General features: G+C 48.0%; 1 pseudogene; it reads left to right on the plus strand.

Moving 5' to 3' along the window:
- Window positions 1-18,626: 18,626 nt before the first annotated feature.
- LOC119821565 lies at window positions 18,627-18,942 on the plus strand (annotated as a pseudogene).
- Window positions 18,943-72,089: the final 53,147 nt, after the last annotated feature.

Consider the following 72,089-nt stretch of genomic DNA (forward strand, 5'->3'; position numbering starts at 1 on the left):
CTTGGCCAATAGCCCAGGCTTATTACTAGCTAACTCCAACAAAGGGCACCAAGCGAGAGTTCAAAGCCAGGATGCAGCAGCAGTAATGGAGAGAAGGGAAAGTGATAGGGAGGTGGAGGGGGGATCACTGGGATGCGATACCAACAGAGAACCTTCGTCTTTCCAGCAGATAAGCACAGAACAGTGAACCTGATTCCTGTGCCCACAACTGCATGGCAGTGGGGGTGAGAGTATGGGTTCAGCACACAGCCCAGCTGAGGGCTGCTGGAACAGAGGAGCCTCTCAGGACTTTCTTGTAGAGTTGCTACCATCTCTAAGATCTGGTTTTGCTTCCAACTTGCGGAAAAGAAGAAAAAAATGGTTGTGGATGGGGAGAACTGTTTACATTGCTCATTGTATTGCAGGTTCGTGTACCATAAGCCTGCAGATGAGCCAATCTGCATGGCCCCAGGATAAAGAACAGAAAGCAAGAATGAAGATTGAGAATCCAGTGGGTCACTCTTACCATCCACGGCTGCTGGGAGCTCAGCAGAACGTTCTCAGAACACCAACCAAGAATTCCCCCAAGCACTGTGTGCCCAGGGCTGCAAATTCAGATTCGGTAAGATGGAAGGATCTGGAAGGGCTGCAGGTACGTGTCCAAGGATGACTGTGATGTGGCCCAATACCCAACAGAAGCATGAGCCTATCCACAAACCTACTTCAAATGTGAGATTTTCTTTTCGTAACTTGATTGTGTAATTCTCTTGATTGTGTGAACTTGGTAGGTGACATCTTGTCACGATATCAGAAGGTTGGGCACACCCAGAGACAAGGGACGGTCCTAGCTCCATACCCACAGACTGCCGGGTGTCACTTTAGATGGGAACTCTGCACACAGCTTCCCTGCACTAAATGCAACTGACACTCGGGAGTAAATGAGCGTGTGAGCGAGCGAGGTTCAGTGAGTGAGCAAGAGAGTTTCTGCAATGTGAGCAGGGAAAGCGTGAAGGGGTAAATGACAGAGATGGAGGGTTAACCTGGTCTCTAGAACTCATACAGTTCTAGAAGCCGTCTGGAGGTAAGATGTTCGTCCTCTGAACCCTGGCATGCAGGAAGGGAGGTGGTGTAGCCATCAGGATGCAGCTGGCTAGCTTCAGCCACTTGCCCTCCAATGAGTCATCTCTGGGAGAGCATAGAGCATTTAATAATACCCACTCAAACCCAGGCTCTTCCTTTCCTAACCCACCACTCTTCTCTCTGACTCCCCCCTACCCTTTCCCTTCAGAACATCTCTTCCTGGTTAAATCAAGTGCCCCTTGTTTTCCAAGAGGGACCTGAGCGTGGTGAGATTCAGAACTGAGATGCTACTTCAGCTTGGATGTTACCTGTGTCGCCAAGGGTTCTCCTGGCGGGACAGTGGACAACAGCTCCAGCTTGCCCCTCCCCATTTATGTAGATACTGACTTTGGAGTAGAGGAGAGAACTAGAAAATTCTCTGACTTTCAGCCCTAGCAAAGTTAGTCTCTAAACAAAGGTCATGTGATGTGACCCTAAACACTCATACCCTTTGTCCTAAAAATATGGCTCCCTAAGTCTGACCTTTGCTGCACAAGGGGCACTTTGTCAGGGTCCGCCCACCCCGAGTAGCTTCTGGGAATTCTCAATGGGTTGAGCTCGATTCCCATGGTGGATGATCAGGGCCTTGCGTCACACACAGTCTGCGAGTGAAGTAACTGTCCTTCACTGTCTGACCGTGATCCCGTGGAGGAAGCTAATTCCCATAGTTGGGACAGTAGACCCTCAAGGTCACTCGCCAACTGCGCGACTGAAGTGGACTGACTCAGCTGCCCCTAACACCCGCCCGCATTCTAGCACCAGCTGCCCTGGCCAGGCCCTGCTCTGTGGCCCCGAATGCCTACACAGAGTCTCATTTCTTAGGGTCAATGCAAAGAAAGGCAGCAAAGGCGTAGCCCCTAGCAGCAGAGAGTGCGTGCATTCTGACCAAGATGACCCCTGTAGCTTCCAAAACTTCCTGCCCATCAACACCCTAAATCAGGAGTAGGCACAATGCAATCTCTCCGCAAAGGACCAGAGAGTAAACACTTGTGGCTTTATGGACCACACACAGTCTTGGTTACTGTAACCCAACCCAACCACCAGAGCAGGAAGGCAGCCCTAAGCAACCCCAATGAGGATATGGTGACATTCCAATAACATTTTATAAAACCAAGTAGTGGCCAGATTTGGACCATAATTTGTACCTTGCTAAGCCCACCCTCAAATTGAATCTGAGACTCTCAACAGTGGGTACCCCCTTTATCCTCCTACATGATATGCCCCAAATACACCTGCTGATGGATTCATTGACTTGTGCCTCACATAGGGCTGCCCACATACTAGTCACCCAGCTCAAATACACGTCAGGAGAAAGCAGCCAATGACACTTAAGCTTTATGCTGCTGGGCTGAGGAGACAGACCAGTGGGTAAGGTCCCTGCTGTACAAACTTGAGGACTTGAGTTTGGACACCAAGAAGCCATGTAAAGGCAGACATGGCCCATGTGCCTCTGTAAATCCCAGGAACCCTCCGGTGAGATGAGAGACAGAGGCAGGAGGATCCCTGGAAGCTCGTGGCCAGAGAGCCTGGTGTGCATAGCAGCCATGAGACACTGTTTCAAACAAAGGAGAATACAGAAGCCATCTGAGGTTGTCTTCTGACGTATATACACACATATAGGGGCACGTGTATGCACACCATACACACATACACACACACACACAAGAGAGAGAGAGAGAGAGAGAGAGAGAGAGAGAGAGAGAGAGAGAGAGAGGGAGAGAGAGAGAGAATTTAAAAATCATGATTGCTTATCTGAAATTCTAGTTTCACCTTTGTATATTTTTTTAGAGAGGGTCTCTAACTCTGTTAGCCATGGTTCATAGAAGTAGTGTGCAGGCATAATAAGTATGGATACAGGAAGACCTCAGAAGACCTGATTTTCCAAGAACCCCTCTCTCTGTGTCTCTCCATCTCTCCATCTCTCTCTCTCTCTCTCTCTCTCTCTCTCTCTATATATATATATATATATATATATATATATATATATATATATATGTGTGTGTGTGTGTGTGTGTGTGTGTATATATAGGTATGTATATATGTGTGTGTCTGTCTGTCTGTATGTATCTATCTATCATCTATCTATCTATCTATCATATATCTATATCTATTTATCTATCTAAAACCATACATTTATCAGGGCTGAAAGTGGGAAGGAGGGAGATGCGCATGCAGTGCCAGGAAAAGCTCCTATGACTTCATGAAACAGTGCCAGGCCAGACCAGGCTGAGCCAAGGGAGCCAGCAGCCTCAGATGACCCGGAGAACCCCAGCTGGCCTCCCTCATCCCAGACAGAAGAAAAGAGAAGGGAGCTGAACACACAGTCCCCCCAGTAGTTGCCGATGCCCGCAGAGAGGGGACCTAGCAGAAGCCACCGTCCTCTTACATAACCACTTTGACCTTTGCTCTTCTCACAGGAGGGATGGTGATGTCTCTGCCTTCTTCCTCTCCATCTCCCCTAATCCCTTCATTGTGCCGAGTTGGTGATAGGAAGTGTTTAAGGGATAGTTAATTAATAGCATTGATGGAGTAACTTGAATTGCTTAAGGAAAAAAAGTTAACTTTTAGCTGGGGTCAGGCCAGTCTCAAAGGGAGGGTGACAGGCTTTCGCAGTGGGAGAAGCCAAGGCAGTGGAAAATTGAATGTTACCCACAGAGATGGGTCACTATCAGGGAGGGTCAGGATTCTGACACTTGAGCTTGGTCCCCTGCCACTCCGCCATCCTCTGCAGCCGACTTGCCCAGGCTTGAGTGTGTTTCCACTTTACACCCTCTTCCTCACAGTTTGTTTTTACCATATTTCCTTCTTCTTGGCTATTATGAAAATCTCCAAAAATGTAAAATAAAAGGGGACGTAGCTTTGCTACCAAATTGAGCAGCTTCTCCCCTTGCGGTGTGTCATAGTACGAGTGTTCATGGATACACTTAAGTGTGTGTTCACACTAAACTCATTATTCACTTTTTAACGTCATCGAGACTCTCTCCTAATACTGATTAAGGTGTGCATCTGTGCCCTCTTCACGAGGCAGGCCACTGCCCTCGACAAACAGCAAACAGGGCTTCGTCAGGGCTCAGTCAGCAGCATTCACGCCGTGTCTCAGAGGTAGTGACCTGGCAATGCATGCCTTACAACTAAAGTGCTGTGAGCACCCGCAGCCTGCCTTCCCACCTCCACCCGCTCCCCACCGCTGCTCCTCTGAGATTCCAACCAGCTGTTAGGAGACTGTCATCACCGGCCTGCAGGAAGGACAGTCAATCCGCGCAGAGCCTGCCCAAGCCTGCCCAAGCCTGCCCAAGCCTGCCAAGGTTATTCAGGAGGAAAGCTGTCTGTGAGCCACCGGCAAGTCATTCTCAGGCTCGCTGAAGGAAGGATGCTGGCCCCAGTATTCCCATCTGGCTTCCCTGGCTACTGCTGCCCTCTTCCAGCCAAGGTTTTATCTCTGTGCTCTCCACCATACTCCCACTGCCTCCAGATTCTGGACAAAGCTGAGCAGCACATACCACCCCCTAGCTAACCCGCTCTGTGGATAGACTCAATGGCCTGTCACAGACACCCTTAATACACAAAGGCCAGGCACACTGTGAACTGTTTTTTCTCAGTCCCGAGCCTAAGGGCCCAGAGTCATGATCAAACGACCACACCAGGCTCTTTGCAGAGAAGTGCCCCCTCTCAGAAGGCTGTTGTTTGTATCCCAGAATGCATCGAGGCTGCTAACAGACAGAAGGCAGACACTTGGGCAGATGAGTAGGTGAGAGAGGAGAGGAAAGAAAACCCTACTGGGAGATGAAACAGCTTGGAGCCTGGGCGCTTGCCCAGAGCAAAGATGCAAAGCAGGAATGCAGGCAGTGATTGGCAAGGATGGAGGCCATGGGCCTCCTTCTGTCTAGCCGCTCATGACTTCATCCACCCAAACACTTGTAGTCTCTAACTCACAGCACCTTGCGCATCACAGACACCCCACAATTTACAGTCCTCTGTGTCCCCAGAACTTTGAGGACTCTATCCAGCCTTTACCCATGTATCAGTATCGACAGTTTCCCCTTAGTCTATTTCTGGGCTGAGAAACCGGTTGTATCGGGACTTTCAGCACACCCCAGAGCAATGGGTCCACCAACACACAGCCTGCCTCCTCCCTCATCTGATCTACTATCTACCCCACTTCCGACTCAGGGTACACAGAGAAACAGACAGTTAACAGCCTCTAGGGCCCCTGGTGCCCTAGGTAAGTCCTCTCCCACGGCAGGTCAGAATTCAGGGCCATGGTAAGCCTTTGCCTTCCCAGGGAGACAGAGCTAGTCCCTCGGGGGCCCCAAGGACCGTCTACCTTAAAATGGTACTCTGTTCCCTGCAGTCTCATCCTCGGGGGTTTTCATCACCAATGATGTTTTTCTCCTACCAGGTGGTGGCCAAAATCTAGGCTCTGCCTTGAGCCCTGTTCTGGTGACTCCTGGAAGACAGGGGAGGAGCCATGGGGACACAGAGAAACCACGAGGACACGGAGGTGTCGCTGGCAGAAAGGCAGCAAATCTCTGGATGTGCTGACTCTGCAGTGACTCTCTATACTGTTTATTTCATAGGCGGAGTCTGGGACAAATTGCAATATTTAATGCACAATTATGGTTTCAATAAATTGCTCCCAGATGGCTTGGGGGAAATGGCATTAAGTGAAAACAAGAAACGATCAGATTTTAATGAAGGTTTGTTTCCTTTGCCTGGTTTTCTTCATAAATCCTAACTGAATCTGTGGTTCAGGAAGCGGGGTTGCCGCTGAGATGTGAGTGCGCATGAACGCTGCCGGATACAGGACCTTCGCGGTTAGCATCTCTACAGGTGTGTGGGATAAGCACGCATGAACTGCGTGCAGACTTCATCCAGCTTGCTCTGCATACCAAGCCCTGGACTGGGCTGTGTGTCGTGCTCCTCACGATTATGCAAGACAACATTCTTCACATTTTATAGACGAGACATTGAAGCCCTGCTCCAGCAAGACAAATTGTTCAAAGCACCCAAAACGTCAATGACAAAAGCTGTAAATGTCCTAACCTCTCCTCGCCCTGCGCTAAGACTGGGTCACTTAGCCCCGGGGCAGGTGAAGACCTATGAACTTGGAATACAAGCTGAGAGCAGCGGCTGGGTGAGTACATATTATGAACTTGTGGGGGAGAATGAGCCTGAGTTCAGTCTCAGCTCCCTTGCCTCCCATGCTGTGGTCACAGGGGCCGGGTTTAAATGCCACATCCTGAGGTGTCTTTCCTCAGTCTTTAAAGGCATCCAATGTCTTTTCTAACCTAGTCATTGGAACTACATCTTTATTCAATAGTTACCTGGCCCACCCTGACATGTAAGTCCCCAGGGGTCAGAGGCCTTCCTTGTCTCCATTACCAAAACTCAGAACCAGCACTCCTACCACTTATTCAGTTGTAGTGTGGGGCTGCGGGCGGTTTCCCACCGCCCTGCTCTCGGCCACCGGCTAGCTTAAAACCCGAAATAATTACACAGAAACTTTATTCTTTTAAACACTGCCTGGCCCATTAATTCCAGCCTCTTTCTCACATCTTGCTTTAACCCATTTCTAATAATCTGTGTAGCACCACAAAGTGGTGCCTTACCAGGTAGATTCTAGCGTACGTCCATCTTGGGCTGGAGCTTCATCGCGTCTGGCCTCTCTCTCCGAGGAGAGGCACGGTGGTCTATCTCACTTAGGAGAGGCGTGGCATCTGACTGAGCCATCTACCTCACTTCCTTCTTCCTGTTCTGTCTACTCCGCCCACCTAAGGACTGGCCAATCAAATGGGCCAGGCAGTTTCTTTATTAATTATCCAATGAAATCATCAGATAGATAGAAGACACACCTACATCATTCAGTAAATAAGTGGGGGCGTGTTTGTCTGTCCTCTACTGCCTACTACACCTCACAGTACAAATTCAGACTCCTAACGCTGTGGTCTTTGGGTCCTCTCGTGGATCCAGCAGACATCTGGGCCCACACATGTCCTGCCCATTTGTGAGGTGTCGGCACTGCACTCAGACGCCGTAATTTTCTCCATGCGTTCACAGATGCATGAATGAGACCAAATTGCAGCCACTAAAACCTTGCTCTGTGATTTGAAGCAAATTGTGTGTCCAAGGCCATCAGACTGAACCCCTGACAGATAAATAAGATCATGTTCCCTCCTCGCTAAGGGCAATGCCTTCATTCTTGTTCCTGCCACACCCAAATGCTGATAACACAGCGTGTCCACTCAAAGCCGTGAGCTGGGCAACCCAAAGGAAGCAGACCACGCTTTTCCAGAGTCTCAGTGCTTGTGGGAGTGTTCCTGGTACCATGAGGACAGATTTCGTTCATGGAGGTATTGGCACAACGCCTCCATCTCAGGTGTCACAGGGATATTGGTGCAGCATCTTCTCTTCGGGCATTATGGGGATATAGAGACAGCATCTCCATCTTTGTTTCCTGCTCTGGCTGTGATGGATCTGCTCTGTTTTTCATGTTTCCCAGTACTTCCTAGACAGGAAAAGCATGGCAAGCTGGTAGGGTGAGAGGATCAAAAACTGGGGATCTGATTAAATCAATCAATCTGTCTCGGCTCTGCCATTCAGATGATGGTTGCAGGGGCCTCCAGATACATCCCTCACCATCACAGAACCATGGCTTCCTTTTCTGTGTACTGACATTGCAATCACTCCCTTGGACCAAAAACCAGTGAGTGCCATTAGAGCCACCCAGATGCTTGTGCCCATGACACGCCCACCTCATCCTCATCTGCCTCCCAAGGGGTGAAAAACACCTAGAAAAACCTGGGTTTTCTTCCTAGTCCACTCCGAGTTGCTGTTAACAGGGCTCATAGCCTGAAGGAGCTACAAAGAAGGAAAGTCTACTTCCACTAGCCACTCTATTACAGAGTCAAGGAAGTCACGTGAGGGCGGCGATGGAGTTCGAGGTCCTACGGCAGCTCTGCAAGCCGAAGCGACAACAGAAGCAGTATCACCAGCGACTCTTCACCTGCAACACCTATGAGCTGCCGCTCACACAGGGAAATTCTCCGATAAATGCTTAGAATCTTCCTTTCTGCCTGTTCTCCTTTGACAGACATAGAGGAAGCGGTTATAAATAGAGGAGTTGCCTTCAACACTGTGATGAATGAAAACTCTGGCAGATCAGACTCAAGGGTGGGCATTAGGGGGCCAAAGAGCAAGGGGGAGCTGACGTGGAACACCCTTGGATTATCTCCTTAGCAAATTGAAAGGGGGCGGGACATGGTAGCAGATGCTATCCATCCTAGTACTCACAAGGCTGAGGCAGGCAAGTGTCCAAAGGCTCAGGGCCGACCTGGGCTACCTGCGTGGGTTTACAATGTGGAGAAGCCTTACACGTAAGCAAAACTAAGCTCGGGGTGATGAGGCACCTCAGGCCTGTGCACCTGCTGGCAGGTCACACTGAGGACACAGAAAGTGCTTCCGCGGCCGTTCCTGCCAACATTATGTAATGTGAAACAGAGAACAGCCAAAAACGAACTTCATTGCATTCCAAAAACCAAAACAGCCAATACTCTGAAAAATAACACTGAGTTCTGGGAGGCCATGAATAAATTAACCCAAATTGGAGATGAACAACAAACACCGTAACTCCATGAGGGAGACTGGAGTCCTACTGGGACGGGTACTGGAGCTGCAGGCCCGGCTCTGGGTGCACTCACAGGCTCTCGTCGGTAGTAAGCTCAGCTTGCACCGGTACAGTTGGATTAGCTTGGGATTTCAGACTTGAGGGGAATCCAGGAAGCCTGAGCGAGGCCTTTGCATGATTTCTATAGCTATAAAGGAAATTTAAAAATAGGAATTTCCGAACAATGTCTTGAGCCATGCCGCAGAGCAGATCCTTATCCCAGGAGTGCCTGAGGATGCCAGGCAGATTAGAGACTGGCTCCAAGGGCTCAGCCCGAAATTGCTGGAAATTAATTTGAATTATGCCACTGAGCAGATGTGCTCCATGGGGCATGGACAACTTTCATGTCTTAAATATCGAACCTGCTGCCACATCAGATGGCATCAAATTAATTATACAGAGTTATCAACGGATGTGACATGACGAGACTTGGCACAACCATACATCAAGGGGAGTCACGACAGAGCATCGCCAGGCCTCAGGGCCTTTCTGCAGCTCAGGATAAGACCCAACTTGACAGGGCACTGCCAACTGCACACATGCCCAGACCACAGCCCCTGTGCTCAGCAGCTCGAACACGAGCAGGTGACACCCAAGTGAAGAGATCTCAAACCATCAACACTGATTAATTAATAAACCCCTTTATCCACACTTGGAAAAGTGCCAGTTCTCTCTCTCTCTCTCTCTCTCTCTCTCTCTCTCTCTCTCTCTCTCTCTCTCTCTCTCTCTCTCTCTCTCTCTCTCCCCCTGTGTGCGTGTGTGTGTTGTGTGGTATTTTATTCACACTTTATACATTTAAATGCAGTACTCCATATTTATAGGACTGTTATAAATGCATGGGTATTTTATGAATAATAGAAAAGAATAAGACTTGCATATATTGAGAAAGTTATCAATATGTATTAATACATATACACACATCGTGTGTAAATAAACAATCTAGACAGATATAGAATAGAAGAGATAGATGGATAGATAGATAGATAGATAGATAGATAGATAGATAGATAGATGGATGGATGATAGATGGATGATAGATAGATAGATAGATAGATAGATAGATAGATAGATAGATAGATAGATGGTGGATGGATAGATAGATAGATGATAGATGAAACGCACAGGGAGAATACACTTAATATTAAACTCAAAAGATCAATGGTATCTTATACCTTTTAAAAAACTAGCACAGTGACAAAGCAACACCAAAGTTTGTTGTCTTATGCCACAAGTCAGTCTTCCAAAGTGAGTCACTGCTGCTGACTCCGGGGGCACTGAGGGCCACCCCTGTCCTGACTGGCCATATGCAGAAAGCTGGACCGATGTGGGACCTGAGCCTGGCTGTCTCCATGGTTGATGTTCAGTTATTCCGGGAGCTCATGAGAGCATTAGATCTGCAAGATCAGCAAATATGAGTTCAACCAATAAAAACTGGACTGAGGAAAGCCATAGAAAACTTTGCATTTGAAATAAACATACAAATAGCCAGGTTAAAGCATAAACCCTCCAACCCCAACGCAGCACTCAGGTTGAAAGTTCCTAAATAGGTTCTCTATTTGTTTCAAATGGACTCCTGTGATGACGTTGTCCACCATATTGAGATGCACCCATATGGACTTCATCAGAGCTGGGCTGATGACCTTTAGTCCCATTCAGCTGCTCTGGGATGCCCACTGACCCACCCCCACCCACTTGTTGGGACTGCGGTCACAAAGACTGTGCTCCAATGCTTACCCCTACAATCTCAACTTCACCTTGCTTCTCCGCTATACCCTCCATCTATTGCCGTGGTCTCTCCATGCCACCGAGAAGGACTTGATGGTATCCTGTTCCTACAGTGGAGATACTCTCTTCTGCTCAACCTCAATTAGCCTGCATAAAAGATCTCCTCTGACTTGAAGTGTCTTGTTTGGAACCTGAGGAAACGATTCACCCCATCCCCTGTGCCCCATCTGGTACAGGCACCAGAGTGTTCAAAGTGATGGTAGAAAACACTCCTCCCAGATACAGAGCCAAGGAGCTCCCTGTTTGTCCACACACTCACCAGCAGTTCCCCGGCCTGTGCTGGACTAGCACCTCGGGCTGCCAGTGGCTCAGTGCAGACCAGACAAGCTGAGGACTTCTAGAAACCTCGAGGTGAAGGGAAGGAGTAGAGGTGGGGAGAGATGGAGAGACAACCAGCTTCGAGAGCCTCCCTACTCCTAACTGCCCCACTACAGGGTTGGATTGTATCCCGCCCTGAGGTCCTGGAGACAGTCCTGTGACCTCAACATAAATATATCTTCTCTGTTCAGACACTTTGAGATGCCTTTCACACCCGTCCTGGAATCTGTCCAGAAGAAACCTAACTCTTTTGCTCTCCTGGACTCTTCGTGAATCTCTGATCCAGTGCTACACAGAGAGTTCATCTCCCCAAGCCTGCACCCAGCTTGCTCTTCTCCCTGGGCCTCTGTTCCAGACTGGGTGAGACAGGCCTCTTTGTTTTGATCCTGCACTTGTCCGTCACAGCTCAAGGTCATTTTTGGTCAAACAGACCCCTTCCTCCTACCTTGAACTTGAATTTCAAGTTTTGCTAGGAACTCGGGCAAAAGAAAAGCCAGATGAAACACAAACATACCTTCTTGGGAGACACACCCACACAAACATATTTACTCTGAAAGCCTGAGAGTAAGGCCACTCTTTTCACAACATTCCAGAGTCTGTGCATAGACTCCAGCCCTTCTGTAAAGCCCCGCAGTCCCGCACAGGCAGGCCCGACACTCCCACCTCCAGCCTGCTCCAAACCCAGGGTCAAAGTTTTTGAAAACCCAATGGAAGCAGGTGGTGTTGAGTCCCATCCATTCTAGATCATACCAACCTGTGCAGAAAATGCAACTGTGGCCAGACAGCTCAAAAATCACCACCCCTGCATGAGAAGTGATGGACACCCGGAGCCCTCAGTTCTCTAAGTACGACTGCTCACACACAAGTTCACCTCACAAGGGGAATTGCATATCTGTGTAGCTGAGGCTGCCCTCTGGGCACACAGGGTCCCTTGAAAGCTCTGAGCAGGTTCAGACACCTAAACGTCTGATGGGAATCCTACTGTGGTCCTTCTTGAGCAGAACCTGGAGACCCAGAATTAAGCACAATTAATATGTGTAAATTCCCCTGTAGGCTGTGTGCCTCTTGGCACCTCTAGTCCTAGCATTCTGGCCTGTTGAAGGCAGCCTATCTATTTACCAGTCATATATAATATGCACACATATAATATATTTGTATTTCCTTGATAATATGTCTGGACAAGTTGGGAGGGTTAAACCCCAAGGAGTCATAGCCACCTTGCACAAGAAGCCTGCGCCCCTATCTGTTAAGCCCTAATTAAAGCACATCCAGATCATCCAGATTCAGAGCCCGCAGTTACATTCCCCAAGAAGACAGCCAACACAGCTCACAGATGATAAATGATTTCATCAGCATACCGCATTACATGGGAAGAGTGAGGGAGGTAGGGGGGCTTTTAATGTGCTGCCTAAGGAGGAGCACGAAGCCTGCAGGGAGTCTGGGCTCTGGGTTTCAATCCCTTTCCAATTATGTTAAAAAGAAAAAAAAAAGACAAGACTCAGGGCACTGCATGGTCAGCCCTTCCTCCATGTTAATTTAGGTCCATCACCTTCCTCATTTCCTGATCCATCTATCGCTGAGACGCAGGCTGGGATGCAGATCCTCGGCGAGGCGCTCAGCACTGCTAGATAACACACTCGTGGGTCCAAGCGGCGCTAAGCCAGTTTCTCTGTCTTAGGGATTTAATAGCTGTAAGGGTATATTTTGCGCAACGGAGCTAAATCCTGTCTGCCAAATTCTCATCACAGTTTCCCCAAAATCAAGCTGTGTGACGTGCACATCCCTGCAGTCCACCTTCCTTGTCCGTAAGATGGGGATGAAATGGTATTTTATCATGAAAGACATTTGTGCGAATTGAATCAAGCACAGAAGCGCTTCGTTTTCTGTACCTGGCTTCGGGAAATGTGCGCTGTAAATCTGAGCCAGCAACTGATTTCCTCGCCCCTAGTGAGGTCTTGGTCTTAGCAGGCTTCTTCATTGCACCTGCCGCCCCACCCCCACCCCTACCCCCAGACTCTACCAAAAGAAAGCATTAGGCTCACATGGAGAAGATGCTAGGGAACCCAAACGATAAGGAAGAGAGCGTGGAAGACAACCTTTGAGGGCGCTGTTAAGATGTCCGGTCTTTCAGCTCATTCCTGTTGCTGTAATACCCCCCAGAAGTGGTGACTTTATGGAGGGATGAGGTTTGTCTCACTCATGGTTCTGGCAGAGGAGACATTCCAGAGCTTGATGCCACCAAGACCCTTGTGCTGAGTGCAAGCGTATGTGGAAGGAAAGGGACAGCCTGAATAATAGCCACCTAGTCTCAAGAGAACTAACCTAGTCCCTCAAGAGCTTCATTAATCCATTCGTAAAGCCCATGCCCTCATTAACTTAATCCCATCATTCAGTTGGGATTCAGCATGAGTTTTGATGGCCATAATCCATATCCAAGCCTGGTACCTACCTAGGAAAATGGAGACTTGATTCTGCCTGGGGCCTTCCAGAGAGCACACAGTCTACCTTAGAATTGTTCTGTGATGCAAATAAAGGGTCCGTGCTCTCTCGTTGTTCAAAGGGCACACCCTCTTTGCCTCCACAGTTAAAGCTCAAGGGGTTCCAGCATGATCTTCCCCCTGAGGAAGCCCCTTCAAGGGCCTCTCCTGGGCTCTCTGTTAAGAACCTGTAGAGACCCTTGATGCACCTCCTGAGATCAGCAGACATGAGTCAGGTGGTCCAAGCTTAGCATCCAAAGAAGGTAAGTTTCTCCCTGGAGACGTGGGGGTCAGGGGTGAGGATTAGCTCTGACTCTGCAGGTAAAGAGGAAACTGTCCTCAGGTAAAGAGGACAATGTGGCTGGGTGGTGAAGATACAGCCAAGGGCAAAAACTAAATGTCAACAATTAAAAATGTGCAAAAATAGAGATGCTAGCAGTAGTGGGTGACTAGGGTCCCCCACCCCCGCCAAGCTACCAGCCCTGCTGTTTCCTTCTGTGGCAGGAAACTCACTGCCAGAGACCCAGGATCCCCACAATGCCTGCTACACAATAGCTAGCCGTGTGAAGAAATTTTGACCATACTTGACCTGGGGCTTGGGTAACTTGTGCCTTCAAGGCTAATCCTATTAAGCATTACCACTTTCAAGAAATCTATGAGACTTGAGCAACAAAACAAAAACATTAGGGAAAGAGCAGGGCATTAAACAGCTCATTATAGTCTGTGCTGCTCCCTCTCCGCCCCGCTGAACACTACCCTGACGAGTCCTTCTGGATACAAGGAGAAAATGCAATCAGAAAAGCATCTTCACAAGTTCAATATCACAGCCCTGATTAGCTAATAAAATTCCAGTGGTCCTGATGATGTTCATTTTCTGAGTCATAATTTCCCTTTTCACGACAATTCATCTTTGTCTGAATCTAGCCCATTTCTTTCCGGCGCCAGGCACTGGTTAATTTGAATAAATGAGATAAGCAAGACAGGCAGGTGAATATCCATCATATTTCTGGTATTCCCAAGGGACAGATGCTGCCACACCCTCTGCTGCACCCACCCGGCGCTGACGGCCGATGTCTAAATGCTGCACCGTCTTGGCGTCTACTGGGTGCAGATGAGGGCAGCTGAGACGGCGGATTGCCCAACAATTAAGGGTTTGGTTGCTCTGGCTCCGTGGCGCCTGCTTCCCTCTAAGTTTCTGTGATGGATTAAGTGTTTACAGCTCCCCACTGCCTCCCCAAACTCTTCTTCCTTCAAGCCTGCTGTTAAGCTGTCAATATAAACAATGGCTCTGCCATGAGCTGCCCTGGATGTCCATCAGGCTCCAAACAGCAGAGGACTCTTGTCACTGTTGGCTAAACTCCCATCTGAGGGCAGTGCTCTTTTTTTTTTTGTTTTGCTTTTTGTTTTGTGTTTTGTGTTTTCTTTTCCTCTGTGTGGTCCTCATCTGGCTGCAAACAACTTTCCAAAAAGCAATTAACTTTCCATTGGAAATGAAGTAAACCAAGTTTTCCCCCTTCCTCCTCCTGAAGATGCTTTCAGGCTGGGCTGTCCAGTGCTTCTTCAATCTGACGCAAGATGGGGGGAGATTCTAGGAGATGCCACAGTTTGGGACTTCGTCCATTCCGACAGACCCCGGGATTTCCTCAGAAGGGGTGGGAAGGTTCTCAGACATCTGGACCCCAGCCATCTTCTTCCTGTCATGTCTACCCTGCTTTCATTCATGCCGTTCCTCCTCAGCGTTCTCTTGGCTTTTGCCTGGCCCCAGCCGCAAACCATAACCACACATAAATGCATGCGCAGGCCAGCCTCCTGGGAATGCTTGCCAGGGATCGCTGTTGGAGACCGCACAAAGCAAATGCCAGAGCTCAGGGATCGAGGAGAAAAAAAAAATGGAAGTCCCTTGTGTACAGCCTGCCACCTGTGCAGTCCCCAAAGCTCATCCCACTGTGTCTGCCACAGGTGCCCTTACCATCTAGCTAATGACACTGGCCTTGTGACCAGTATAAACTAGGTTATGCTATGCAGAAAATGCATGCCAAGTATCTAAGACAGCACATACACAGGAAAAAATAGGAGCTATTCTACCAGCCATTTTTTTGGTAGAGCGCATGAGGTAATGATATTTTGGACAAACTAAATTCAATAAAATATATTACCAAAATTAATTCCACCTCATTTTTAAACTTCAGAATACAGATTCTAGAAAATTGAAATGCGCATAATGTGGTTCATACTGAATCTCGACTGAGCGGCACCGTTCTTGGCTTTTCCTAAGGGTGCCACAAACCCCATCTCCTGGTCTCCACTGCCTCTCTAGTCGGTTGGTGCTCTCCAGGGTTAACCCACTCTTGGGGCAAAAGAAGCTGGCCTCCAGCTGGCTGACTGTGTGGAATCCACATGCTTGGCTTTGCGGGCATTACACACTGCCTGGCTAGCCATTCAGAACAGCTCCAGGCCATACAGCTGCATGTGTCCACAGTCTATGGGCAACACTGTTGTTAAGTCTCCACAGCCTCCTCACGGAGAACATGGAAGTTTGTGAGCTTCCCGAGAGTCATCTCCACACCTCCTTAGGTCACTCCTAAGTCCTTCTGTGGTCTCATCGGGTGAAAGTCTTGGGTTCTCTGCCTCCACGGCCCCCAGAGAAACAGCAGAAGAAAGTGCTCATGAGAAGCTGGCTGCTCGTGGAGATGCTCCCCCAAGAGCTGTGTAGAGGGCCTCGGAGGACAAAGGGGTAGGTTCGTTCTGGGAGCCGCCATCACTGACAACTTGGCATCATTATCTAAAGTGACAGAAATCCACCCACTTACACTTATGGAGGTGAGAAATGAAAATATCGGGGTGAATAGAGATCAGACCTTTAGACACCTCGACTTGAAGAAGCTCAGTGAAAAGTCCAGCATTGTCTGAGGTAGGATATCTATTGCTGTGAAGAGACACCATGACCACAGTAACTCTTATAAGGGACAGCAATTGATTGAGGTGGAGGCTTACAGTTTCAGAGGTTTGGTCCATTGTTATCATGGCAGCATTTGGGCAGACAGTGCTGGAGAAGGAGCTGAGGATTCTACATCTTGATCCAAAGGCAACAGGAAGTGAACTGAGATACTGGGCATGGCTTGAGCATAAATGAGCCCTCAAAGCCCCACCTCTACAGTGACACACTCCTCCAACAAGGCCAAACCTACTCTAAGAAAGTCACATCTACCAATAGTGCCACTCTCTATGAGCTCATGGGGACCAATTACTTTCAAATTACCACATTGTTGACATCCTTACCTCTGTGACCCCATGACCTCTTCATCTCCTGTGCACCAATCCCCTCTGCTCCATTCTTTGATTAGAAAATGGATGTGTGCGTGCCTGTATGAGTCTATGTGCACCATTTGCTTTCAGAAACCAAGGGGCATCTGATTGCCTAGAACTGGAGTCGTAGGCAGTTGTGAGTTGCTACTCGGGTCCTCTGGAAGAGCAGTTAGCACTCCTAACCACTAAGCCATTTCTCCAGTCTGCCCCTGACCCGCTTTTTTCCTTGTGTACATTCTTCACCCTTACTGTAAACCTGAAGTTCTTCAAAGAAAGGTGTCGCATCTTGTATTGAAGTAAGAAACGGCTTTCCAGTGTTCTCTCTTACTCTAATAGACAGCAATTGATAAATTTTTATCACTCCTTCCCTCCATTCCTCACTATAAGCCACATCTCATTTTTGTTTAATAGCTATTTGAAAGTCGAAATTTTAAAGACAAGTTATGTAAGCGAAACTTTAAGTATAAATGTTTACAATATTTAGATTTGATTCTTTTTATTTAAAATAACTTTTTCATGCAATATATTCTGATCGCAGTTTCTCCTTGTCCATCCTTCCCATATCCCCACCTCCCCAACTATGTATGACTCACTCTTGTAAGGATACCTACCATTGGTCTTGGGCTCCATATTCTTAAGTAAACCATGTCCTTTGTCATCTATGATGACATTCACAGATTCCAGATGATTGAGTCCTGAAGACCCATAACATGACTTCTGCTCAGAGGGAGGTTCTTTTTCATTACCTGAATGTCGCTGGCACCCTAAAAGTCAGATGGCATGTACCCCTCACCTGGAGTTAACAGTGATAATGAATTCCATATTTCATTTGACTCTAAGTAAATATTCGGCGGTGCGAAACCAAACAACAAGGTGCCCCCAAAAATGTATAAGTCATTGGGTTCATGCTTACAATGCAGATTTCTTTTCTAAATCACACACATGTGGATAAAGACAAGAGCTATCTCAAGTTGAATTGATTTGTTTCGGGCCTTTTGTACTTAAAAACCATGATCAAACCCACCCTCTCCACACAAGTGGTTTGCTGTTTCCCCGATATTCATTCGGTGTGCTCATCAGTCGCCCCTACATCATAGCTTCCAACCGTAAGACGCCCAGGAGCTGCCTCTGCACCCACCAAGCCACCCTGGTTTCAGCAAAAGAAAGCTTGATGACCATGTTTTGACCTTCTCCTGGCCTCTGTGATTAGGGGACACTGTTTCTGCAAGTGTTGAGTAAGTGCAAAACACGGGGTCATAAATCACCCAGTGAGGACTTTATAGCCTGGGCTTCACTCCTGGCTATCTGGTCAGTCTATAGCACCCAGATCTGGCTTAGCTCTGAGCTCAAAGAGAAGGAAAGTAATCAGCTTCCAGGACTGAGTCTGAGCCCGTCACCCACCTAAAGGCGATGTTATCCATTGGTCATTTATTTATTTAAATAATCTTGATTTTCAATTTTTTCCATTTTTAAAATTTGTTCTTCAAGAATTTCTTACAACGAGTCTTGGCCATATTCAACTTACCTCCATGTGCTGACTAGTTTTATGTTATTTTGATACTTGATAAAGTCACTTGGGAAGAGGGACTCTCATTTGGAAAAATACCTCCATAAGGCTGGCCTGTAGGCAAGTCTGTGAGACCTTTTCTTTATTAATGATTGATGTGGAAGGGCCCAGACTATGGGAGGCGGAGCTAACCATGGGCTGGTGGTCCTGGATTGTTTAAGAAAGCAGGCTAAGCAAGCCATGGGGAGCAAGCCAGTGAGAAGCATCCCTCCATGGTCTGTGCTTCAGTTCCTGCCTCCAGGTTCCTTCCTTGAGTTCTTGACCTGCTACCCCCACCCCCAGTGACAGACTATCAGCTGTAAGATGAAATAAACCCTTTCTTCCTGAAGTTGCTTTTGGTCGTGGTGTTTATCTCAGCAATGAAAACTTAACTAAGGCTTCCTGTCGTGGCCGCCATTGGAGAGCAGCAGCCATGGCCCTGCGCTACCCCATAGCCGTGGGCCTCAACAAGGGCCACAAGGTGAGGAAGAACGTAAGCCAGCAGAGGCACAGCCAGTGGCGCGGGCGCCTCACAAAGCACACCAAGTTCGTTCAGGACATGATCCGGGAGGTGTGGGGCTTCGTGCCCTATGAGCAGCGTGCCATGTAGCTGCTCAAGGTGTCCAAGGACAAGCGCGCTCAAGTTCATCAAGAAGCGGGTGGGCATGCACGTACGCGCCAAGAGGAAGCAGGAGGAGCTGAGCAATGTGCTGGCGGCCAAGAGGAAGGCGGTGTCCAAGAAGGACTGATCCCCTCCCCGTTCTCAATAAACATTGCTGTGGCGCAAAAAAAAAAAAAAAAAAAAAAAAAAAAAAAAAAAAAAAAAAAAAAGAAAGAAAAGAAAACCTAAGACACACCCCCAACTTTTTCCCGATCCACCCCTGCTTCCCTTCCCACCAACTTTGTGCCCCATCCCATCAATGCCAATTTGTGCTGCACAAATATTCTTGATTTTGTAACCTTTCATTGAGGTAGGGGTTATACTCCCAGAGAACACTGACCCTTCCTTTCCCAGCAGCTAATGCTCTCCAATAACTCTTAGACTAGGGGTGGAACTTCAGGTCCAACTTCCTCTTCATGCTAGAATTTGAGCTGGCTGGGCTTGGCAGATCTTGTGCATGCCGTAACAACCACTGTGGCTTCATATGTGCAGCTGGTCTGTTGTGTCCAGTCGACGTGGTTTCTTCGTCTCTCCTGGCTAGCTTTCACAATACTGGAAGGGGCTACAAATGCTAATGGAGGAGGGACGTAGGCATTTATCATTTCCATCTGTGAGTCACATGAGCCCTAAGAGTGGCTGGCTTAGAAAAGCATGCCCGCTGGTGCAATACAGCCACCAACATCATGGGAGTAACCAATCACTCTCTGATTGGAGTTAATGTCCATTCGACAAAATAAAACCCCTATTTGGCACCATCACTGGACTATAGACTTGTAGCTAAATAGTTCATAGGCCCTACAGGAGAACCTACTACTGTTATGTGCTGGTAAAAGGTATTAAACTGAGTCCTAATGATTACCCATAGGATAGCGCATCTCCCGACTCTCATCAGAGACCCAAAACTGGACAAGATGCAGAGAACAAGGGACTGGAGAATTCTCAGCCCTAAACAGACCATCTATACTACACTCACCCTAAAATGCTCAAGGATCATTGAGGAAGAGGGAACCGATGTAAGACTCAGAGGTGATGGGGGGCTATGTATGTTTTTTTTTCAGTTTTAATCAGTGCTATGAAGTTCCTTTTTTAACATAAAGTATCGTGAGAATAAATAGGGGGACTGCATGTGATGAGCAGTCTGCATCTTGGCTACATTAAAGAAACCCAGACACCTGTTAAAATGTTTCTTCTGGGTGTGTTTGTGAGGGTGTTTCCAGAGGAGACTGGAAGCTCAGGTAACAGGAAGAGAGGAAGACCTGCCATCTCCCCACTTGGGCTGACACCATCTTATTACTCGAGGACCCAGGTCAAAAGAGGTAGTAGATAATAAGAATGCATGGTTTCCAGTCTGGAGCTGGACACTGTCTTCTCTTGTCCAGAAACAGTGGAACTCCCGATTCTCTGAGCTTGAGACCAGTACTGGCTAGTTTTATGTCGACTTGACATATGCTATAATAATCCTGGAGAAGGAAACCTTAACTTGGAAAATGCTTTCCTAAGACTGGGCTTTCATAAGACAAGACTATAGGGTATTTTCTTAAGTAGTGATTGATGTGGGAGGGGTCAGCCCATTGTGGGTGGTGCCTGAGCTATTGATCCTGGGTTTTATAAGAAAGCAGGATGAACAAGCCATAAGGAGCAAGACAGTAAGTAGCACCCCTCCATGGCCTTTGTATCAGCTCCTGCCTGCAGGTTCCTGCCTTATTTGAGGTCTTGTCCTGACTTTTTTCAGTGATGGACAGTGACATGGATTCACAAGACAAAGTAAACCAGTTCCTCCCCACGTTGCTTTTGGTCATGATGTTTTAATCACAGCAGTAGCAACCCTAACTAAGACAAGACCCTAAGATGATTCCGAGACCCTTGGCTTTAGCACTGAAAACGACACTTGTGGTGCCCCCAGGGTCCTGCAGACTTACCTGAGCTAGGCCACCAGCTTCCCTGGTCCCCTGGTTTGCAGATAACCTAGACTAGGACTTCTCAGTGTCCATCATGGTGTGAGCTGAGTCACATAAATCAAGCAATCACACCCTCACTTCTGTAGCTCTAAATTGGCTTGGTTCTATTTCTCATATAAACTCTGTATCATGTCCAACAAACTACTCAGGGTTCTCCAAGTGTGTGTGTGTGTGTGTGTGTGTGTGTGTGTGTGTGTGTGTGTGTGTAAAGGTAGATTTGTCACAAGAAATAGTAGTTTCATGAAATGATAAGGCCCAGGGAGTCCTCAGATCTGCAGGCTGCAAGCTGGAGACCCAGGGAAGCAGATGTACAATTCCCATCCAAAATCCCCACTGCAACCCCCCTCCCTCTGAGGAGCTAATTTTCTTTGCATTCAAATATTACAATTGAATGCCATTGCTAAAAGGGACACACATCACCACTGGAAGCAGTAGTACGAATGTTTGAGAGTGTTTTGTTTAGGGTTGAATGCTTCCTAAGAAGAAACAGCTTGACATAAAAATATAAAATAATGAGAGCTTCGTCACATGGTTATGCGCCTGCTCGGTAGGAACAGCACTTGAATCTTCAGCTTGCTTATGTTACTCCTTCCCTTGGTAAGAGTTTGTTAAATGGCAGGCTGAGGGAAGGCAGCCTGGGGTTAAGCCTTAGGGCTTTTAGATGAAAGCTGTCATCTTTTAAACACAGAGATCTGACCCTCTGGTAGATTGGCTCAGTCTTCCCTAGTTCTTCCTTGTACTCCGACAAGGTTCAGCCTCCCTCGTGACCTCCCTTCTCCTCTTGTTCCACTGATGACCCTCCCTTCTACGTTGCCCCCCACTTCACAACTTCACAAGTTGTCCTTGTCCCCTTTCTCTAGAACCAGAATTGCCGACATTTTTCCCTGAGACCCAGAGAACAAGCACTTTAGGTTCAGAGACCCACAACCTTTATCCCAGCTCTCCAATTCTGGTGCCACAGAGTGAAACCACCACCAGCAATACATGGCCAAGTGGATGTGGCTGGGTTCGAATAAAACTTTATTTATAAATAAGGGATGGACCGACTCTGGCCGTAGGTCTGCTCCTCTAACTAGACTCCGGCTACACCGCTCTGCCTTCTCCAGGGGTGGCACTTTCTCCTTGCCTGGATAACAGTGGCTCTTCTTTTGGGTGTCGGTAAATAGCCTTCTCCCCAGGAGCCCTTTTCCGTTCTCCTGCATGGATTTTTTTTTCCTCAGAGCCATTATCCTGTGAGTCGATGTTTGCTGGGTCACCATATGCTTCTCCTGCACTCACCAGGGGACAGCTTCATTATTACATGCTCAGTGTGGTTCCTGAGAGGTTCAGTTTCTGTCTCAGCCAAATTAGTCTGGGGATTGTTGAATGGAAAAAAAACAAATAGGTACATAAAAAGTTAAACAACGTTTGTGTCTTTGATCTTCCTGGCTCCTCTCCTCAGTCCAGGCCTTGATTGATCTCTTGGCTTTTGCTGTGATCCCCCTGAGGTGCGAGGGAGCTGCTCTTCCCAAGGTCCTCCTTCAGCTCACAGACGCTAAGATGAGCAGCCCTCCTGTTCAATCTTCTGCAGATATGATAGCCATACTCACCTCTCCGGGCTCTTGGAAGGATCAACGTGACTAATAATTGCTGGTTTTGCCTGTTGGGAAAATCAGCAGCCAGCACCAGGGGGCCTGTGATAAAAAGCCCAGAACCCAGCAAGTCCCAACAATGCCCAGAGACAAAGGCCAATCTGTGAACACACATTTCTTCTGGGACAAATTATAGCTCTCTCCTCTCCCTTCTCACTGACAGTAGTGGGACTACTTGAAATACTTGCCAAGAAAAGTGTTGGCAGAATCTGAGTTTAAAGTGTATTGTTAATGTCTACCATGTACAAAAAAGGTAAAGACAATCTTGGTCCAGAATTAAGGATCAGGGAAGTAGATTCTGCTTCAGAGGGCATTCAGTTCTGGTGAGCATCTGCCAGGAACAAGCTTTATTACGTTAGACAGCATCCCAAACAGATGGAAGGTGACCAAATCAGAAATTTTATTACATGAGGAAAAGTCACTGTGAAATAAAGCTATGGGGCTGGAGAGATGGCCTGGCAGTTAGGAGTGTGTACTGTTCTTGCAGAGGACTGGAATTCAGTTATCAGCACAACAGGCAACTCATAACCACCTGCAACTCCAGCTCCAGTGGATACAGCGCCCTCTTCTGGCCTCTACCAGCACTGCACTCACAGCCACACACCCACACGCAGAATCACATATACATATAATTAAAAGTAAAATAAATCTTAAAATAACTAAATGTGTAATGAAGAAGAGATTGCAAAGTGTCTCTCCAGTTAATGAGGTCTGATCAATGTGTTTGTGTATATGCATGTACGTGTGTGTTTTTACTTTTCTGTTTTCCTGATTTTCCGGCCTCAGCAAATACGACTTTGATGATGAAGGAAGAAGTTCAATTGGGTATCATTCAAGGCTCTCCAGATATACAACATAAGATGGAATACCTCTTCCTGTATTTGCAGAAATCAGCCCCTCATTAGGGTTCCGTTTCCCACCGCAGTATTGTGAAGCCATTCCTCGTATTACGAGTTGGGTCCCCACAGCCTGTGGATAATGTACATGGACTAAATGGAGAGGAGATGAATCACGGGAGGCAGCTGTAGCTTGGGTCAGCCAGACCTGGCTTCAAATCCTGTTTCAGTCACAACTCTGCCCTTTTAGTGACAAAATTCTTACCTGCAAAATGGTAAGACAGTTCCAGGAGTTGGTCTAGCAAAGAAAGGATGATGTCCGGGAAGAAAAAAATAAGGGGCCGGTCTTAGATCCTCCAGGGGCTGAGCATGTCTCTTGTCAGTTTTTACTCTCTAATCCCTCCTGGTAGAGGGGAGAATGTTCCATTGTTCCATATATGATAGGTCTCACCAGTGTTAACCCATCTGAGATCAGGGTGGAAGGGTAGGACCAGGGCTTAAAAATGAAAGCAGAAGAGAGACTACCTGGAGTGTAGGAAATAATGAACAATATCAAAATGCGCCTCATGTGGTTTTGACATGTTCGTTTCATATGTGAGTGAATGCGAATTCACAAAGAAATTTGTTGGGAAGCTCAACAGGAAATTTCCTATCTCGGCTGAGGGCCTTGCAGACCCTAGCAGAGGGAAGCGGAGGCAGAGGTGGGCAAGAGAAAACAAGGCTTTTATAAGAAAGGTCACTTCTGGGACAACTGATCTCCTTCCATGATGGTGGCATTAATCCAGTTCTCAAAGACAGAGCCCCGAGACCCAAGCATCTTCCTCTTTTCTTTCATGCGTGTGTTTGTATGTCTGGGTGCACATGTGAATACACATTCATGGGAAGAGCTTGCAGACGGTCTAATCTAACTTGTCACCTTTCCACAGAGACTCCTGTCCCCTCCCCCTGAGCGCTGAAATTGTAGGTAGCCACCAGGCCCACCCATCAATCTCCGTGGTTTCTGGAGATCCGAACCCAAGCCCCTCACACTTGTGTGGCAAGTGCATCATCCACAGAGTTATCACCCCAGTTCCTCATCACCTTTAAAAGTCCTTAGCTCCCAAGACCTTCATAATGCCCAGTGGATTCCTGTGTGAGTTCTAGGGCAGACATTCAGAAAAACAGCTCCAGGGTCGAGGTGCTTGGAGGAGACAACCTTGCTCCTATGGAGCAAGCACATCCCTGGTCTTCACCCACTGGGGGTCTGGAAATTGAGGTCATATTCTCTTTAGCCTTCAGCTCAGAGGACATCCAGATCCAAGCATCCTGAAGAGCCCCAGATCATGAGGCCAGAGAAAGCAGGAGTGTTAAGATGGCTGAGCTTAAGATGTTCCAGGCAAGTGTCTGTCTTGCTGCTATCCCCTCAGGAATGAAAAAGTTCTGGAAGAATGTGCCGCAATCCCTCGCCCAACAGAAACGTGTGCTGCTTTCCATTTATTATTTTTTAATGTCTGTGTATGTATGATGTATGTGTCTGTGACGTATGTGTGTGCGTGATATGTGCATATGTCTGTGATATTTGTGTATCTCTGTATATGTATGTATGTGTATCTTTGCGTGATGTGTATGTGTCTGTGATGCATGCGTGTGCATGATATGTGTATATGTATGTGATATATGTGCATGTGTGTATGTATGTGTGTGTATCTGTGTGTGACGTGTGTGTGTCTGTGATGTATGCGTGTGCATGATATGTGTATATGTATGTGATATATGTGCATGTGTGTATGTATGTGTGTGTATCTGTGTGTGACGTGTGTGTGTCTGTGATGTATGCGTGTGTATACAACTATGCAAATGTGGAGACCAGGGGCGGACAGCAGGTGTCTTGATCCGTCATCCTCTTCCTTATTTCTCTTGCCTCACCCCACATCACAGTGCCAGGGTTACAACTATACACACAGCCACATCTGGTTATGTTTTGAGTTTTCTGTTTGTTTGTGTTGTTGTTGTTGTTGTTTATAATAAGTTCTGGGGATTTGAACTCAAGTCCTCATGCTTGCATACCGAGTCATGTTAGCCGCTGAGCCATCTCACCAGCCCATCTGATTTTATCTAACAGGGCCACCAGGAGATAAACACAAGCTAGCTCCTTGGGAAGAAAGTCAAAGAGTGCCTAGAGATGCTTGAAAGCTGGGAGCACAGTGGAGTAATCAGAAATGTCATGGCCACTTAATGAAGAGGCAGGACGTAATTTGCAGGATCAGAAGCCTCATTGCTGTTCAGTGATGGATGGTCTAATGCCGAAGTTCAGCACAGGAAAAACCTGGCCACAAGTGTTTACTGTGACTCTCCTGTTCTCCACGACGTGTTCTGAAAATGTCTTAGCTGTTGGAAATATAAACACTTTGCATGTTTATATTATTTTTCTTCCAACTAAAAAAGCCTTTGCTCTTGATTCATAATCTGAAATCCCCTTAGAAGCTCAAGACGTGTTTTGACAGAGTCAATGAACCCCAGCAGACTTCAAGCCACACCGTGCTGGTTTTCCTTGGGAAACACTCGCTCCCAGGGCTGCAGTCAGTGTGGAATGTGTGCTCACAAGACCAAGTGGGAGCACGGATGTGACATGTGATTGGTCCTTCCTGTACAGGGTCAGGTTTGCCTTAATAATAGTGCATGTCATTAAGATGCAGACGCTGGCCAGTGACAGACCGGAGGCAGCGTGCACTTTTTCAACTGTTTGATTACGACCTTCTCAGATGGTCACCCGGCCGTGTACATAAACACTGGAATGTGGTAGTGATTATAACGTGTGAGCAGGGCAGGAAGGTTAATTCAGCTTCACTTTGACACCTAAAGGTGTCCAGTGAAATGTTGGTTAGACACGTCCAGACAAAGCCGTGTGCCTTTCTACTCCTAGAAAGCCAGATACGCACTTGGTGTGAGCCTGAAAGACAATACGTGAAAGAAAATGCAGATAACTCAAACCATATTCCCTTACCCCCGTTCCACGGTCTCTATCCTGGAAGACATGTTTCTGGGTGCTTAAATTACATCTAACCAAACTCTTCATCATTGAGCAGAGATCTGAGAATCAACCCTCATGATCTGTCCAAGAACTTGGACATTGGGGTGGTATTCTTCCTGGCACCTGAGCACCAGGGCCAAGGCCTAGGTCTCTCCTAGGCTTGAAACGTCATTTTATTATTGCTCACGATGCATTTGGTCATTTTCACCGACTATTATCCTCTCATGTGCCCCTCCCATTCCTGCTGACCCTCTTTCTCTTCCAAACATGAGGGGTCCTGGTTTCCTGTCTTTGTCTCTAAAGTTCTCTATGCTCCATCAATATGCAATATAAATATGGAGCCAAATTACCAATGAGTCACCTTCAATAACCAGAGGACCTGTGCAGAGCCCTCTCTCATGATGCTTTGCAGATTCTGAGGACCAAGGCGTGTTTTGTGGGTAGCAATGCCTTTATTATTATTATTATTTATTTTTTAGTTTATTAAAAATTTCCGCCTACTCCCCGCCTCCCATTTACCTCCCCCTCCCCCCTCCATTCTCCCTTCCTCTCATGTCCAAAGAGCAGTAAGGGTTCCCTGCTCTGTGGGAAGTCCAAGTTCCTCCCCCCATCCGTCTATGTCTAGGAAGGTGAGCATCCAAACAGGCTAGCCCCCCCCCCCCAAGCCAGTATGTGTAGTAGGATCTAAATCCAGTGCCATTGTCCTTGGCTTCTCAGCAGCCCTCATTGTCCGCCATATTCAGGGAGTCCGGTTTTATTCCGTGCTTTTTTAGTCTCTGTCTAGCTGGCCTTGGTGAGCTCCGATTAGATCAGCCCCACCATCTCGGTGGGTGGGCGCACCCCTCACATTCCTGACTTCCTTGCTCATGTTCTCCCTCCTTCTGCTCCTCATTTGGACCTTGGGAGCTCAGTCCGGTGCACCAATGTGTGGCTCTGTCTCTATTTCCATCCATCGCCAGATGAAGGTTCTATGGTGATATGCAAGATATTCATCAGTATGACTATAGGATCTGGCCTTTTCTGGCTCCCTCTCCTCAGCTGCCCAAGGAACTAGCTGGGGGCATCTCCTTGGATGCCTGGGAACCCCTCTGTAGTCAAGTCTCTTGACAACCCTAAAATGGCTCCCTTAATTAAGATATATACTTCCCTGCTCCCATATCCACCCTTCCCCCAAGCTCTCCCCATCCTCCCCTTCACACTTTTCTCTCCCCATCTCCCCTTAGCAATGCCTTTTATAGAGATCCTGAGACTCTAGAACCGAGATGATAGATGGTCCCATGGAAGGCACGAAATCCTCATTTGATGCTCACTTCTGCATCTACCCCAGACCAAACCACAGGCCGCTCTTCTTCCATGAGTCCCCCACAGACAGGAGTGCAAATTCAGACTATATCAGCATCTTCCCTAATTTATTGTTAGAGTTCCTGCAGAGCTGCCAAATCGACACTTGGTCAGTAGCTAGTTTGCCATGACAATCCCTGGGTTCTGTCCCCTTGTGAAGAACAGGAGCCTAGACCATAAGCTTAAGAGATGCATCTCAAAAGATGAATAATGGAATAACCCATTAAAGGGCACTGAAGAGCAGGGCAGCCATCACTGAGCTGAATAACCCATTATCTGACCATGGGAGAGGTTCCCAGCCACACTAGGAAGCTGTGCAGCCAACAGGGACTTGGCAACTAAGACATTCCTGACTACAATGTCTGGTTCAGTCGTCTCCCACGCATGTGACTCTAGGTAAGATATATGTCTCAGTGTCTTGATTTCCTTGTCACCGAGTGGGAAAAGTTTAACCATTGATGGACTGATGAGGGAATCCAAAGAGATGTCAAATTCATTGGTGCACACAGCAAGTGCTTGCTGAATGCCACTTTTCTCGCTAATCTCCATTTCAAAGTCAAGCTTCCGTCCTCCCTCGCTGACACACCCTCCCGTCCTCACAAGGCCACACATTTGTCTTAGAACCGGGTGTCTGTGGTTGGAGGTCTTGTGAGTGAGGTAACTTTGGACTCAGCTTGCCTCTCAGCGACGAGGACTTTATTATCTACAGCCTGTCTGGTACAGATCAAGTTATTTAATCTCCCTACCTCTGCTTTGCCAGTTCATAAAAAGAACACAGAACAAATCGTACCACAAAGGGGTATTGTGAATAATCAGCGAGACGTTTGGCGGGAAAGCCCTGACAGCACCCACAAGTGCCAGCCTGAGCTATCTGCCTCTTCGCATCTCTCTCCTAAGCATCTGGGAGAGAAGGAATCAGCAGAGCGTCCAGGAGGAGGGCAGCTTCAGAAATGCTCTTCTGCACAAAGCCGCCGTACACACCTCCAAACTCAGGGTTTGAACACAGCCCTCCAGGCCCACTTCCAGCAGATAAGTCCATCCCTATCTGGTCCCCATCTCAGAGAAGAGGCATCTGGAGAATGAGGCCCACTCTGCTGGTTCCAATTCCTTTCATTTTTGCTCCCTACCACCTCCGCTCAAGGTGCTCCCTGCCCAGTTGTTCCCAGTGGTGTCACTTCGAGCTCTCTTCCTTCCCCTACAGGTGAGTTAACTAAAGACAACAATGACCATCGTAATAATAACAACAGCAAAGATACTGTGGACTAAGGACAGAATTTGGTGCCCACTGGATCTTCCTTCTTGAGGCTGAACGTGTGGATGTGGGAAGCAGCTGGTCAAGGAACCTTCCCCTTGACTGCGCACACTACAGCATGAAGTACGCATGCGCGACATCTATCCCTGACAACCCCCCATGGAGACTCTCTATCCTCACACTGCCCATGGCTGAGAGGAGTTTCTCTTGTGTTTGCTGGGGTGCAAAGAAAGCCACTCGAGGCCCAGAAGAGCTAATCGCCTGTTTTTTCCTTTCCAGTCAGGAAGCTGGGATACGTGAGTCTCTTGGGGACTTTGAAGGTAAATTCTACTTGAGCCTATCGATAGTCTTAGAAAATGCAACTTGACTGCACAAATATTTGCCTGAACTCTCAGGCCTGGGAAAGCATCCCTGGAGAGACTTTTCAAGGCGGCCCGAGAGGCCCGAGGCAGCTGCGCTGGTTCTTTTCCTGAGTAAGCACTTCACAGTCGCCTGACACTTTGAATTGTGTAACCCATAAAATTAACAACTGCCTACAAGATCAAAGGGCCTATTGGACACTGTAAAACAAGGGACAGAGGACAGACCTCATTTCTGCTATGACAGATGAATCCCTTAATCTACAAAGAGAAATGAGAACCTGGCAGAGTTATCTCCCTGACTCCCTAGCAGGGGACCAAGTGACCCCCAAATGCTTTGGGAAAAAGGAAGGTACGTGATATTCAAAAAATAAGATCCGAGAGCCAGGCGTGGCGGCTCATGAATACAATCCCAGCCCTCAGGAGACTGCAGTGAGGCCTGCCCAAGTGAGATCACCTCAAAAAAAAAAAAAAAAAAAAACCAGAAAAGAAACCACCTCAACCACACGTGTTTTAAAGCCCTCGGTATCGTTTGAAATAGTCAGTTGTACTCATTTTCGAATATAAAACACTACAATTGAAATATGAAAGCAATAATAAGTAAGATCTATTTTTTGACGTCCACAAAGGCCAGTTTGGAAGAGAGTGTGTGTGTGGCGTGCTTATACCTGCCAACTTTCAGTGCTGATTTTCGGGAATTTCGGGACTGGAAAGCATCATAAGCAATATGCACTCATATTATTAAATTAAACGTAGCTTTGGGCCCTGCTAAAGAAAAGTTCAAGAGAGTCAAGTCAGAAATTATTTCACAGTAAACAAAGCCCTTGGCTAATGCTGTGTTTTATCCTTCCCTAGAAAGTCCATTCATGTTCTCAGCACCCTGATTCAGATGACAGCACACACCAAACTTAGAATAGTGCATCCCTGGGTGGGAAGACCATGGGATGAGTTCAGTAGGTCTCATCAAACTGGGGGCTCAGATGTTAAAAGAGAATCAGGTGGACCAGACGTAAGGTGTGCAGGGCTGGACATTCAATGCTATTCTATGCAGCAGCAGTCTAAGGGAAGAATGGAAAAAGCTGAGAGGTGGGGGAGGAATAGAGAACAGAGACAGAGAGACATCCCACTTTGACTTTGCTGGTGTGACTGATAACTTGTCAGCTTGACACAAGTTAAAGACATCATGGGAGAAGTCTCGATCAGGGACTGTCTATGCTGGTCTGGTCTTTGAGCATGTCTCTGGAAGGTTGTCTTAATTAAATTAACTGACGCGGGAAGATTCGACCCACTGTGGGAGGCACCATTCCCTAGGCAGAAGATTTTGAACTACATAAGAGTGGAGAACTGAGGGTGAGCAAAAACAACGGAGTGTGTGTAAATATATTGCTCTTTGCTATGTCCTGTACACACCATGTGTCTATATGAAGTTCCTGTCTTGACTTCCCTGCTAGGGTGGACTGTAAGTAACCTGGGCCTGCAAGATTAAAATAACCCCTTTTCTCCCCTAAACGGCTTTCTGACCTAATATTTTGTCACAGGCAAAGAAAGAAACTAGCATAACAGGTCTCTCAGATATCTTGGTCTTGGGTCATTGTCCCTATGGAAGACAGAGATGCATACTTCCCTCCTAGGAAGATGCAGTGGTCCCCATACAAGAAGTGAGCAATAGCTCAGAGACTCTTGGAACAGAACCACAGGTCACAGGCCACAGGCTGGGATGTTTCTGAGTTAGAATCAGTGGTATTAATGTCATAGGGTGAAGAGAATAAGGGTAAGTCATGACCCAAGGAGAGGCAGGGAGATGAGGGAGGGAGGACACATTGTCTCTGGCAGATACAAGGGTAGAATGGATGGTTGGTGGTGCTTGCTACACGCCCCTCGCTGGACTAGGTTGAAAGGGAATGGGGAGGTTGACGCTAACACACTGGGCAAGAGCTGCTGACAGTACAAGACAAAACTTCTGAGTGATGAAAGCCAATGACCCTTACGTGTGGGGTTTGCAAATCAGTCTAAGTTGTACCGGGATCGGATTCATTGGGAGAGATGGCAATTACCCCCAGGGAGGCCATGGAACAAGAAGGGAAAGGAGATATGGTTCCTCGCTCCCAAATACCTGAGCATTGAGGGCTGTAGGAAACAAGAGCTACTATTCTCTCCATCCCCTGGGGAGAAGGGATCCCAGAAAAGGGTTCTCTGCTCCAAGGGAGGGGTTCGTTGACTATGTGATTAGTGGAGGAAGGAAGGAAGAAAGGATGCATTTGAGCTCTAGGCCTGCAAGTGACCGCCTTGCAAACTCTATCATATTTTGTTTAGCTATAAAGACTTATTAATTGCATAGATTATACAAAGTGGGTCACATGTCAGAGATGAAAAACCCACACCTCAACCACATCGCCACGTGTAAGCAGAAGCAACTTGACCAGGTATGTTTTGATATCTCTTTCCCTTGACACTTCAGAAACCCCAATACACAAATGATACACAGATTCCGGGTGTGTGTGCTTGGTCCATGATGAGAGAACAGATCCCACACACAGAAAGTGGGGGTGGGATCCACTCTCGTGCTTACAACCAGCATGACAGGATTCCTGCCGCTTGGCATGAATCTGAGATAAGACAGAACATTCCTCTTTTCAATTACTGTCGTGACTGACATATTCTTCGAGCCCCTCCTGTCCCGTGGGATGCAGAAATGAGAAAAAGAGCCCTTCTGAAACCCAGCCCTTCCATGAAGAACAGCCCCTGCCGATGGAATCCACCATCTTAGTGTCTCCTCCATGGGAGCCCTTTGTGGAGAGACGCTGAAGAAAGGAATGCTGGCGAGCCACGCATGTGGTCTGGCAAGTGGAATCTGCACGCTCACTGCATGCAATCTAGAGCTGCAGGCGTGGGGCTGGGATTCTTCCTCTCCTGGGGCATTTACATCATTGTACAGCTCTGGCAGAAATCCTTGAGGGAAGCTCTTCTAACCACCCCACGGGTGGGTTTCGACTCTGGAGGGGTGTGTAGGTTCTGTCTTTTTAAACCATATAGACAAACAAAATAAACAGAATCTTCCCCCAAAACTAAAACTAAAAAGGGAAACAAAAATTTCTCCAAGCGTTTGACTATACTAGGTACCCACAGAACAGGGAGGCAAACGGAAATGCCTCACATGTTGTATTCTCTCACAAAGCTTCACTGTCCTCCCAACTAGGGCACAGTGTCCCATCTGGGGCAAGATGATCCCCTGTCATTCCATTCAGGACATGAGAAGTCACTGAACTTCCAGTCAGGGAAGGATGCCCCATTGTCTTTCTATCTTGGGAAGAAAGGGCCACTGTTCGTTCATGTAAGGTAGACAAACTTCACTCTTCTTCCATCTGGGGAAGTATTCCAGATTGTTCTTCTGACTGGGACAGGATATCCCACTGTCCTTCTATGTGTGGACAAAACACACCACTGTCCGACATGTGACAGGATGGCCCACTGTCCTTCTTCCTAGAGACGGGATGCACACAGAAAGCAGACATTATCAGCCAAAGGAGTCTAGAACAAAGAGCCATTGAGAGACGTGAACAGGGTTGTCCTGCAAGGCAGGTGCCACACTCAAGGACAGGACAAAGTCAAATGACAAGTGGGCATTCATCACAAAATGACTGTCCTGTGCTGTTCTAACCTGATGGAAGAACTGTGACAGAATTGCCACCAGAAGGGGCTCTGGGGTAAAGACTGACCATGCGCTCAACCACAACACCCAGACCTTGCTCTTTCTAGCTACCCAGCTTTAAGCTAGCTGCAGTATCTCAGGGTCATTCTCCCAACACAGGCGCATATGGGAACTGCCTGCGATAAACATGAGTTTAGGGAGGGAAAAGAAAACTTCATCAACAATTTTCCTGTTACTAAGATAAAAATACATTGATAAAGCAACTAGAGAGAGAAAGGGTTTGTAGTGTAACTCAGGGGTACGGTCCACCAGAAGTGCGAGGCAGGAGCTAGAAGCAGCCAGGCACATCCTATTCACAGGTGGAGAGAACAGAGCGATGGAGACATGCTGCTGTTCGGTGCCCTTTCCCACTTGAGCGGTCCAGCATCCCAGCCAGGGGATGGTGCCACCCACAATGGACGGATTTCCCCGTCAATCAAAATACTCTCCAGCAGGCACACCTAGAGGCTTATCTCCCAGGCGGGTGTGGACCTCATCGAGTTGACAATTAACCCTAACCACCACACACTCCAGCACAAGCCTATCATTTTGGGAACTGTAGTTTGGCAGGGAATGAAAGCGTGGCCCGCTGTCCGCAAGCCCCACATGCTCTATCCCTAGGCAACATGTCCTTGTTTACTGTGTGTCGCATTCCTGAGAGAAGAATGCCAGCTCCCAAGGGTGCCAACTACTCCACTCTAGCAAGCAGTGCTTCTGCCTCTTCCCACCTGTACTACAATAAAGTAGAACATTTTGCCAAAGCCCATTGGGTAGTGAGAAACCATCTCTGAATCCTGTCCTCCCACTTCAGCCTCACCAGCCACAGTGGGGAGAACAGGGATGGGAGGAGATTTTATTCTTATTATTTGATGGTTTCATCCATGTATATGAACTGTTTTTGGTTATCTTCTCTCCAGTCCCCTCTCATTTTCCTTCTGCACTCCCCAACAGGTCCCCCCCACCCCAGTTTGCTTGATGTTGCTGTGATAAAGCACTGACCAAACAGCCCTGGAGGGATGGCTCAGTGATTAAGAGCACTGACTGCTCTTCCAGAGGACCAGGGTTCAATTCCCAGCACCCACATGGCAGGTCACCACTCTCTGTAACTCTATGGAGCTGTTTCTTTCATTATTAATTATAGGTGTTAAGGACTCTAGGGTCACCAAGATAGCTCAGTGGGTACAAGCTTTTGCCACTAAACCTGACCACCTGAGTTCAAGTCCCAAGACCCATGTGGTGGAAGGTGAGAACAGACTCCCGAACTGTCCTCTAGCCTTTACACATGCTGTGGAGCAAGTCCCTGCTCCCGTGCATTCACACAAAAGAAAGAACTGAATAGTGAAGAATATTATTAAATTAACAAACAATTCTAAACAGTCTCATCCATGATATCATACACCATGCTGACATCATTAAAATAAACTCGCAAGTTTGATACTGTGACATCAAAAGCCTGAGGGATGCAAGCATAGCACTAGATTAATCTGTGCCTCCACGGTACCCTCAATGCCTCCAGTAAGTCTGTACATTAAGTGATGTACAGATTTCTATCTCTAGGATGGGTTGCAGGTCTTATTTTCTTCTTACCTTTGTGTGTGTGTGTGTGTGTGTGTGTGTGTGTGTGTGTGTGTGTGTGTGTATGTATTGTCTGCGTGTATGCCTGTAGAGGCCAGAAGAGGGTGTCATATCATATGTAACTATAGTTAAACACTTGTGAACCATCACTATGTGGGTGCTGGCAATCAAACCTAGGTCCTCTGCAAGAGCACCGAGTCTCTTAACCTCTAAGTCATCTCTTCAGCTCTTTTATTTGATATTTAAAATGATTACATATTCTGTACCCTGAGCTTCAGGGGTGAGAAAGGAAAGGGTGTGAAAGAAATGTGGAAATTGTCAGAACATGGAGTCTCTTATGTCAATGCTACCCAAGGGACAGCTAAAGCCAGGGTTTGTGAGGGAAGGGCTCTCATGCATGAGAACTCAAGAGTGGCTGTCACAAGACTCTGGCCGAGCCAGAGCTTCCACAGAGGCCTCACAGCCCTGTGCGAGAAGCATTTGCACGAGGACATGTGCCCAGCAAGTGGTTCAACCTCAGACTACTGTTGCCCTGGTTACTGATCCTTCTTAGACAAAGACTGTTGCTCCACGATATCTGATATCTTCCTCATTTTCATCATGAAGGGTTTCTCTCTGGTGCACCCTTTAGCAAACTTTCCCTTCGTAAGGCTTTGCTCCAAACACAGTCACTGCTCTTTGGAGAATCTCTCTCCACATTTTGTTTTAGATTGACAGAAGAAAAGAAGTGGGGAGAACCAGGGGTGCCCAAAACCAGGGAAGGAAAGAAGGAAGGAGATGGGGGGAACCCTGTTCCTCTCTGGAGTAACTGCAACCTGTTCATGAGGTTGTTAGGGCAATCACAGGGCTAATCACCTGTGTCCTGTTAACAAAGGTCCCCACAGTGACTTCCTGCTTAGGAAAACTGCAAACGTATGCTCTAAATAACCCCAGACTCCCTGCTGGACAGGTAGTGGGCTGTCTGACGGTCTTTGTTTCTTCAGCTCCTTCTCCGGACTGCCTCTGTTTGCTGCCACAAGGATGACTTGCCTGTCATATTTGAGGGCGTGCATTCATCTGCTTCCCCACATTAGGACCTGTCTCCTTGAGAACAGAATATTTCTTTACCCCAAACCCATGGCTATTATCTCCTTCACTACGGGTGCCCTCTGCACCATGTGTGGGCAGGAAGAGACCCCTTGCCAGCCAAAGACTCCACCCCAGTAGTCATGTCAAGGGACCTCACTCAGCAACAGGGATACAGACTCTGCCCTGTTTGCCACATGCACAGACTGAAGAGAATGATACTATGTCCCAACAAGGAACCAGCTACCAACAAAGACAACAAACTCTTTCGTCATCTTGAGGTTCCCCACCTCTGTGGACCAGCTGGAGAGAAGCATCAACCCATGAGAAACACACACCTCCAGAATCCTTCCCGCCCTACCCCCACTGCAGCCACTCAGTCCTGTCCTTCCAGCCACATTGCCTAGGAAACCGGAACAATTCCCCAAACATCCCAGGATTCCCACACACTCAGGAACTCTCCTGGCAATGGGTGGGGGAAAACAGTGATTGTTTTCACAGATGAAGGAACCAGGAGAGAGCTTAATCGTACCTTCCCCAGTGGCCCGAGTCTCTGGGTCACTTACATTAACCTGGGGAGCAGAAACCTGAGTGTGAGCTCAAAACATATCACCAGAGATTCCCGGCCACTTCCCCAAGGACTCACCAAGGCAGTAATGGCTATGGAGCCTCTCCCCATGGACAGAAAGGCCAGCCTTAGCCTCCAGAGATGTGGGGACACATCATAGCCCCTGACTATCAGAGAACAGGGGTGTGGACATGCCATATAGGAAAGGAGAGGAGGTGGTTGGGGTGTAGAAGCCACCAGGGAGGACTTTCAGACAGACATTTGTTTCCAGTGCTGAAGATTCTAGGCACGGATTCCCATGCAATGTGCGAGCCTGTGCTCTGCCAACACAATGTCCTGAGAAGATGGGCAAGTGCTATGATTTTCTCTCCCATACATCCTAGGTGTCCTGGCTGGGGCTTCAGCAGGAGGGCATCCTAGTCCAGGTGTAAGCTTGTACTCCCAGGCAGATAGCTTTCTGAGCATAGGTCAACACAGAGCTCAGCTGTCTTTGGTCCTGACAAGCAGCTAGTGGGCTTACAGTTTTAATGAGAGATCAGATGCTTGACTCTGTGACTTTTTCCCAGAATCTTCCATTTGTATCCTATGTTTTTTCTGCCTAATACCCATCTCTTTCATGGGCTTCTGGCTAGCTAACCCTGGCTTGACCCTGGCTTGACTCCATCCTGTACTCTGCTCTGGCTCCCGGCTCTTGCTACCACCCTGTGACTCAGTTTCTAATGAGGACATCTCAGTGCCAGGGCCTCTGTTCAAGCAGACAAGCGGCACACACCCAGAGGAACCCACGTGACAGAAGGCATTCCCCTTTACTCTACTGTGCGTGTGGCACCATGCCTGTGGCTCAGGGAACAAAGACACTTCCGAGCAGCGTATGGCCCGGCAGCACCAGGAAGGCACCGCTGTGTGGCTGGGCGCAGGCCCACATTTCAACATTCCCATCCACATTTTACATCCAAGTTCCACCTTCTCAGGCTGCCTGGCATTTGTCCTGTGTTGAGGGCAAGACGCACAACACTCGAGTTTGCCAGACACTATTTTAAAGTGGATGCTACAGTTTGAGCTAACAGGGCTGAGCAAAACATACACACACACACACACACACACACACACACGCACACACACACACTCACCCATTCCCACAAGCGCACATACACGGAGCAGCTGGGCAGCCAGTCACAGCAGACCATGTCAGGGAAGTCACAGCCTAGGTCCTGCTGCCCTGGGACTTGCCCAGAGCAAGAAGAGGAAGATGGTACATACCATTTGCATGTGGGGAATCCCAGGGCCTGAATGGGGGACTGAGATGACTCTACAGAGCAAGTGAGGCGAGGTACCTTCCATAGGAGGCTGGCATGACCTTCTACATCCTTGGGGGTCTGATGGACGGAAGGCAGATAGACAGATTGTCCTGTGAAGCAGGCAGACGACCAAGGCTGGGTGGGCTAGGGGCCCCCACTGGCTTGCCTGCACCAGGGAACTTAGATCATAAGAATTCAAGTTCAGATCATCGCTGACACACTTGGGAGGGAGGGAAATAATATTAGCATGTTCTTAACACCAAAGGCAGCTTGTCTTCAGGAAATCTTTCACTAGGAGCAGAAAGTCTCTGGGGGCCAAGGTGTAACTTCAGAATGTTGGAGAAGGGACCTCACCTTATAGAACGTCACCAGCCACTAAAAGACCCCAGAAATGTGAAACCTGCATTTAGTGTCTAATTCCAGACTTAAAGGGGGCTCATTCAAGGAAGAGGACAAGACCCAGGCTAATAGGAGTGAGTTCTTTTTTATTGTGAAGCAACCAGTGACCAGAGGAAACTTATAGAAGTAGGTTTTCAACAGCTGAAGCAGGCAGGTTTCAGATGCCTCTATATTACATGAGGTCCTCAGAGGTGGTGGGAAGACACTTGGTGCTGTCCTTCAGGATGTCTTAGAGGCTTTTTATCCGGCTAGAATATTCTGGAACAGTATGCCTGCCAGCATCGGGCAACAGGGTCACACAGAGACAAAAATCAGACACGAGCAGCCACCAGACTGTCACTGTGAGATCAGCTTTATTCACTGAGTGACACTGGGGTCCCCAAGTAGCACCTGATGGCCAATACCTGAAAGTCATGTATGATCTCTTGTCATCCTCTGAGCTAAACCTCAGTCCCCTTATTGCCAGGAAGCAAGACCTGAGCAGGTGTGACTCCCCTGTGTTTGAGCTTCTCCTTGGCTCATCCCTGCCCTGAGTGCTGACTCAAGCTCAAGTTAATGCAAGCTTAACCCAAGTATGAGGCCCAGCCCGTTCATGATTGAGAAGGAGTCCCATGGCTCATCCTGTGGCAGGTACCCACCCCATAAACCCTGAGGTTTATGGGTTAGTTGCTCCTCTTCTTCCTCTTCCTCCTCTTCTTCCTCCTCCTCCTCCTCCTCCTCTTCTTCTTTTTATTCTTCTTTCTTCCTCTTACTCCTCCTTCTTTTCCTTCTTCTTCTTCTTCTTTTGGTTTTGAAGCAAGGCCAGCATAGTTTTGTAGGCATTTGCTTCCCAGAAACTGACAGATACAGGAAGGTGTCTCTACGTTGACCTCCCCTGCCCTCCAGTTATAGAGACAAGAATAAAATTTCTTTCCAAAACTGATCTCCAACCTCTTTTAATTTTAATCAATAGCAGTAAATCAAAATCAGAGAATATCACCCAAAGTTGCAGGGGCTTTCGTGTAGTTATTTCTGTTTTCCTAGTGTTTTCTAGAGATTTGTTCTCGAAGTATGCCAATCACAGAAGCCATGCCATATGCAGATTCCTGAAGGTTCTGTGATGGTTTCACCTGGAAGAGCCCTGGGCTCTAGGCTTCTTAGCAGCAACTGGGCCCTGAGCAAGCTCTTTAGCCCACCTTGCACTTGGCTCTCACACGCCAGATCAAGCATAAAGATTCCCTGTGGTGTTGGCAAAGCATGGGGGTGCACAGCAGGGGCAGGTGCCCATGGGCCTCCCCTCTGTGGTGACTGTTCCGGGATGCTACAGAGCAGAATCTGTAGGTCAAAGATGACTGCATTCTTGACGACAGAACTACACGAGGCCTCTAGCTCATGGGTATCCCACGATGAGCCAAACACTTAAGACATTTCCACCCTCCAATCCCAAACGTGTGGAGCTCCAGTGCAGAATTCTGAGAACAACTGCTGCAAGCCCAGCCCTGAGATGCCACTGAGTGGAGGCATCCATAGAAAGAGCAGAGCTTCCTTCGCACCAAATTAAAGCAAGACAGAGTTGGCTTACTATTGCTATGATAAACAAAGCTACCATGATACGGTGATAGCCAAAGCTCCTGGAGGGAGGAGCTATAATATTTCATCTTATAGCTTACAGGCCATCAGGAAGGGAAGACAGAGCAGCAACTCAGGTCAGAAGCATGGAGGCAGGAACTGAAACGGAAGCCATGGAGGGATGCTGCTTACTGGCTTTCTCTTCATGATTGTTCAGTTTGCTTCCCTGTACCTCCAAGGACCACCAGCCCAGAGGTGACACTGCTCACAGTGGGCTGGACCTTCTCACGTCAATCAACAATCAAGAAAAAGCCCCACCATGGACTTACCTAGAGGCTGATGTGGTAAAGACATTCTCTCAACTGAAAGCCCATCTTTCCAGAAGACCTTCGTTTGTGTCAAGTTGTCAAAAAATGAAAGAAAAAGAAAAACTGACCAGCACAGTATGCGTCTCTGCTGCAGCCTGGGGATTCCTAGACTCTACGGCTCGTCAACCCTTTAGAAACAGGATGTCTCAGCTGGATGCTGACACTAGCAGACACGTGCCCTATACCTTCTGGCCCACAGCCCAGCCTCTAGAATCCAGTGCAGGTCAGAGTATATGTCTGGGAGGTACCTCTAGTCCAGCTGTAGACACAGCTGGCAGGCCTCTTTCCCTACGTGACCCTTTCACCAGCCTGAAGCAGCAGTGGCCTAAATTCTGATTGATGGGGAACTGGGTTGTGCTTCTTTTTTAATGACTGTACCCCTGTATTTTACTAGAGTGAAATGCTGGCCTCAGATACAAAGAGAAGGAAGCAGAATGACTCTGTTTGCAGGCTGGGGTGAGGTTTCTGGGCATGCTGGCTGCTAGCCAGCCCATCATCTTATGTCTGTGTGAGAGGGTAAGCAGGATTCAGGGGAGCCAAGTATCCCTCACTGGATCTCACAGTTCGGTCGGTGCACAAGTATAGAAGTCACGTAATACAACCCGTAAAGCAAGGACTCCCTTCACCTTTCTCTCCCGCTTTGAGGTAAATGTGTCACCGATGTCCTTCACCCAGGCAATGGGCAGGGCTTTCCCAGCATAGGCTCCTTGCTCGCACTGAGTCCAAGATGAGTCCCTTGGCTCAGAAGCAGCCAGGACTAGGAAATGAAGCAACTTTGACAAAACAGTCTTTGACTAAAGTAATCTTAGGCTGTCTTAGGGCTGTTGACATCATCATGAAGGTTTGTAATACAAGTGTGGCCCAGGGGCCAAAGTTCCCATAGGGAGAAAAGCACTAGGGCCTTTAGTTGTGCTAAGTATCTCAGAAAGGAGCCGGTTACCATGGTGTGAGGACTGTATGGGACTAAACATCAAGAAAAATCCGGAATGGCTTAGATGATGCTAGGGTGTTATTGCTATGGTTACCATGTTTACTTACTGTGTGTATGTGCATGTATGTGTGTGTGTGTGTGTATGTGTGTGTGTATGTGCATGTGTGTGTGTCTAGATCAAAGGACAACTGACAGGAGCTGGTGCTCTCCATCTACCATATGATTCCTGACAGCTCTGACTGGCAGGCTTGGTGGCAGCCTTTCCCAGCTGGCCCATCTTGCCAGCACAGATCATGTCTTTCATAGGTAACCTTAGCAGCCTTTTTGGAGGGTCTTTCTCGATTTGAAGTTGTTATTTATTAGGCTGGGGACAGAAAAGGGTTTACCCAAGTTTTGACTCTGCAGTCTGCCAAGAAGCCACGTGCCCTACTTCCTTAAAGAAATCGATGGGTAGTAGGGAACTCTGCTTGGCTCTGCCGGATTGTGAGTGTTCTGCCTGCGGTGTGTGGAGCCCTTCCAATGCCGAGTTTCAGGGTCCAATGGGACTGCAGTCAACCTCCTGCACAGAGCACATTTCTAAGGGTCTGTTTTGAGAAAAAAAAAAACAGGTGAAACTGAGTTGTGAGAGTGGAGAATTTCTGGAAGGAGGAGGAACAATTCCATATTACTTTTGAAAACTAAGCCATTCTTGAGATAGCAGTATTAATAGATAAGTAAGATAGAGAACTAGCTAACTTAGACTATGGGATCAGCAAATCAGAAAGAAGCCCAGTTACTATAGTGATCATGGATGACTAAACATAAGAAAAAATGGAAATGGCTTAGATTGTGTTGGGATTTACTTTTGTTTTGATTACCCTTTTCCTTACTGTGTGTATGTGTACATGTGCGTGTGTGTGTGTGTGTAGGTAAAAGAACAACTTATAGGAGCATTCTATAGTTCATACAATATTTAGTGTATGCTTAGTCTAAACAATGCAATGTTGATTTGAAATTCAAAGGCCTGTGCATGTCTTTGCTGAACCCTTCAGCGATAGGTGGTGGCGCTGGTAGGCACTTCCAGGGTAATCCTGTCCCTTTATCATTTCTTAGGAATAGTCACCACCTCTCAGTTTGAGCCGCACCTCACTTGTATCCCACTTATGAACTGGATGCTTCTGTTGTTTTACTTTGCTAGTTCATAGTCATGTTTCCGTAACTGGGTATGGACTGCCACCAAGTCTTGTAAATAATTTTTAAATTGTGTGAACCATATCTTTATCTATTTTCCATTCCATAGAAATGTCTCTCCTACTCATACGGAAGATTCACAAGCTGTTACATTTCATTGATGAAAACCCAAACACCATGGCCTTGCTCCTTCCATTCGGCACCTGGTTAGCATGGCTCTGAGTATCCAAATGTGGAAGTTGGTTTCTTCAGTTCCAAGCACAATATCTTCACCCTGGCTGTTAAATCACTTGCTTGCCTGTAACAGAATCCCAGAAGTCTCAGCAGGGAGTCCCAGTAGCAAAGGGCTATCCTCTGGCAGCACATTCAGGAAAGCTTTAGCAGGAGTTGTAAACTGTGCCCATGCTTACGTGCTCTCTTCCTTCCCAGCCTGTGGTCACTGACCCTCTGCCTCCTGGCACAGTGACCTGTGTTGCTGCCCACGGCTCTCCTTTGCAAAGGACACAAGCTTCCCCGGGTTCTATGCTTAAGGAACTTCTTGGCACAGTCACCCAAAGGGATAATGACATGCATCGGGGAAGATTCTGATTGGCCCAGCTGAAAGCAGCCAGCCCTGGCCCAGCAGCTTCTGGGGGTAGATAATTCCCATTGCGTGAATTCACTGGTGTGATCTCAGTGAGGGTCTTTGATGTGTGTCTACCCTCGTAATTAAGCCGCAAGGATGGTGTCGAAATTATCTGATCTACCAGCCAGATTCCCGCAAGTAGATTCTACACTGAGGCATGTTTGGGGGTGTTGTAGGCAATCTCACCCTACAGTCTCCAATAATCTTGTTTACACCTGCCATGGTATTTCTGAAGAGTGCCAACTCATCTCAGGAGTCTGGAACCATAGCTTACAAGCAATTGGCTTGTGATCATTTTGCAAACAGTGGGACCCGTCAACAGGACCTGTGCAGAGAACATGAACGAAGTTGCTACTGTAGATTTTGTAAGTATTACATTTAGTTAAAGACCTACACGGTGACCCTCAGGACCCCACGGAAAATCAAGTGCTGTGTGTCAGATCCCCACTCTTCTCCACCTGCACCCCTTTTCTATATGTTTGTTTATTTTGGTACATAATTAATCTCCATCAAGACAATGTACAAAACAGCCTAGAGCGAAAAGAAGGATGCATAACCACACATGCATAGATGTGAGAGTTTCTTTATTGCCCCTAGGAGAACAGGGGCCATAGTTTAGAGGAGATGAATTTGCATTTCTGCCTTTTTAACTGGAAATGCCATGAGCTTCCTCCCGTCCATAAAGATGTTGTTCTCAGATGGTTTAGACCACGCCCATGTTTCCTGCTCTAGCCTGTGTTGTAATCAGTGGTTGGTCATCATCTCCAGGGCCAAGCTTTTGCCTACATCCATGCAGATTGTTTATTCCTGTGGTCTGATTTCATCGTTGACCCTGTGGCTACTCAGGGATGTTTTGTTTTGCGTTGCTTTGTTTTAATGTTCCAGTGGCCGCGGTTTCCTGTTTAGACATCCGTTATTTAGTTCTAGCTTTATTGTATTGTGGTCAAAGAATTCAGATGGCACGGCTTGCTCTCGGGAATTTATTGACATTTCTAAGTAGTTCGGCACACTGTCAGGTTTTGCAAATGTCCCGGGGAAAGTTAGAAGAAGTTGGACCCCTCCGTTGCAGGCCGTTGAGTGGCCTCTCTGCTGTAATTTAATTATTCAGAGCTCTCTTTATGGACTCTTTTTTTAATCTCTTAAAAGCTGAAGAATTATTCCCCACCACTATTTATTTCTGGCATGTCTCGCTGTGTTAATGTCAGCCCAGAGAGTTTGGCAGCTGCTGTTGGGTTTGGACCTGAAGAACAGGGTGGACCACGACTCTCTCCTGCCACGTGGGAGTCATTTTTCCATAGGATCAAAGAGGACACCACTACCTCTCAACCATAAGCGGCACGTTTTCCCAATATTTTCACCCCATCTTGAATAACCTAAAACTCATTTGACTCGATTTCCTGAACTGATTTCCTGACTGACTCTCGCCTTTTCTTCTAAGAGGTATTATTTTTATCTACTTTTCACCCTGTGTGTATGCGTATGTGAGCGCATGTGCTCTCCAAGTCCAGAAGAGGGTGCTGGAGTCCCTAGAGCTGGAGATACAGACAACTGTGAACTGCTTGATGTGGCTGCCTGGAACAGAACTCAGGTCCTCTGCAAGAGTGGTAAAGTCTCTCTCCAGCCTGACTTTCACTTTTCCCAAGCTCATGTTAAACTCTTCACAGCTGCGTCTTGCTCTGTTTGGCTTGTTACAAGTTCGTCCTTTGTGTTGCCGTCCTGCTCCTTGTAGGTCGCTCTCCTCTGTGCAGAGCCTCGAAATCAGAGAATAAAATGCTGTTCCCATGTCCTTCCTGGCCCTGCAGTTCCCCACACTAGTGTGCATGGTGCTGCTTGTGATACAATTCACCCTCTTCTGCTGCGGTATCCGTTCTGGGGAAGCACGCTGGTTTGGACCAGGTATAGGATGCTAAGTGGCTGGAAAGAGCAGAGGCCCTCCCTGGGTCATCCTCACTTTCAACTGGAGAGACAGCTATGGATCCAGACTGGGTCCTGGCTTGTTAATGGTACACGAGTCCTCAGCCCATCTCTTGGCCTCTGCTGACTTCTTAGATGGTGAAAGCTTCTCACCAGTATCATTGTGTGCTCATCAAGTGGACTATCTGGCCAGGTCACACTCTAGCACTCAGTAGGGCTCTAGCTGGCCCCTCTCCAGCACTCAGTAGGGTTCTAGCTAAGCCCTCTCCAACACCACTGCCATATTAGAAAGGCATTCTTCCCATTGAGGGAGATATACGTCCAGAGCTCTGGGAGACCAGACTCTCTGAATGTCAGAGGGGTCCCATAGTAAAGAGGTCACAACTTCAGGGCTTCTGAGCCCTTCCCCTGCCAAGCCAACTCTCCTTTTCCACAGAGTCTGCTATGCCAGGAGTAGGAAATCAGGCAGCATCTTCACCACCATGACCCACATTTACCTGAAGGGCAACCTTCCCTGAGACACTTCCCTCTGGTACCTGCCACTCCGAGTCATCCCCAGCAAGGCTGTGGTACCAGACTGTCCCTGCACAGCACCTTGCTGACATTCCCAATGCCCCAGCCTCCTGAGCTCCGTCTCTGTCCTGGGGTTAACATCTGCCTGCCTACAGACACCAGTATCTTACTGCTAATCTTTCCTACTGGCTTCTAAAAAAGTAAACTCGGGTTTAGTAAATAATAATAGCCTGTAAACCAGCAAAGAGTAAATCGTGAGCTGGGACCAGTCTTTAGAATTCTGTAGACACCAGTCCATTTGTTTCATTAATCAGGTACGGCCAGCCTGAATCCCATGTTACAGATGAGGAAACTAAGACATACAGTTGGGAGACTCACCCCACCTACATAGCCACGTGGACCCCACAGTCAAACACAGTCTAGCTCCAGGGTCTGTTCATGCCCAGATGCTCCTCAGCCCTCCATAGCTGTGCTTAACACTCAGCTCCCCAGGAATGGAGAAAGGAGGGCCATGGGCAGTGGCAGGGAGACTTAACCCTTGACCGCTACAAAAACAGTCTTAGAAGGACTTTCAGATCATCTATGGGCTGTAAAATAAACAGGTGGTAGGGACTAGTGCCTTCTTTTATGGGCTCCCCCAAAGGCTCTGCAGGGCAGTTGGAGCCGACATGGACCCTGTGATCATCAGGAAAAGTCCTTGTAAATGGCCTTCCCATGGTACTTCAGGGCACAGTCATGAGAATGAAGGGTCGCTTCTCACCATAAGAAAGATGGGCATTTTCGTGAGCAGGTGATCCTGCCTCCTCCTCCTCATATCCTCAAGCCAACATGGCCTCCTTGCTGTCACCGATGCCTCCGACAGTATAACTGTAGTGTTGCTTGACAAACACCAGCAGTGCCCATTAAATGTTAAATCAGTATCCTACAACCAGGGTCCACGTCCACGCAGACAGTGATAGACAGGCCGCTGTTTCAGGTCTCAGAAGCAGCTGAAGGAGCCACGCTCATGCCTTCCTTTGATGATGCCCTGTCTACAGCCCCAAAAGCCACCTCCAGTGCCAGCTGCCCTCCCCTCTGCAAGCTGCAGAAAGATGTGTCACTTAGCGTCATCCAAACGGGACACACTCCCGAGCCTTCTTTTTCCTCTAACTACCAGAATGTTAGTTTCATCACCAAAGAATCAAAACATTTAAAAGATACTTTGCCCAATTACTACAGTGACACGCAGACAGAAGTGTTTGTGGGGCTTTCTGCTTCTCCTTAATTAAAGATCTCCATGGAGAAATAAACAAATAGTCTCCAGTCAGCGACGCTGAGATAAGGACTGGAGAATGCAGTCGCCAGAGAAGGCACAGGAGCCTCCGCGCGCGTTGGCAGCGTGATTAATTTAGGGAGTAGCATGGTCTTCCTGGGTGATCCCAGGCAGGTCTCGGGGCCTCGATTGACTTGTCCAAGCTGTAAAATCTTGCAGGGATGTTAAGATCAGTCAAGGAATGCCTATAAAGTGCTTTGAACTCTTACAGTTAGACATTAAATAAATACCCAGTGTTATTAGAACTCCGCTGGGGCCCTCGAATGTTCGAAATGGGACTTTATTATAAATACTCTCTGAAGTTTGCCAAGAATAAATTGAATGGGTAAAGTCAACATACTTGGCTGTAACTTAATCCAACTTGGCTTATTTGCCAGAGCTTGGCATCATGATGCATGAATAGAGGCCTCTGGAGGAAGCATGAAAGGGTCCCATTATGTGAAGCCAACTGCTAGATTTCCATATCTTCATGTATTCGTTCCAGTCTCTAAATGGTTGCGTGAGAGAGGGAAGCAAAAACTACAAAATAAAAATAAGGACCCGAAAGAAAGCCTCTTTGCATGTTCCTACAACTAATAGGAGGGAAGGCAAATTGGTTTAAAGATCACAAACCATCCGACATCAATGGACTGGAAACCAAGGTTCTTCTATTTTGACTCACAAGGCCAAAGCTCCAGCAGAGCTCAGCTGCCTTTGTGGGTCAGATATATCGTCTCTGATCGGAGACATCGGCACCTGTAATCTAATTAGAGGCGTTTTCAAGTCTGGCAGCTTGTAAGGGAACCGTGGATTCCCTTGGGTTGGATGGAAGATTAGAATTGCAGATTCTCAGACGTCGCTTTGCTTTGACCTGGCATTTTCACAAGGAAACATGAGGCCATTACCAAGAAACCAGCCTTCAGCCCATGTCAGGAGACCAGACAAGAGAGAGACGAATACACAGAAGGTGCCCCAGTTTCCAGAGACTGGCTTCACGCCGTCCTTATGTGTATATACCTGTGTGTGCACATGAGTGTATGCTGGAGTGTGTGCATATATGTGAGCTGGGGTCAACCTTGAGGTCGTTCCTCAGGTACCCCCCACCAACCCCCACACACAGTCTCTCACTGAATCTGCAGCTCACAGATCAGGCTGGCTGGCTGGCCAGCAAAGCCCGTGGATTTAACTGTCCCTGCCTCCCAGTGCTGGGGTTACAAGGGTATGATACCATGCTCAGCTTTTTCACATGAGACACAAAGTCAAGTTCCTTCTTGTATGACAGAGCCATCCCCACAGTCACTTGCTCTTGTACTGAACAACCTTGAGGACAAGTCAAACTCCCCGGGTTCCCGTTTTCCCACCCTTCCACAAACTGCTACTTTTAAAAAGGCATTTTATGCAAAACTGGAGACAAAATAACACGTTCCTGGAGACAACTCCAGACTGATGGTCAAGCCCCTCAGCTTGGGGAAGAAACACTTGGGAAAAACTTGGTTTCCACTCAGCCTGATGGCTGAGTTTTCCCATCCCCCTCTTACAGGAAAAGGAAAGTGACTGCGTGCTGGCAGGTGCCCACGAGTGTTTTCAGCAGCAGACCTCATCGTGTGTGCCGGGATTTAGATCCAGCACGTCTCCCTGATGTTCATGTTCATGCAAGTGCTTAGGGTGTGTCTGAGATATGTTTAGCATGATATTCAATCTGCTGGCGATGGACGGCAGTCGTGAGAGACCTTCTGGACTAAATGAAGTATATATTTTCTAGAGATATAAATGGGAGGGATGGAAGATTATTCAATAAAGAAGCACATGGTGGGGGTGGTCTTCAATGCATGCTTTCCACAATCAAAAAGCCCATCAGGATCTGCTGAGTCCAGGGGAAAATTAACAGCTGCCGACTGGGCCTGAGAAAGAGGTGGCCATCGGAGGTCCTGATGCAAACAGGCCAGCAGCTGAAGCCTCAGGAGAGCAGCCATAATTGCAGAGCCAGAGCCAGGAATGAGGGCGCCTCACTCTGGGTGGCTTCCGGAAAAGCTGTTTTGTCCGAGGAGAAAGGTGACATACACATACCCTCATGAGGCAGCGTCCGTCAGACCGTAAAACAGTCAGGTAGCTACTGCGTCCGGGAAGCTGTAACCATGGATTCTGAGCTCTGAAATTGATACTGGCTCTGGCCTGGAATTGCCATTGCCCTGTGGGAAGAGATTTGGAGCCATTTCCAGAGCAAACAGCAGAGAAGAGGGGGGTGTTGCCAGGTCGGGGACCTCCCCTGGGAGAATTAGCCTATGTGACAGTGGGTACAGCTTTCAAAGGCCAGTCATGCTAGCGTCACCTAGAGGACTCTTGAACAAGGTCTCTGTGGGGGACAATGAGATTGTACACCCACAACCTGTAGCACCAGGCCCTGCAGGCAACTAGAGGTTTCTTCTGCCACTGTATGAAAGATGCTCACCACGGCTGACTTCATGCAGGAATCTCCGAACAAGGTGGCATCAGCCCTAGGTTGAAAGCAGTGCCAATCAACAGAGCCCCTTACCTATCGGAGCCATCACCAATTACAGCCTATCCCAGAGTCCAGGGAACACTCAACACCCTGTGTGAGTCACAGACCCCAGGGACAGTTCCATTCCCCTGAACTTTCCTTGGAGAATCCTGTCCTGTAAACTGCGCTGGGCTCCTAAACAAAACACCTCAGCCTCTCCCCCCCGCCCGCTCCCCCCGCTGCTAGCCAAGGCTATCCCTAGCACAGATGCTGCTCACCCATTTCCCACTCCTTGCCCCTACGTCAGGGCCAAGGTGTGCCCATCTCCAGCTGGGTCTGGACCTCTGAGCAATATGGAGAGGAAAATCAGGAGCGTGCTCCACCTTAACACGGTGAGTTGAAGCAGGAATCGCTATCAATAAACACATACAATAAACACATACTGACACAAATACACACACCCACATTTGCACACGTGCACCCTAAACTGTAGGCCCACACTTGTGTGGACTTGTGCAAAGCAGGCCCTCATAAACACACACATGAGGGTAAACTTCCACACTGCACACTGACAACATAAACACACACATGAGGGTAAACTTCCACACTGCACACTGACATCATCGACCATTGTTCAAGCCCCTGTACTCTGAAGGTGTCTCGGGGCCCCTCATCCTTAGGGCAAGGGGAGCATGCTTGCCATCACATGGGTCTAAGGTCTGTTGGATGAAAAGTCCTACTGCCTGCACACTTCCTCCATTAGCTCAGTCCATCCTGTAGCAGAGCAGAGATTGTGTACAAGAAACCAGCTTCCGCACCCTGCAAAGGACCTCCACCCTCAACCAGCCGCCATGATCTCCTTCGTGTCCCATGTCACGTGGAAGAGCCCCAGGATCCGCTGTTCTTGGAGCCCCCTTCGTTTGGTGGAAAGGAAACCATTGGCAGCATCGGGAGCATCCTTAGCTTTCACTGTCCACGCAGCTTGGACGTCTCCTTTTCAAACACTTGCCCGACAGCTGCAGATGCTACCACTTCAACCAGGCTCAAGGATTCCTCTCCGATGACACCAGCAGGCCACACGCTTTCTCCGCGTCCTCATGTGCATGATTCATCCCAAGATGGCGCCACCACGCTCCTATAAAAATTCTCAGACTTAGAAGTCAGTTGGGGACCCAGTCTTTGCACCTAGCCTCCTCACCACCTGACCCCAGGCTTCACTGTCTGTCGAGCTCCCTATACCCTCTGATCTCCAGCTAGAGCAGATTCCAAACACCTCCTCCTTCCTAGCCACAATATGTGTGAGGAGGAAGCACCAACTGGAAGCTGCCCAGCCCAGTAGACCAAGAGTGGCTGCTCCCCCTAGGCCCTGTCCAGGGCCTCTGCATCCTCAGCGCTCTGGAAGTTGGTTGAAATGATTAATCCTAGGGAAGGCAGGCAAGTACTGTGACAGGCACGCTGGAGCACCCTGGCAGAGGTAGACTCAGATACAGGGGAGTTTGAGGGGCTACTAGGTCTACCTGGGGTTATAGAGAAGATTCGGGGGGATAGTTTTAAGATTTTTAATTGCTGGGGTTGGGGAGATGGCTCCCATGGCTGCCCTTACAGAGGACAGGTTCAGCTCCTGGCACCCACACTGTGTGGCTCGCGGGTATCATCACTCCAGTTCCATGGGATCCAGAGCTGTTTTCTGCATCCATCCAGAAGCTCAAAATAAGGTCCCAAACGGTTGATGGATTCTCAAAAGCTTACCCTCCAAAAGCACCTCATTGTCATAAGCTCCCAGAGCTGAATCTTGGAGGCAGCTCTGGCCCTTGGACTTATGGTCTCTGTCCTACACTTCCTGTCGTTTTCTTCTTCCTTCCTTCCTTGTTTTGTTTTGTTTTGTTTGTTTGTTTTGTTTTTGTTTTTAACAACATCTCAAGATCTCATGGTCTCATTCTGTAGCCCAGGCTGGCCTGGAACTCTACGTGTGTCTAGATAGACTTTACCTCGTGGCAATCTCCCTACTTCCTCCTCCCCTGTGCTTGAACTAGAGATGTGAACTCCTGCGTCCACTTCTTTGTTTTTAAAGTTGGGATCCGGTGCAGCACTGAAGATTTTTAAATGATTAGAAACGATCTCTTCACCATCTCCTATCCCTTACCCCCTGGCTCTGGCTCATTGATCACTTGGTGGCACAATGACCGGTCAACTTCCAGTGCTTTGCCCTGCCCATGATTAATCCAGCCTCATTTCTGTGTGTGAATAAAAGCCTACAACTCACTCAGGAGCGGAGTCCTGATCGCCGCATGGAATTGTTGTAACGTGTGACGGTTACTTTCCACAACCTGTAGGTTTCTCGGGAACTCATCTGGATGAGAGATCCATTATTCATGTAGAGCGTTATCACTAGAGCAACAACCAATGTGCTATCGACATTCCAGGACCCACCCCCTCAGAGAGCACAGGCCTGAGCCGCTGGCATTCCACACAGGTCTCCGCGGTGTGAACAAGTGTCCAGGCCGGGGCAGGTGGCGTTGGCTTAAGCAAAGCCTTTGCTGACAAGTGGGTGGGAAAAAAAGTGAGAGGAGTGAAGTCTCTCTCGCCAAAGTGGAACTGCTTTGAGTTTCCAGCCCAGGAGAGGCCCACGTCCACACAGTCATGCGGGTGTGAGCCACGTGCCTCCGTGATTAGGGCTGTGGTTTGGGCAGCATGTCAAGAGCTCCCCCAGGAGACCGCCCCCCCAATGCTTCTCTGCCTGAAGCAGGATGCTCAGGATTTTTATTACAGGCAATTCAGTTTCTAAGAGAGCCAGGATGGCAGCCCCCAAGTGCTTATTCCTCCACATGCCTCAACATCAGCTCTTCTCCAGAAAATTCATGCCTGGCTGTGCTCCTCTGTCTCCCTGGCAGGACCCCATGGCCGAGTGACCATGAGGCGATCCTAAAAGCCCTGCCCCTGGAACTCCATCCCTCACAATCCCCGTTAATCCCAGCAACGTGGCATGAATGTCCTGGAGGTCAGAGAATCAATTGGCCCCAGAACAGAGGTCAGCAGGAGGCTGGAGACAGAAGCAGCAGCGTATAGATCCCAAAAAGGAACTTTATTCCACATGTCCAGAGTAGTATCTCAACATGTGATTAACATGAACATGACTGATGAGGGAATCGTGTGTATTTTAGGCTGTTAATGCACTTTGTAATTGACAAATTGTGACTATACATTTTTAGGCTGCCAAGTGGTGTCTCTGCGTATGGGTACCATGCAGAGATAGAATAACTGGTAGACACCCCATCACCTGGCTTAGCGGGTTTTGGTAATAGACCATTTGAAATTAGCTTATTGTTTTAGTATTTTTATTTATTTGTATGTGCCTACATATCTCCATGTGAGTATATGTACACATATGTGTGTGCATGTTCCTGTGTGTGCATGTTCCTGTGTGTGCATGTTCCTGTGTGTGCATGTTCCTATGGAAGCCAGAAGAGAGCATTGGCTGTCCTCCTCCATCACTCTGTACCTGGTAAGTCTCTTCCTGAATATGGAATTTTTCCTTCCTTCCTTCCTTCCTTCCTTCCTTCCTTCCTTCCTTCCTTCTTTCTTTCTTTCTTTCTTTCTTTCTTTCTTTCTTTCTTTGCCTTGTCTTGGACCCAATGAGCCCCAGAGAGCATGTCTCCAGCCCCCTCAGGACTGGGGGGGGGGTGATGCCCAGCTTGTTACATAGGTCCTTCAAACACCAGTCCTTGTGATTACACAAAAAATGCTTTTAACCACCAAGTATCCCCCCAAGCCTGACTCCTGGTCATTGTTAAATGCATAGTATCATGAGCTATGGTCACCCTACTGAACAATAAAACTCTAAGCTTATCTCTTCTTGTAGACATGGACGGACCTGTGTCCTCCCAATTCCCTCCCCTCCCATCTCCCAGCTCCCTCCCCTCTCCATCCTTAACCTCTGGTAACTTGACTCTACTCACTGTATCCAGGACCTCATCTTTCTGCATAATATGCTATTTAGCCACATTCTAGGCTGATGGTTAGAACTGGCTGCCAGCTTGATCAGAACTAATCAGCTAAGAGATAGGGGGACAGTCACCCCTGGCTGAGACCAACTGGGAGAGATATCTCATTAGATCCCTCTTTAATGGAGATTCCACCCTTCAGTGAGAACGAGAAGCTGCTACCTTTCCCTAAGCTATCTGGCTGGATTCTGATTTGGAACCCCTGAATGCAGGAGAGAGATTTAAAAACAAGAAGGAGCTGGCGTGGTCCTCTTCCATGAGTGATACAAGCTTTGGGGACGTGGAGATCCCACTGCAGAGGCGAACCCCACTCCCTTGAAATGGAGGGGCAGAGGGAGAACTGAGCAGAGGGCAGGGTAACCAAAGCACACGCCCTGCCGAACTCCCTTTGGGGCCAAGATTGGTTCTAGCAGACAGCTCGTGAATGACCGTCACCAAATGCTTCTTCCACCTGCAAAGAATGGTTTCCTCTGAGCGCAGCTGGCACACAGTGGGCAAGATAAAAGAACCAAATGTTTAGATGAAATGCAACAGAACGGATACTCTGTGTCTAGAAGCCCCCAACTATCTGATTGGCCAACACAAAATTAAGTCCTTGAAACCGTGAAAGCCAGCCATGGACTGCCTGCCCAGGTGGCAACATAGCCAGAACTGTGGGCTGGCGAAGGGTGTGGCAGAGTGGTGTGGTCTGACTCTATTAAACATCTGATTCTGGTTCCTAATGGACATGGTGAGGTTTGGTGAGCTGTAGAAGGAAACAACAGGCCTTCCACACCGAGTACCCCCCAACAGTCTGTTCTTGGGACCCAGTGAGATGATTCCCTTCCCTCCACAGCCTGTCCAAGGCCTCTCCACACACCCCTGGCCATAGGCATTCTTGGAGATGGATGAGGTCACTGGTGGGAATTGAGATAAAAGCCTTTAAGCACACCCTCAATTCCCTCCCCAGCCTTTTCCCTTGTGTCTCGCCATAAACACGTAGGGTTTGGATCAGTGGGATAGATTGTCAGCCAGCTTTAACACCCAAGACTCTTAGGGACTTTGAACTCTCCCAGGGATGTGCCTTGAAAGCTCAGATCCAGATGAATGGCAGTGAAGGAATGGGACGGACTCTGAGCAAAGAACAGTTCTCTGGTTTGGACCTCAACAGAACCAGAGTGGGCATGGGTAAGTCCCACACGCAAAGGCAACTGGGAAAGCAACCAGTGCCCATAGCCCCACCCTGGGCCACCCATCTGCTCTGCAAAGCATCCCTTCAGCAATGCCCCCACTCTGCCCTAGGAGCAGCACAAGCCCCGAGTACAGCTTCTGCTCTGCTCTGTCCGGCTTCCATCTAACCATCTCGTGGGTGGCTGGGTTTGGAAACCTCATTCTAAACCATTCGCCAGCTCCTGCAGTGCAAATACTTCCACCAGGGCAGCTTCAGGCCAAAAAACCCCCCTAATACCTGTGGATTTAGGGGTCGGGGCTCAGCATGCACAGGCACCAGGGGCCCAGGGCGGGGTCTCCAACACCGGTCCTCTTCCATCTTACCTTATTTACTCTTGTCTCATAAATACTGAAGACTTAAAAACATTTTTGGCAAGATCCCCAGACAGGCTGGCTCTGAGGAGGCAAGGGGAGGCTGAGTCGATGTGGGGCTCGTTTTCTTTTCCTCATTAAGAGGAAGGCTAAGGGCGGGATGGGGTGGGAAACCTGACAGCTCTCCACTGTGAGCCCCCCGCCCCTCATACAGGCTGTGCCCAGCACCCAATGCCACCAGATGGTTATCTCCCGAAGAGGGAGCTGTGATTTATTTTCCTTAAACTTTTCTTGACCAGAAAATGGCCCCACCTCATAAAGTCAGATTAATCTTTATTACAGATCAGGGTTGCTTTTGCCCAGTAATTTTTTATTATGGCCGAATACCGGTGATCTTTAAAGAAATAAAACTGATTCCACTTCATCTGCTGTGTGAGTTGCTGTTCTCATTGTTGTGACAAGATGTCTAATATAGAGCAGAAAGGTTTTTTTTTTTAAGGGGGGCACAGTTCCAGGGTCTATCATGATGGGGAGGGCTTGGTGGCAGGAGGTTAAGGCCACTGACTGACTGTTACATCCAAGAACAGAGAGATGAATGCTGGTTCGTGGTTCCATTTCTCTCTTTTCTTACTTAAGCCAGGGACCCCAGCCCAAGGGATGTGTCACCCACATTCAGGGTCTATCTCGCCCCTCAGTTCAATTTCCATGGAAACACCCTGACAGACAGGCCTAGAGGTGTATCTCCTTGATGACCCCAAATCCAGTCCAGGTGGCAATGAGATGGTCCATCATAGCTACCTGCCGTGTCAGATGATTTTGTGATCTTCAGCTTCATCGTTAATAACAAGAAGAACAGAAAGTAGCTTTACGGGCTGGCTGAAAGCCCTCCGGCTGCCGCCTTCCTACCATTCAAGGAATGTTCATGCTGATGAAGTTAGGGCCACAGACTCCAAGCACACATTCCCGTGCTCTGCCAGAATTCCTCAGAACAAAGAGGAAACGGAGCAAATGGGAAACCCAGGACAGATCATCAGGAAAGAGAAATGGCTCCATAAACCTTAAAGAAACTCAGCAATGGCTTCGTAGGGCTAGAAAAACGATCTTTAATAGGCCGCATCAAGTAACTAAAAACGAGCATCCAAATCAACCTGAAAACCCTCTCTCGCGCACACTGCACCCCCATGCTGGTGCCAGATGAGAAACAGCTGCAAAGCGAAAGCCAAGAGGAAAGGGGGGAAACATCCATTCTCTGTCCGGGGTTGCCGGCGAGATGATGCGCCTGATTTTTATCTTGATGGCTAAGTGAACCGGGCTAACTCCCAATATGTTCACTTAACCTGGGGCTCAGGGGTTGTGCGGCGAGGGCGGGGGAGTGGGAGAGGAGATTGACTTTGGAGCTAATTGCTGAACTTCCTCTCGGGCAGACTCGCCTCACACTCCTAACTAGCAGCCCCATTCAGGTCACTCTGCAATTCGCTAGACATGTCGGCTATTACCTTCAGCTTAATACACAAAGGCAGAGCCAGAACACAAACAACACAGTTGTGCCAAGGTCCAATCACCATCGGTGTTCTGAATGCAGGTCAGCGAGCTGCGCGCGGTTCAGCTCCGTTTGCTCGGAAATCGGTCACATCTAGAGTAACAAGAAGACTCCCGGAGACAGCCCATAAAGCCATCTAAATGCGGCTGCTTGGGAAGGTTAGCGGAGAGCGGTGATTACAGCCACAGACTCGACACACGTAATTAGGTTAGGAAAGCTCTCTGCCTGAAACCGAAGACAGAACTTTATAGAAACAGATGCTCAGCCAGCTGATGCCCTTAGTTAAGTGAAGCATGGCCACTCGGCGAGGTGCTCGAGGCTGCGGAATCCTGGAACCAAGCACTCTGCAGGATCCTGGCCCAGGGCTCTCTAGTCTGGAAGACGGAGTTGCTGCTGTGAACCAGCTGGCTATGGGCTGAGAGGTCCTGCCTACCTGCCACCCGCGCCTCTCTACACGATGGCAGCCTTGGACTTAACACCAGGCAGGGGTGGACTGGGATGTCCACAGAGCAACCTGACGAGGCCAGGCCAGACTGCCACACAAGGAAAAGCATAGGAGAGCATCAGGGATGTACTGGATAATCTCAACCAAACAAACCACTTTCTGTTCTCAAGGAGAAGAGACACAGGTCTCAGGAGATGACTGAGGTGGGGCGTGGTCAGCTGCTGGTCTAATCTCTGCTCAGGAGGGGAAGCAGAAATGGTGACTTCCTGCATCATGGAAAGAAAGACTGAGATAGACAGACATAGAAGGCTGATACCCCCACCCCAAGAAGCCTCCATTTGGAGTCATTGGGATGCTGGCGTAGGGGAGAGAAACCTCATCTCCCGTCAAGGAATGCCCAGCTGCTAACTAGGGCAGCTTGACACAGCCCCAATTTGCACACCTGCCTGCTTCCTTGAGGAAAGCAGGGCCTCTTCCTGCCCTCGTCTCTCTTTCTCCGTACCCTAAGATTTCCCGTTCTTTTCACAGACTTCCTCCTTCCTTTAATTCTACTTCTTCCCTACTAACCATCCCTCAGCAGCCAATATGGCTTCCTGCTGCCCTTTGGATAAAACCCAAACTCCCTCACGTGCCCAAATGGCCCTGTGCTACCAAAGAACCTGGGGGGAGTAGAGGGAGAAGAGTAAGTCTAGACATTTCTAAGGATGTGGGAGCATCCCTTTGGGACCCTGTGGTGGACGACACTCAGGTGGGTTGGGAAACTGGTAACTATGACAGCCAAGGTCGTGAGACTTGAGTTAACCTGGCTGTGACGAGAAAGCGCTCCCGTTGGCAAACTGTGAGTACTCTGGGCTCATACCAGCATGGCTTAAGGGAAAGAGGGTCGAGTGCAATGAAGACGGACCACTGAGATGGGTACTGGGGTTTCTAGAGTGTCCAGGTGCCCCCTATATTGCATGTGGACTTTGCCAGGGGTTCATCGGGATGTCTGGACACCAAACAGCAAGGACATATGAGAAGACAGAGGGCCTGGATCTAGGGGTCTAGGATCCAGAGTGGACTCACAGTCCCTTCCAGGATCAAGTCAAAGACTGAGAGCCCCGATGGGTCTCCAGACCCAATGCACTACTTGCACCAGAACTGGACCCATAATCTGTATACTCCAAGAGTCTGTGAGCCCCGTGTCCTGATGCCCAGGGCCTGGGACACCTTGATCCAACTCTCCCAGGAGATGAGGATGTTACAGTCATGGCTCTATCGTCCCTTTGCTCCCATGTCAGCCACCAGAGGGGTCTGCAGGCACTGGGGTACAGTCCCCATGAAGACTACTGTTGTCTGTCGTCCTAATGCAGTTAGGGAGACAACACTGACATGTTTCCCTACCGAGAGCACCGCTAGCCCTGACCCACCTCCAAGAGCCGACTCTTGCAACCCCACCCACTGCTGTCACGCAGCCCACCCGTGGCCCAGCAGAAAGGGACTCTGTTATGAACTCCAGAATCACAGAAAGAGGCCTTGCCCTCCTCCCAAAGTCATTGCAGCCGCTACCCTTAGTGTTTTCGCTGTTGGATTTTAATGCCTCAGACAGAAACTTGATAGGATTCTAATACTCTAATAATCCTAATAATATTCTAATAATGTTCTGTGACCTGCCAAAGAATTATAAAGGTGATTCATAAAAATGTATGTGGTTTTATATTATTTGTAAGTAATATAACTATATCTTATTTATTTGTAATAATTGAGCGTAGTCTAAAGGCGGGATTTCTTCCTTTCTTCTTCCTTCCTTCCTTGTCTTTTCATGCACAGCATAGACTTCCATCCTTTGACTGACCCTCCCTCTACCCATCTGCTCCCCCATCTTCCTGCCTCTCTTCCCACCTAAGCCCTTCCACCCACCCCACCCCAAGTCTCACTTTCCCTTCCATGCCCATGTTCCCATTTTCTTCCTCCCTACTGCTCCTTAAAGCCCCCTTTGCTCCCCTCGCACTGGCCTCTTCCTAGTCTCCCAGCATCTACACACGTTTACTCACGTGCAGATGCACATACTTAAAAATTAGAGGCTAATCTCCGCACGCGAGGGGACGCGTGGTACTCATCTTTCTGAGCTCAGGTTACCGCACTTAATATAATATTGATGATACTTTCCAGACCCACCCGTTCTCCCGCAAATTGAATAATTTCATTTTTCTTTATGACTGAGTAAAATTCCATGGAGAATGCAGACCACATTTTCATTATTCATTTGTGTGTTGATGGACATCCAGGCTGATGCCGTTTCCACGCTTATGAAATACTGGCAATAAATATGGATGAGCCAGTATCCCTGTAGTAGCATGTAGCATCCCCTAGATACGTGTCCAGGAGTGATGTAGCTGGATCATATGTTAGTTCTGATTTTAAAGAATCTCCACATTGACTTCCATGGTGGCTGGACCAGCTCCATGGACCCACTCCCACCGACAGTGGATAACGGTTGTTTTCCTCATCCTCTTCAGCATTTGCTGTTTGTTTTCTTGATGACCACCATCCTGGCAGAGCTGAGAGGGAATCTCAGAGTGCTGTTAATTTACATTTTCCTGATGGCTAAGGATGCTGAACAGGTTTAAAAATATATTTATCATGTCTTCTTTTGAGAGTTCTGGTTGGTTTCTTAGATCATTTTAATTTTTTAGATTTACGTATGTCATTTTATGTATATGAGTGTTTTGCTTGCATGTATGCATGTGTACTACATGTGTGTTGGTGCCTCTAGAAGTCCAAAGAAGGTATCCAATCCCCTAGAATTGAAGCTATGGTTTGTTTTGAGCCGCCATGTGGATGCTGGGAACTGAACCCGGGTCCTCTGCAAAAGCAACAAGTGCTTTTAACTGTTCTAGCCTTTCTTAGCATACTGTTTGATTTGCTTGTTTTCCTGTTTAATTTTTTTGAGTCCTTTCTATATTCTAACCGTTAATCCTCTATCAAATGTGTAGATGGCAAAGACTCTTTTCCTATTCTGTATACAGAAGTTTTTGATTTCGTGATGTCTGACTTATCAATTATTGGCCTTATTTCCTGAGTGACTGGAGTCATCTTTAGAAATTCCTTACCTGTGCCTGTATTTTAAAGAAGTGTGTCCCTATTTTTATTTCTAGCAAGTTCAGAGTGTCAGTTCTTGTGGTAAGGTCTTTAATTCACTTGGAGCTGGTTTTTGTGTGAGCTAAGAGAGCAACGCTGTTTTCTGTTGAGATTCTAAAGGTCTCTGACATCTAAGAGCCCTGCCATCCACACAAAGGATTCTTTGACTCCTCCTTCCCCTATTTGTGCCTCTTTTCTTTCCTTCTCTTGTCTTTTGTTCTAGCTAAGACTTCTAGCACTATTTTGAAGGGTAGAATCAACACCCTTGTCTTATGCCTGATATAATGGCGATGCCTCCCCTTCCCCCACTTAATAGAATGTTGGATATAGATTTGTCATGCATATCCTTATTGTGCGAGTTATGTTCCTTCGATTCTGAGTTCTTTGGGGTTTTTTAATCAGTAAAAGGTGTTGGATTTTTGTCAAAAGCTTTTTCTGCATCTATGGGAATGATCATGTTACCGCTGTCCCGGATCAGCCCAGCCTCTTGCCTTCTCCAGCATGATGGATTATATCCCCTCAACCCATAAACCAGCAGTAACCATTCCTTCCTTGTGCTGCTTCTTGTAAGTGATTAGCTCACGGTGACAGGAGAAGTGACTGAGACAGGTACAATGAACAATTCAAACTTGAGATGAAAGGAGCAAACCACATAGTCATCTACAGTCAGAGTCTCACATGCAAATACTTAGGCATAAATCTAACAAAATACTTGCAAGATCTAAATACAGAAACCCATTAACACACTGCTTAAAAAAAAAGAATCAAAAAATTTCTAAATAATTACAGGATCATTCTGTGTCCATGAATCTGAAGACTCGATATGATAAGGTTTTAATTCTCCCACTTGATAATAATTTATTTTTAAGATTAAAGCAGGCGGATCTCTGTGAGTTCGAGGCCAGCCTGGTCTACAAGAGCTAGTTCCAGGACAGGCTCTAAAAAAAAAAAAGCTGCAGAGAAACCCTGTCTCGAAAAAACCAAAAAAAAAAAAAAAAAAGATTTCTTTTATTTGTTCTTACGCATATGTTTATAAATACACATGTACAGGCACAACTGAGGACAGAAGAGGGTGCCAGATCTCCTGAAGTAGGATTTACATGTAGTCATGAATTGTATGATGTCGAGGCTGGGAACTGAACTTGGATGCCCTTCAGGAGCAGGAAGCACTGTTAACTGCCCGGCCACCTCTCCAGCCTTCTGACAGCTTTACACTGTCAAAACACTGCAGACTTCTCTCAGATGGTGACAAAATTTTTCTAGAAATCATACAGAAAGACCAAAGAATTATTACTAAAATGACTAGAAACAGACAGACGTTCGAGGATTCGCATCAGCTGCTTCCAAGAGTTGCTATGAGGCCACCGTCATCAAGACAGGAGGGTACCCGGTGGGGAGGTGACTCCCTCAATAAAGTGCTCACAGCAAAATCGTGAACTTTGTATAAATGAAGCAGCCTGGCTCTGGGATCCCATGCTGGAGAGTGGCACCCGCTGGATGGAGCAGCATAGGGCTCACAGGCGTCTCAGAGGCATGCTGGTCAGGGGACATTTCATTCACCTGACCTCCCACTATGAATGTATGCATACTTATAAGGCCCCCTCCCCCATATGATGACAAAACCATATATTATTTACCAAGTGGTATTTTCATAATGTAGACTTCTGGATTCTGGGCCCTGAACATATGGTCAGCCTCCATCTCCAAATTCAACACCCGGGGCAGGACATGGAAAGCTGTAGACTTGACCAAGCTTTACTGGGACACAGATGCAGTCATCCACGTTTCACTGGTGACAAAGTTGACAGGCTGCAGCAGCACCCCATGGCTCCACACCTACAGCATTTCCTATCTGGCCTTAAACTACAGACCTTTATACCCCGAACAGGCACCTCGAGTTCTTTTTTGTCTGAATATCTTTGTAGAGCCTATCTAGGCTGTTATTTGGTAGACATTTCCAAGCAAGTAGAGGTGGGTGGGGCAGGGAGAAGTCTGCAGGCTTCGGGATCAGCAAATAACTGGCCACGCTCAGAAACAGCCAACCAAGACATGTGGCAGGAAGCAAAGGAAGCGGTGCAGAGGGTTTGTTTGCAGCATCAAACCACAATCCATGCTTTGTTCTCTGATCTGTCGGGCCCGGCCCTTTCAGAAGTTGCTTCAAGAATTTGAAGGCGGCCCCCCCTGGATAAAACAATATTTGGAGAGCAGATAGCTCGGAAGAATTACGAGCACAGGTTCCATCACTCACGTTATCTGCCGTTATGAATCCATGTAAAACAGGTCGAGATGGCGGTGATAAAAATGCACATTACTTTGGAGCTCAGCCTTGGCCCAGCCCGGCCAGGGTTCCCTTGTGAGGAGCCTGCCCCTCTGCAGGAAGAAGGGAAGAGTGTGGCGGGCTCGTTTGTCATCCTGATGGGTGGGTGAAGGGGGAGAGCAAAGGGGAAGCATTCACGGTGCAACTATTTCTTCTTCTAAATGCTTCCCTCCTCCGTGCTAGTCTACCCCTAAAGCCTCCATCCAAATTTGTTATGTCCTGCTCTTCTTCAGGCTCTCGCTAGGTCCTGGAGGCCCTGTGGTTGCCCATTCAAAGTCAAAGTAGAGAGCTGAGAGATGGCTCAGTCTTTGGATTGCCTCGACCTGAGTTTGAAGCCCGGAACCTATGTAAACAAAAGTAAAGTGTGGTGGGACACACCTGTAATATAACACTGAGGAGGAAGACACACGTGGGTTCTTGGAGCTCACTGGCCCAAAGGGCCTAGGCTACCTGTCAAGTGTCAAGGCAGTGAGAGACCCTAACTCAAAAACAAAATAAGTGGATGTCTGTCTTGGGGTCTCATTGCTGTGAAGAGGCACCATGGCCATTCACAGCAACTCCTATAAACAAAAACATTTAATTGGGACTGGTTTACTGTACAGAGGTTTAGTCCATTGTAATGGCAGGAAGCATATTAGCATCCAAGCAGATGTGGTGCTGGAGAGGTAGCTGAGAGTTCTACATCTGAATCCACAGGCAGCAGGAAGAGACTGTCACACTGGACCTGGCTTGAGCATCTGAGACATCAAAGTTTACTCGCAGTGACCTATTTCCTCCAACAAAACCACATCTACTCCAGCAAGTCAATACTTCCTAATAGTGCCACTCCCTATGAGCCTATGGGGGCCATTTTTTTCAAACCACCACAATGGCCCTTGAAGAATGTCACCTGAGGATGTCCTCTATACATACTCAGATGTGCACTTGTACACACACACAGGTATACGGGGGGGAGGAGGAGGGAGGGAGAAAGAGAGGAGGAGGAGGAGGAGGGAGGGAGGGAGGGAGGGAGGGAGGGAGAAAGAGGGGGGAGAGGGAGGAGGAAGAGGGAGAGGGAGGGAGAGAAGGAGGAGGAGGAGGAGAAGGGAAGGAGGGAGAGCTAGGGGGAGAGAGGAGGATGAAGAGAGGGAGGGAGGTAAAAAGGGAGAGAGAGAGAAGGAGGAGGAGGAGGGAGGGAAAGAGGGAGAGAGAAAAGGAGAGAGAGAAAGAAGAGGAGAAGGAAGAGGAGGAGGAGAAGAGAGAGAGAGAGAGAGAGAGAGAGAGAGAGAGAGAGAAACTTGAGCCAAAGAAAGACCTTAACACAGCCAGAGACTCTGGTGACAAATAAATGACCCACAAACATCAAATACAAATGAGAGTTCTAGCTTTCTCAAAGAAGGGGGGAGAACTCAACAAACCACAAACTATGAATGTGAGCTAAACACTCTGGGCATGGGGAGAGATTGAAGGACAGGACTCGCGAAGAGGCTGGGAGGGGAGAGGGCATGTATGTCAGCCTGTCTCACCCAGCAACCACCCCCCACCCCCGCCAGGGAATCCAGCATGCATTGGCAGCTCTTTGCCTCGAGTGCCAGTTTTGACAGTTGATCTCAGGCCCCTGCTGCCATCCAGTGTGATCCAGTGAATTCCATCAGCTTGAGGGCTGTAACAATAACATTTTTAGAACATTACAAGATGAGGATATAATTGCTTTAATTAGTAATTAAATGACATCATGGCTGGGGAGATTTTATTTTGAGAGTGAAACTTCCCATGATTCACAGTGAAATTATTATTTTAGGTCTTGTGGTGTCCCCCTGATGGCTCATAGCTCCAAAGTCGCCAAAAGGATGTCCCGTATCTGACGCATGAGCACACATTATTGTGAAGTACTACTTAGCTTCCAATTACATGTCTCTTGAACTCTGAGGCTGAAGTCAAGATGTCCCTTCTCTGTAAGTGGGAATAGGCTGTCGTCTGTCATCTTTATTTTTCTCTGTGGTTACTGTAGGGCAAGAGTGATGTCCAACGGGTGCCCCATCTGATCCTCACATGACTGGAACATCCCACTGTGATGGATGGAAAAGGAGGTAAAGACGATGTGTTGGATCTGTGCAAAAATATAATGAAAAACAAAAACAAACAAACAAACAAAATCCTCAAGGTAAATGTGGCGCTCCCTTGCAGACAGAATGGAGGAGACCCAGGGAGGCAAATGCTGACTCATCTTCCTGCAAATAACCCTCCCTGAAATGTCACCATAAAGTGCAGAGAAAGCTCCAGGATTCCCTCCACAAAGGGATAATTAAATATAAAATTGGCTATTTTAAAAAAATAAGGTAGTTGTGGATCTGCCACCCTTGAAGTCATGAGTTGCCTTTTTATGATTTCTTTTGAAATTGTTGTGTTACTGCCTTCCTATTGAAAGTTAAATCCAAAGAAGACAACTTTCCCAGCAATGTCAGCTTTGTAGATTAAGAGATAAACCATGGCACATGCATAATCTCAATATCTCTGGAAATTAAGATTCTGTTGCAGACACATTCAAGGTCACTGTAAAAGTTCACTCAGGATAAATTTAGAATTATTACTCTCAGGAATGCTAATAATACATTGTCAGCAATATTAGAGTCCTGAAGGGCTGTTCTCTGAGAAAGGAGGCACTGGCATCAGTCATGTCCCAGAGTGCACTTCTGCACACATGAGATGGGAGCATGGGAAAGCCACAAGGATGCTCTGCCAGAACTCACAGATGGCTCACGTCATCTTGATAAATCCATCTTCACAGACAGAAGGGAGGCCGGGGGGTGGGGGGAGCTATGAAGTGTCAGTACAGGAGGTAACAGAGGTATGCTGTCCAGATCTCTTATCAAGTGGAGGTAAAGGCTGAGGATGGATGGTCGGAGCAGCCTGGGTTTGAGAGTTTGGACAGAGAGAATGGCAAACCAGGTGATGAAAGGATGGGTACCCTAAAGCTATTAGTGTGGGGTTCAGTACAGGAGCCGAGTGAGGGTTCCTGTTGATGTGGAAGGACTGAGCTCAGACACTTGTGAAGACAGTGAAGAATGAAGATTGGAGTTGGCATGTCAACTGACAGTCCTCCCGCAAGGTGAGTCTACAAAGGAGAACCTTGGCTGAACTCTAGGGTCTGGGTGGAAGTGATGTGAGTGAGAAGGAGCCAGTGGATGATGAGTGGGTCTCTATTTTTGTCTCAGCATCCCTACTCCCCACACATCCTCTGCCCTCCTCTAAAATCTCAGCCTCTGTGTTTGTAGTGGCAACACAACTTGGGTTGCATCTGACATCAGAAAGCCTGGTGCTTTGGAAGGACACAAGTCTTCAGAAAGATGTACGCATAGGGGGTGACCCCCACAAAGATGAGAGGGAAGAGTGCAGGGATTCCTTGCACTTGTGGGCTCATCATGCCAACCTCTACACAACATGATCACATGCCATCTGTATCACCTTCTGTGTCTATTATGAGGATGTCGGGCATTGGAGATCTTAACTCACTTGTGCATGTGAAGACCCTTTATCCAAATAATTCAATAAACAATGTCATACCCCCAGATCCCAGGTGTTGGACTAGGATGACTCACCTCAGAAACTCAATGTTAGGACATGTTGGCTCTTCTGGCTGGCTCAGGCAAACTTGGGTGCAGAGTCTACTGGTCTGGGGCTGAGTCTTGCGGGTAGGATTGAAGAGAAAGGGTGGCTCCTGGGACAAGTGAGTCTGTCATATTTTGTCAGGAGACTGAGCGACAGACAATAAGTCTGTCTCTCTGAGAGCCATGGGCTCCACTGACAGCCAAGGGCTCATCACAGTGCTGGAAAGCTGTGTGCCACATAGGACCACAGTCAAAGGCACTATCCTTCCTAACCCATCAACCATCCTTCCTCTGGAATCCCCCAAAGTCAGGTCCCAGAAGGTATTTGAGATGCCAAGTTCTGAGCCAGTTACCTGTTGGGTTGCAATACTGGAAGATGCGAGCCTCAGAAGAAACAAGGTATAAAGCCTAGGGAAGTATCGGGGGAAAGTGCCTTAAAAGGCTTGGGGCTTTAATTCGCTGTTTTTGAACAAGATCAGCCTGGTGTGCGGCAGACAAGAGCACATCTCTGTGTCAAGCCCAGTCTTCCTGGAAAGGGTGTGATTTGGACAAACCCAGAGTCAGGTTATGAAACCAGTGGAGCCTCCTGACTCAGCACTCAGAGACAGGAGCAGCAAGCTGCCCTTTCACCCCTTCAGACAGCCTCCTTGTAAATCCAACCCACTCGTCACACCCCACCCCTACCTCTGGTTATTTCCCCCTCTCTGAAGCTGCTCCAGTCTAAATGGCTCTCCGAAAGGCAGGAGCTAGCCTAGGAATGTGAAAACCACTCTCCCTAGGATAGCTGGGAGCTCACATCTGGGTTGGGCCAACAGAAGGTTACAAGTCAATATGGTGACTCAGAGGAAAAAGTGCATGACCCCAGCACTGAGTCAGCCACTTCAGGGCTGTTCTCCTGAAGTTCTGGAATGATCTGGAAACCACAGGGAGGCCTCTTCTCTGGAAGGAGCCTGTGTAACATCAAATGAGGCATGATTTTCCAAGGGATGTGTACGCCAGCATCATCTATGGACTTATAAAAGCTACCGCATCCAGACCCACCCCAGCCTACTGAGCCAGGGCCACCACATGTGCTGTGTGCTTGAGTTTGTTGCTCTGTTTCCATGTGACTCAGCTTTTGACCCTTTACTGAGAGCCATTGAAAACACTGACATGGAATAACCAAGAAGAACACAGAGGCCCAGGGAGGTCAGATACCAAGTAAGCTTTTGTCCCTACATGGATCTAATTTGTTGTTTTTAATTCCATTTGCTGCACAACAGAGCCCATTCTTCTGGTTTCTTTTGTCTTATATGACATTGAACAGAGTCTGGGCTGGCTGTCCTGTTGAAGCTCAACATCCTGGATATGCCAGAGTGTTTCCTCTCTATTCATATTTTTGGGGAGACACAATAGAGTTCCTAGTTATTTTCTGGGAGGAACAGTTGGCCCCAACCCAAAGAATACCTTCCAGTCAGTTCCTGGGTGCTCTACATTTCTAATGATCCCCAACAGTTCCTCTACACACTACTATTTTGTGAATCTCATGGCCAGTGTACATCATCAACCTTCTAGTGTAGTAGGAGCTGCGGGCAGGTCTGCTTTTCATCCCGCCCGGATCCCACACAGCTAGCTTTACACCCAAAATAACAACACACAAATATATATTCATTTAAACACTGCCTGGCCCATTAGCTCTAGCCTTTTACTGGCTAACTCTCATATATTGCCTTAACCCATATTTAGTAATGTGTGTAGCACCACGAGGTGGTGTCTTACCAGGAAAGATTCAGCATGTCTGACCTGGTGGCTGGCTCCATGGCGTCTGTCTTAGAGAGGAGAGGCATGGTGATTGCCTCACTTCCCTTCTTCCCAGCATTCTGTTCTGTCTACTCCACCTATCTAAATCCTGCCCTATCAAAAAAAGCCAAGGCAGTTTCTTTATTAACCAATGAGAGTCCTCCATCATTCTAGCAAAGAATCGATAAAGCTCCACGGTCGTGGTGCCCATGGTGGGAAAATTGAGCAGCAAATCCATGCCAGTCTCGCACCAAATGCCATACTCCGATGCCCCATCCTGAATGGCTGGCTGCTGGAGTCAGGAACCCACCATGGAAGCAATAACACCAGTCCTGGGTATTGTACTTGAAGATCTCTTGGGAGCACATAGGGAAAACCAGACTTGCAATGACCACCAAGTTTGAATTCCCCACACCTGCCATGGAGCTCATGTCTGGCTCCATCCTGCCAGAGGGCACTGAGTGGCACTGCCCACCTTACCAAGGGGAGAGTTGCTTCCAGTCTCTTTGGGGGAGGATTTCTCTTGTGACTATGAGGTTGTCCCTGCTCTGCAGGTTCCAAGACTTTCAACAACAGGGGAGCTATGCAAAGCTTACAGAGAATACTTGAAACCTCAAAACCTAAGCCACTTTTGGCTACTATCTAGTGTGTTTCTTCCATGCTGCTCACGTGGCTAAATTGCGTTTAGCTATTCTAGCCAGGTGACACCCCCTGGGGCCAGAGCCCTGCAGTCTGCAGCTCTCCTTGCTCTCTCTCCCGCTCACCACCAGAAGCCACACCACCTGCTCTGGATGCTGTATGACTTCTTTCTCTGAGCCTGCAACTGCACCTACAGACGGGTCCCCTACTGCAGTGTTCTCAGCGTGAGCTCTTCCTCCAAAACATGTTGGCCTCATTGCCAAACTGCGGATTCCAAAAGCAGGTGTGTGATTGCAAGTGTCCCCCAGTAAACTTTACATGAGGCCCCCTATTGACCCAAGTCTTACATTCCATAGAACATGGAGGGACAACTTCATCATCACAAAACAAACCAGCAGGTCAGAGCCCTTCCGGAGCGTTGATGCTGGTCTGGTCAAAAAAAAAAAAAACAAAAAAAAAACAGCATTGATAATGGAGTGCCCTGTGAGAGTAGAATTAGGAACGATGGAAAGAGTCCACCTCGAAATGACGACAGCCCAGCAGTGTGCTCTCTCTTTGCGCTGGAGGATGGTTTCCAGAATTGATTTTCATCCACAGCTTCTCTCTGGAGAGGGGCTAGGAATACATCCCAGTCTTCTCAAGGACGCTCTTGTGTTTCAAATCTGGGACTTGGCCTCCACAGAACAGAAGGGATTTTCCACTGGGGACTTCTGGAGAAAACTTGGATCCCCAGAGTCTGCCCTCGCACCTCAGATTGTGCCTCTCCCAGTAACGCTGCCACTGAACTCATTAGTGTGTTGATGGTGCTTGCTGTGTGCCGGTTGGTGCACTGAGGGCCATAGATACTGACTCCAGGAGGCTGTGCGCACTGACACCTTTGTACACAGGAGCCCAGCTGTGCTGGAGAACTCTGAGACATTGGGCTGACTTGTGTAACTCAAAATCTACAAGAAGTAAAATGTGTTTTAAATTGCGTGCTGCCTTCTGCCAAAGCACGATGTCTCCATGTCCCATAATGCTATGATTAGACAGTAACCCGGCTTGAGAGGGGTGAGAAGTGACTCATGAAGGAGTTATTTGTTAGATGGTGAGAATGTTCTGGAATTAGAGTGGTGACATTTACACAGCTTGGTGAGTACAGATAGCGAGTATACACTTGGGATGGGGAAACCTTATAATGTGTGAATTATGTGGGGTTTTTTTTAGGCTCAGGCAACCCCCCCCCCCCCCCTCTCTCTCTCTCTCTCTCTCTCTTCATTTAGAAAAGATTACCCTCCAGAATTGTCTATGACTTTGCCCCTTTGCTGGACTCACAGAGGAGGAAAGGATGGAACCATTAACTACAGAGAGATAAGACATTCAATGGTACCACACGAGTGTCTTGGAGAGGAGTTCACCAGAGGCCCTCGTTAGGCATCATTGCCAGGTGGCTACCTATGCTGGCCCTGAATGTCTTGTCTAAAACTGGGTAAGAGCGTAGGACAGGGCCAAGGCTTGCAAAAGATCAAGAACGGGTATTTTCATGGGTCGCATTGGAGTAGGATCTGGAGGGATGATTAGAAACCCACCAAGAAACCAGGCAGGCTGGTGCAGAGGATGCGCGTGGAGTTGAGCTCAAGAACAAAGGTGTTGATTGTGCAGAGCACAGACACTCGGGGCCAGTGGAGGCAGAGGTTGGGAGGAGAAACTGGTACCTTCCACTCTGCTCTTTGTCTGTGGGTTTCTACACGCTTCAGCTCTGTCGAAGGGTGCTCCCTAGGTGCCTCATGGGTTCAGTCTGTAGCTCTATGCCAAGGTTCCATCCACCAGCACAGACTCCGCCCCTCTGTATGCTCTCTCCAAGTGACACCAGTAGTAGGAGGGTCCCTAGGGAGCAGAATCTAGGGCCTCAACCTTCATAAGAAGCCTCAGACAGCTTTCCCCGTGATACAGCAACTCTGGAAACTTCCAGTAACTTGGTCCATGGTCAGCTTCTCCTGGCCACATCATGTTCTCATTTGCTTTCTATTGCTGTAATAAACACCATGACCAAAAGCTTCTTGGAGAGGAAAGGACTTATTTAGCTTACAGCTTGTAGTCCATCCCTGAGGGAAATCGGGGCAGGAATACAAGGCAAGAACCTGGAGGCAGGAACTGAAGCTGAGACCACAAAAGGAGCGCTGCTTGCTGACTTCCTCTCTGTAACTTTCTCGGGCAGCTTTCATAGAGAGCCCAGGACCATCAGCCCAGGGATGGCACCACCAATGGTGTGCTGAGACTGGGCCATCCCACACCAATCGTTAATCAGGAATACCTGCCTATAGGCCCGTCTTATGCAAGCTTTTCCTCAGTTGAGGTTCTCTCTTCCCAAATAATTATAGTTCATGTCTAGCTGGCAGTGGGAGAAGGTGGCTAAACAGGACACAGTAGGACCGCAAGCCCCACAGAGGCCATTAGAAATGTGCTTCTGAGAAGATTCAAAGGCAGCTGGTCTGGGGACACTGGGGAAATTTGTTTCAACAGCTCTGGTAATTGGAACTCCAAAGCCTTGCTGTGATAACAAGGGGCTTGGGTAAGCTGTCTTGAGTCCACCTTGACCTCTGCCATCCTTCATATTACCTCTATAAGTATGGCACCCCAGTATACCTTCACAAAGAGGTTGGTATCAGCAGGGTCCACAGTATTTGCTTTTATGGGGTCCCTGGTTCTTGGCAGGGTAAATAGCCTTTGAGTTTACCCACACTTAGTTCATCCCATAGAAGGGTTTAAAGGACTAATCACATTGTCTAAAATTTATAACTAAAATGGCAGGATCATCAGGAGTTGGAATTAACACTGTTCTTTCTGACCTAGAGAACCTGCTATCTATGTGGGCTTGTCATAGAATCTGCTAGAATAAGGTATCCAGAGAAAATGTCAGAAGAAGGCCAGGTCAGCTTTCTGCACCTCTTCTCCCTAAGATCCTCTGTCTCTGCTCTCTTCCCAGGATCTTGGGGAGAAGAGGGCAGAGAGAGAGAATGATCCCAGAGAAAGAAACTAAGGAATAATGATTGACAGCATGGGACACTTTCTATGGCACGATGACTCATGCCAGGTACCAGCCTTTGGCCTGGACCCTCCCAATGTATGTGGGATGGTGGGAAGCCCATCCCACGGCTACCATAAAGCCCCAAAGGCAGGTGAACTGAAAGTACCATGTGTTCTTCCGCTGCAGAAGACAGAAGTCTGACCTAACAGCTAACAACAGGGCTGCACCCCCAGTGCAGAGGGCAGACCTCTCACTTTGTAACACCCTTGGCATCGACACGAAGCAGTGCCATTCCGATCTCTGCCTCTGTCGTATGTCTCTCTCGAGGCACCTCTTTCCTCTCTTCTCACCAGTCATTGGGTTTAGCGCCCACGCTCATCCAGAATGAGCCCCCAAACACGGCACGTCGGCAAAGACCCAACTTACAAATATGGTCACGTTTACCAGTTGTCAGATGTTGAGATAGAGACTTGATTCGTTCCAGAAAAGGACAGCATTTAACCCACCTGGGGCCATTACTGCTCTATCTATCTTACGAATGGAGACACTGGAAGTAATGATGGAGAGCTAAGTTAGCGAAGGACCCAACTCAACGCTTGTGATAGGGAATGGAGTGAGTGTGAGAGTTAGAGACACAGAAAGACAGACAGACAGGCAGACAGACAGACAGATGGCAGAGACACACCCAGAAAGAGATAGGTAGGCAGACAGAGACAGGGAAATATACACAGAAATAAAGAAAAGCAGGAAGAAGACAGTGACAGAGAATAACAGGGAGACAGACAGACAGACAGACAGACAGACAGACAGACAGACAGACCGAAGCTGCAGATTCCTAATGCATCCTTAGCGGAAAGCAAAACTCCATTCTTTGTTTTGACCCTGTTAGAATGAGAGCGTTTGGGTAGCTTCTGGCCATCCACAGAGCACAGCGCACCCATCCACACTGCTGCCAGCAGTAAGAAGCTGCCCACCCACCCACTGGGGTCTGTGCACCAACATTGGGAATGAGGTGCAACTTTCACCCAAGCTCACTGACTTCCCCTGACCAAGCACGGATATTTCTCCCACTAATTAGGGAAGACACGTTGGTGCGGGCTCACCTGGGCTCCCTAATGCATGAGGACTGATCGTAAATCTCATTTAGTTCAAATCAGCCCACAGCTACTGCAGAATATGTCAGCTGTCACGGGCGCTAGGGGCTTCGCCTCACTGCTCCAGGGAAGTCAGGTTGGATCTGCAAAGAGAAGGTGCGAGCACCAACCTCCAGAAACACTACAGAAATTTAGGAAGAGACATGAAGGTCTCCAGATCACTGGCCCAAGACTGAAGGAATTACAACAGAAAGTATGACGAGAGCAGGGCAGATAAATCACAACCTGCCTGTCATCTACTTAGAGAGAGAAGTAAGTGGAAGAGAAAAGAAAATACGGGAAGTTAATTAACCTGCCAAATTTTTA

The sequence above is a fragment of the Arvicola amphibius genome, chromosome 8 (genome assembly GCF_903992535.2).
Source record: "Arvicola amphibius chromosome 8, mArvAmp1.2, whole genome shotgun sequence".
In the NCBI taxonomy this organism is placed as follows: domain Eukaryota; kingdom Metazoa; phylum Chordata; class Mammalia; order Rodentia; family Cricetidae; genus Arvicola; species Arvicola amphibius.